At 39.1% G+C, this 72,089-nt stretch overlaps 2 protein-coding genes across 2 annotated transcripts; both read left to right on the top strand.

Moving 5' to 3' along the window:
• The first annotated feature begins 19,277 nt into the window (after nt 1-19,277).
• LOC127534554 (uncharacterized) lies at nt 19,278-31,239 on the top strand. The gene is made up of 3 exons (XM_051950026.1): nt 19,278-19,547; nt 22,579-22,662; nt 30,574-31,239. Exons 1-3 carry the CDS (start codon nt 19,416-19,418, stop codon nt 30,673-30,675), a joined length of 318 nt encoding a protein of 105 aa, XP_051805986.1. The 5' UTR covers nt 19,278-19,415; the 3' UTR covers nt 30,676-31,239.
• Nucleotides 31,240-41,063: 9,824 nt separating this feature from the next.
• Nucleotides 41,064-50,888, top strand: cbln4 (cerebellin 4 precursor). Its single transcript, XM_022189791.2, has 3 exons — nt 41,064-42,184; nt 43,582-43,698; nt 45,645-50,888. The coding sequence occupies exons 1-3, from the start codon at nt 41,918-41,920 to the stop codon at nt 45,840-45,842; spliced, it is 582 nt and encodes a 193-aa protein (XP_022045483.1). The 5' UTR covers nt 41,064-41,917; the 3' UTR covers nt 45,843-50,888.
• Nucleotides 50,889-72,089: the final 21,201 nt, after the last annotated feature.

The following is a 72,089-nucleotide window of genomic DNA, read 5'->3' as shown; positions in this document are numbered from 1 at the left end:
TGGCTGTATTCTAATACTAAAGAGCAGATGCCAGAACCTTTTACCAGAGCAGCTTACTAATAAAAGTTTTATCTCGGTTTATTTGTGGAGATGGAAACTATTGACATGCCCTCAGGAGTATAACACTGAAAGCGGGTAAAATGCTTCCTGATTCTTACCTGCAGTTTACTCAGTGGCTCTGGATGCTGACCTCCTGGAAGGCAAGACTAATGTACTGTGTGGAAGATTTTATTTATTCTATGAAAACGTAATATATATTTTAATGCGCTGTGGCGTAGGCCTGAGAAATACAATCTTGAAAGAACCACTCCCAACAGGCACTGCAATATTAATGGCCGATGCTTCTCCGGTGGCACATAGCTTGACTTGTGGAAAACGTGAACGCGTTTGGTTCGAGGTCAGAAGGCACAGAAGCGACAGCAGAAGGAAGAAAGCGGGGTTCAAATTCAGTGCGAGCAAGTAAATGGCTGTTTGCATCAGCGTTTCACAACTTTTTAGAAGCTGACCAGGATGATCAGCATCACTTAGCTTTTAAACACTTGTCTTGCAGACCACTGGAAGTCAGTCTAACGGCATCAGTCCAGAAGAGTCTACAAGGGAACATGTGATAACATAGAGGGGAAAACTTCAAAATGATAAAAATGAAACAAAAGCATCATCCCAACTGTGACAGCATTTTTTTTTAAACTAAAATGCATGTTTGTATCTTTCTGCTGGATGAATTAGAACTGATATTTTGGACAGCTGCACATTTTGTGTGTTGCTCCTGACACTTCAACATGATGTGAAAATGGATATACTTCCCTTTTTAAAATGTAGAAAATGAGCTGAATTTTTACAACCTGCTTGGAATTGCATTCTGAGGCTTTCAAGGGTCCTAGTAACTTCAATTAGTGGGTGCAAGACTCACACATTGGTTATACCACTATTCAGAATCAGACTCCATCAGAGTTGCTTATATAAAAGTGAAGGAGGTTCTTATTCGTCAAAAACTTGCCGAATGTTTTCAGAAATCTGATCCTCAACTCCATATATAGTGGACGGTTTGAGGACATATGCTTTTCTCCCTTAGCAATAAAATATTCACTGCGGCACCTCAAGATATCAGCTCCAGAAGGCAAGTTTCTGCTTCTGTGATTGTTCCCAAACTTTTTTCAGTTTTCGATGTTGAGGGTTTTCTTGGGAGTGCGAGATTTGTTGTTTTTGTGTACATTATTGTTGGTTCACAACTTAAGATCATAATTAGTCAGGTTAGTCTCTACAACTATTGTTGCTGTTGGGTCTTTAACGCACAAATTAGTCTGGCTAAGCTCCATAATTCATCATACCGAAGGGGTCTCAGCTGTATTAATACATTGGTTAGGTTAATCTCCATAATTAAGAATGCTGTAGGTTAGGGTTAAGTAATATTCAAGTAAAGTAGTATTTCATATCATTTTTGTAGAATTTATTAAATTATTAAAATATGTGAAGTACTGAAGTACAATTACAGCATAAACAACACAGCAGTCTCAATCTCAGTATTGCAACGTGTTGGATAGTTTTGCAAGTCACAACCTTACTGTTGTTTTAACTATAAAAACAGTGACTTGATGCAACTAGCTGATTTTTTTTGTTTATTCAAAACAATGTAACCATGTACTTTGCACCAGACTTCATATTTTCTTTCAGCTCTGTGAAGTTGAGTAGCTTTAGGATGAAATGTATCCTGTAGATTTCTGGCTTCCACTTTCACCAGTTTGGTGAACTACCACAACTCTCACCTATGTTGAGGAAACTACAACCATTGGGTGGACGTAAAAATGAATCAAAATGTAGCTCATAGTGATAAAGTTTGCTGAGAGCATTAAAGTATCAACTTGATCATGGTTGTCCAAAAAAAAAAAAATCCATCATTAACAGTTTAATGACTTAAATTTTTTTGAATAAGTAGCAAACAAATTGACCACATCTTTACCTTAGAATTGACTTCATTCATTTATTTAAAAGGGACAGCATTCATGAATAAAATCTGTCAGATGTAGACCAAAAGTTGCCACTGTTGCCGTCCCTGAACACATTAATACTTTACATTGAAAGACAAAACAACATCAAATCACATCCAGGAACAAACAAGAAGAGCAAAATTGTAAAACTAACTACAGAACACACAAGGAAGATAAGACAAAACATCTAAATAAAGTACACCTGTAGCCATACAGTGTTAAGAATGCTTGAAACACCCCCATACACTCATAAAGAAGAATGAGGCAGGCACACACTGCAATGAGCACGGCTCATCATCTGACATCTGGCATGCAGACTTCAGACAAACTGGATAGACACAGCTGGACAGAGCAAAATGAAAACATGCGAAACATCATACTGGCGCTGCTGTTTTTCCAACAGCTAAATCTCCAAATCTCTACTACAGATTGTAACAGTAATTCTCTCAAATTGAGTTCACCTCTATTGCAGCTTCTATCCTGCAATTTGTAAGTCTCGTCTGCAATAGTCATGATCTTTAATCTGTTGCTTTGTGAGCATGAATTTCAGTTTGTTTTTTCATGTAAATGAACAAGAATAATACAAATTTAAATCAGCGCATTACTGGCCGGTGATTGAGCCTGGTGTGACTAAATGGTGTGTGTTTGGTTTCGACAAATAGTGAAGAAGTAAAGAGCCGTTTCTGTCAGAGAGAACTACAACTGGTACATTATTGCTCTACTAATCCAAAATCAACCTAAGCCCTTACTCTAACCAGAACCTTTGACTTGGTAACTATGGTCTGATGGTGGATTTATAGTTCAGCATAGTTTTTTTTTCTTAATTTTTCAGCATTTCTGTCAACATACAGTGACAGACTGTAACAATTCAACCAATCCAGAATATACATAGATTGCAGTCCTATAAGCCAAGACAACATAAGCCTTCGACTAGGTTAAACGGTGACTGGTTGAAAGGTTGACACGACTACAGCAAAGTTCAAATGATCATGAGCATAATGTGCTTATGATTGCAAATGTAACAGGCCTGACATGAAAGTAGAAGTTCCTTGTTCAATATGCCCCCAGTCTTTCCTCCATCTGTGGCAAACGAAACAACGGCACAAACATGAACATGAATGACATTTTCAGTTGTTTTACATAACCTATGTTTGACTCTGCCCTCAAGTGGCAGCAGACAGATGTTAGTCTGCTGAAGTCTGCACAGCCCCAGTAAAAAGTTGTGTTTCATCTTTGATCCACAACTGCCACAATGCTACTTATTTTACAGGTTCTCTCATAATGATGGGGACAAAATGACACAAAATAGCACATGGAACAAAATGTCCTTAAAGGTGGAATACGAGGATACAAAACTAGTGTTTTATGCTCTCTAATTATACAGAAACAAAATCACCAGCAACTAATGCAAAGACTTAATGTTGGTGTTTCTTTGTGTTTACTCGTGAAAAAATGGAAAATTCACTCCTATTACACAAATCAATAGATTAGACTGTTTCACAAACTGCTGTGCAAATACACTGTGTATTGAAAGATCTAGTGTTCCTAATTGTAGAAGTTTTGATGAGTTTAGCAAAGGAAGGACCAAGACCGAAAGCTTGGTAACTGGTGTTAAGTATGCATGGCCCAAGACACGAAGGCTCTTCACCGCCAAAAACACAGTTGGTACCCATCGGGCAGAGCCTGAAGAATAGTCAAAAACAATGCCAGCCTTTGCCGCTGCAGATTTACCCTGTTGGCGCCTAGCGAGCAAAACACAAATATCCACTGCTGGATTCAACAGTTTGTCTTTTTTGTGAGTAGAATAAGGGAAAACATCTGTAATTTTTTCATGCAATTTTGTGTGGTTTTATGACAATTAAACTGAATCTTGAATCTTTAAGCTCCTTAAAAATTTCTCTCCATGACATTAAATATTCATGATTAAATAAACAACATCAAAGTACTGTTTATTGCAAATTCAACTCTCTGCTAATCTGCTTCATCAAGACTGTGTGACTGTGGTTTGATGGTGTCTAAATGTTAATGACCAAACAATATGACTGACTGATGGTAAGAAGGATGTAAAAATCATCTTTTGCAAGTGATTGTGTGATTTGGTTCCCATCGCTTATAACATTCAGTAAATACATTTTCAGTTTTTTTTAAACAAACACAGAATCTACATCTAAAAAGAACAGTGAAATAATCGTGTTTGTTTTTATGTTCAAGGTACGTCCCCACCATGGATGACGTGGAAATGTACAAATCCCACAAGGGACCTGTGACAGAACTGCATGTTGTGGATCAATACATGATGGAGGTAAACTTTTCAGTTTGTTGTGTTACCTAAAATTCTACCATACCATTAGGTATACCTGTTTGCCCTTGAGAGAGTCCACCAGAGGGCTAACACAGAGAAACAGACAACCATTCACACTCACATTCCCTCGTATGTCCAATATGGAATTGCAAATTCACTTAACATGCACGTCTTTGGGCTGCACCCAGAGAAAACCCACGCATGCACAGGGACAACATACAAAATCCACACAGAAACACCCACAACCTTTCTGCTGTGACACTGCACCACCTTCCCACCCTAACCAAAATTAACATGACCAAAACTAAAACAGGAAATTCCTATAGATTTGACTCACAACACCATTATCCAAACCAGAATGTCGTGCAGCTCCTGCTTCCTTTCGGTGGGCTGGTTGAATCTTCGTTCCCCTGCCTCCTCATTCTCACACTGTGGGTGTCATGACAAGCTTCGTCTGGTTATCACCTTCCAGTGAGCCTCGCAGTCACCTAGCTCGCATGTTAAGGTTGCAGGAGGGATGACAGATGAACAGTAAGATCAGCCCACAGAGACTTGCAGGAATATTTGACACCAGACATAAGGGATTTCATATGTAATAGGCAGGGTGGCAGCACTTATTGAAGCCTGATGTATTTTTGCCCTCGGTAGCAGACTGCAGTCAGTCTGAGTTCTGCTAAACAGACAGTTTAATCAGTCCTCTTTGCTGCTGCCAACAAAGGCGGGTATTTTGATACAGCACTTACAAGAAACTGAAATGCGTCAATTGAAACTCCCAAGATTGGAGGTGATTGCATACTCCTTTGAGGCTTTTTAAAAATTTTTACATCTAATGTTCTGTAATTTTCAGTCATTCCACACATTCTCCCCCTAAACCAACTAAATTATTCAAGAAAATGAAACGGCTGACACATTCCGTATGAATCCTTACAAGTTTTGTCATCATTACTTGGAGGTAAACGTGTCCTGTAAGAGAAGAGGCACATAAGATTTCAGCATCCACTGTTCTGCAGTGGACTGTGGGGCAACATATGCTTTGCCGGTGTTTTGTTGTATTTGGTTTCTTCATTTTATATTACAGCCTGCGAGCTACTGTGTAATAATTTTGTGTAAACGGGGTATTAATAAAACTACTTATTGGGTTCAGCTCATTGCAACAGTTTTGGCACCCCTGAGCAAATTACCTACAAATTAAAAAGGGAAGTTTCTCAAATGTTAATGAATTATTGTTTTTAATATTTAAAGCTTAGAAAGATCAGCTTTTGGCAAATGCAAAAGTTGGTGCTTGGAGAGACTTTTTGTGACCAGTTCAGCTTTTTATATTTTTAGGAATCATGTGAAACTCCAAAAGCTTTAGCTTCCATTTCTTGGAATTCTTCATGAATCAAATTGCAGGACATGTAGAATTTGCTGATATTTAGAGAAATCAATTTTTCCCTGTGTCCCTGCCTGTTGCATCAAATGTTGATTAACTTTTCTCTCCAAATGTGCATTTGGTGATTGTGGCCAAAGAGTTAGCTAAATCTGAGCTTTACTTTCTTCAGACGTTGACCGTTGTGAGGAGGTTGCAGGTAATGTTTCCTTCTGATGACTCTCTCATGTAGATCCTATTCGTTCATCAGTGCTGAAACACTGTACCACCTCACCTCTGTGTCAGCTTGACTTTCCTGCAGCTAATTTGCAGTTTTTGGGAAGTTTTGCCTTTCCCGTTCTGCCCAGCAGACGGACAGAGTTTTCTTTGTCTTCCAGATCTATCCGTTACTCCCACAATTTCCCTTAACTGCCATTTCTTAATGACATTTCAAGCAGTGGAAATTGCAAGCTGTAAGCACTTTGATATCTTTTTATAGCTTTTCCCTGTTTTGCAGGCATCAATTAGCTCCATTTTCAGATCCTCAGTCTGTTGCTTGGAGGAGCCCACGGTTGTTGAGTGTTATCACAAAGTTTGAAGAGTCTTGAACGTATGAAGCTCTCAACTGTCATCAGCTGACAGCTTCTAAGGATAATTCCTCATCTGTCTTACGAGTTCTAGGCCCAACACATTTATGAACTCATGAGTCAATGCAAACAGAACATATTAGCCAAAAAGGCAATTTTTTTTTATGTCTGTTTGCCATGTTGACAACAAAATCAGCTGACAGCTTTTTGTTTAACAGGGTCTTTGAAGTCAATTACATCACAAATGTCCTGTTTCATAATTACAGTAAAGTGGTCCTCTGTTTACCCCTTTCCTTGTAAATGTAGTGCAACCACATTGTATATTAATAATAATTAATTATAATAATGCAATAATAATTACAAAACATGTGTTTTAATATAGACTCATGTGTAGTCTGGCTGTAAGTCTGTTGACACTGTATCTTTCGTTTTTTTTTTACAATATGTGATGTTTTTATACACACACACACTCATACTTCTAGGTCCACCCTAAATGTGAATGTAAAGATGGACCTCTTCACAGTGCAGGTATCCAGTCAGTACTTCCTTGCTGTGCCTAAATACAGCCTCATAGAGCAGCAAACATACCAGCAGATTCATGGTCTTATTTTCCCTGTTGACAGTTTGAAATGGTCTGGTTATCCGCCTAACGGTTCTGAATAATCACTTCCCTCTCTGGATGTTTGTGGACATAATAGTGGCATCCGCAAGACACATTTTCTGCTATTAAGCAAAAACATCAATACATTAGTGCTGAAGTAGTGACATTTTTTTTTCTCGAATAAATCAAATCCTACCCATGCTTTCAGGGTTGTCGTGCTCCGATGTGCAGCGATTGTCTTTCACTGAGATCCTTCTTGCACTACACTGTGTGTGAAGGCTTATGTATGTACGAAAGCCTATTATTTTCTCTGAGAACTTAAATCCTGTGCTCTGCCACACCACAAATCATGCAGCCTCAAACTCTCAAATTTGGTGAACATGAGACTTTCTGATTATGCGTCAAAGATATTTGGATTGGGGGAAAAAAAGTAAGAAAAAAAGCGAAAGCCTGAGAAGGTGATTATCTTAAATAGTGAGAAATGCGTGAACACATTTTTTGCCCAGAGGATTAAATTAGAGCCGTCTTACCTCCGCATGAGATGAGTGTGATTGTTAACCTCCGATTAGGAACTTAAAATGTGTTAGAAAATGTGACAAGACAATGAACATGGTGCTTGCGGATGGGGAGGATGACACTTTCTAGGACATTTTTTAAAAAAGCCAAATGATTACATGATCTAGACAGTAATCCTAATATCTTCCCTTAACTATCTGTCAGACCAAGTGCCCTTTGGCTTTTGGGAGATGGTACCTGAGCATGAGCGAGACGATCTGACAACATAGAGTGATCTATTAGAGGTTAGCACAGACACAAAGGTCGACTAGGCAGCTCAGCCAATCGTTTCAAAGTGTCAAGCCTTCAGTTTGTCTGTTAAATCAGCCTGTCGACAGGCCTGCAGCACTTGACTTTCGCCTGCAGTAATCCTGCCAAACAACTTGAGACTGAGAACAAGCTGCAGTCGTCCAGTGACTGTATCTCCCTGCAGCCCTGCTTTTTAGATAATTCTGAATAATCACATGCAAATAGGTTGTGGGGTGATGTTGTAATTGCACTCACTTTCATATATACACACAGTTCATTGAGCTTGCATCTTCTCTCTGCTACAGATGTGCAACATCCCCTACCTGAGCACACAACTGGACCTGCTGCTGACTCTGAGAGAGCTCCCGACCAGCATGAAAGACCTGCAGCCTGTGAGTTTACTGCGACTCGTACAGAATCACATTCTGCCCGTTTCATTTGTACAGGCTGAAAAAGGGTAAAAACCAGTCTGAATGGCGCACAATGAAACATGCAAATTACTCTGTAATGCAAATGCTTAATGTTCAGATACAGCGTGGTTTTCGACATAAATGAAAAGAACATCTGTAGATAAACTGACATTAATACATGAAAGCTTTTTCCCCTCCAGTTTGACTTTTATGTTTGAAGTGGTGGCTGAAGTAGTTTCTATTCTATTTGCCGGATGGTTAAGAGTCTTGAAAACAGAAAGGCGTGAGAGGCACTTTAAGATATTTCTCTTCATTTGATGTAGAAGACAAGATGGCTCTTAATCAAATCAAGCTCCATTTTTCTGTAGGTGCTGTAAAACATACAAAGTATTTTTTATCTTTATCAAAACCCCAATGAAAATCCACTTTGGATAAAAGAAGAGATGTGGAAAGATTCATTACTTTTCTTTCATCCTGCAAACTTCTGGACTCTCATCAAATACAAGCATTCCTAAATGAATATGGGTAAAATCAAACTGAAAAAAAAAAAAAACACAAAAAGGTCCAATTTGCATATACAGTGTATTTTTATTTTAGCATCTTCTTAACCTTAACACCCGAATGTCTCAGGTTTTTGCAGTAATACGTATCCAGACATGGCAGGTTCATCATTAGTCAGACTAATCGTTAACACTCTTATAGGGGATTGTTGTTTATTGGCACCAGGGACTGCAGGGTGTGAAGATATTGCAGTCAGACAAGAATACCTCCCGGCTCCTCGACCGTTTTTTTTTTCTTTCATTTTTTTTATGTGATTCTCTCAAGCTTCTGTTTCTTTCAGCATCAGTGCTTCAGTCCTAATCTCTTGTCTGCTGACTGTCTGAGAATGAAGAGAAACAATGGATAAGAACGATGGCACTGTAATCCGTTGACTGCGACAGTAATTTTTCTTTGTCTAACACACAGAGACAAACATATTGTGTGCTGGCAAGATGACTCGACAAGATAGATTAGTAATTTCATTAAGTTTCAATTTGCTCTTGGATTTTCCTTTCCGATGCCGTTTTCTTTCTGCCGTCTTAGATTTATTAAAAAAAAAGGTCATTCGATTAAAACTTTGGTATTTGCGTGCAGGTATGACCGTTGTTTGACCGTCCAATGAAGATTTCCGTTCTGGTTAAAAATATAACTCCAACATGAACGCAGTGTAGATGTTGGGGATGTACCTGGCTGTCTGCTGGACATCCCACTGCTTCTTGTACATTAAAAAAAAGCATAATAAAGAATCTAGCAAAGTTGAGCAAAAAGGATGATCCAAGCGGGATGACCAGCTAAGTGGTCACTGCCTAAAAGACATACATATCATTATATATTGGAAGAATAGAGGGACGATTGGTAGGCGGGAGTAAAATATGGGCAGTGGAGATTGTATGGCTGTCTGATCACAGTCATTTTACATCCAAGTAGTTAATCAATTGTTGTTACGTTACAAAAAACAAAGACATTCATTTGCTTGTTCCATCGCAACAACATGATGAATACCTACATTTCTGGTGCCCAACTGAAACCGTTTTTGGCCAAGGATGCAATGTTTGCTGGGCTGTGATGAAGCATTCCAAAACTTCAGTCCTTCACAGCACAATGTGTTCCAACATGGAGAGGATAAGGTCCCTTCAGTTGTGGAATACTCACAATCCTTTCATTCTATGAAATGACAGGCTCGTTAAGGCCCAAACATTAGGAAGGATTTACCTGCCACCTGACAGACAGAGCTTGAGGAGGGAAAATGAACAAGCCACCACCAAGGGGGATGTTTCTCACCTGCAAAATGCTTGTTGCCGTTTCACTGCTCGGATGACAGGTCTTACTCTGCATTGTGGACCCGGCTGCTTCTTTAAACTGTTTGCTGCGCTCTGTGTGCAGCCGTCAGAGACACAGAAACAAAGCCAGTGATGCAGTAGACAAGGAGAGTTCTGGGCAGGGAGGCATCACCTAAAGCCGAGATGTACAGTACAGGTAAAACTAAATGTAGCATTTTCAGTAGCTGTGTTTACGGCCAATTATTCCAAGCTAGAGCTCAATTATCTTCTGTAATGTGACAGAATGTCCGGCTGGGGTAAAGTTATGTGAAGGTTGCCCAAATAAGGACAATATGAAGCAATGCGGAGCTGTGGTGAGATACTGAGATGTGCTATCCTCCACCTCGTCCCATTTAAAACTCTCTCATCCACTGCATCAGGGATGGATGATTCCTTCAGAAAAGCTTAGGAAAGCAGCTGCATGCTGCTCTTTTTTGCAGATGGAGAAGTGAACAGATGTACATTTGGCAAAACAATCAGTTCGTCTTTCATCCTTCAAATCTTGTCTCTTGTGAGAAAACACTTCTCATAAAGCACAGATCTAATCCTTGTGTTGCTTGTCTCAGTTTATTCTGGAGTTTGGAATGGGTTCATGATTCCCTCTTCTGGCTTTTGGACAGAAATGTCCACTACGACTGTGTTTTCACCAATCATCAAGTATCAGTAGGTGCTTGTGGCTCTCTGACCTGTGGAGGTATCTGCAATGAGCCCATTACAGCTCTGAGCACCAGAATGTGATGAAGAATACTAGAACGCTTGGAGGGCCCTTGTTGTGTCACTTTTCAGAAAATCAATGTAAACCTTACATGTACCTCAGATCAGAACACTACAAAGATGGTTTTTCTCACCATCAGTGTATAACCCCTGGATATTGTTCTAAATGGACCGTTTCAGTGTCTGTAGCTTCAAATGCAGCTGAGCTGCTCCTGACCTCCTTCAGGAAGAAGACTCTCTCTGCATTTGTGAAAGACAACACAACACAAAACAGCTGACAACAAGGCAGCTGACTCAGACATGAATGAGTGATCTGGGTGATCATTTTAAATGGAATTTTAAAGCAGAAACATTGTTTTAACTCATTTTAAAGTCTTACTGAGTTAGTCAGGCAAATTGGAGTTCAGCGAGCAGGAGAAAAGCAAACTGATGTCAACACTGGCTGCATTTAGGTTGCACTAAAGCATGAGTAACTTTAAAAACAAACTAACTTACCCAGTTCTTGTTTATTGGTTTTAAATCGTTTTTAAAGTATCCACCATCTCCAAATGTCCCTCAGTGTTACAGTTTCCATAAAGCTCTGACCTGCTGGCATACCATCAATGTGAATGGTAATGCTAGTCACATTAGTCATACAAAGTGCTAACACGAAGGCTTTTGCTACTCATTGCATTGCCATCAATAATGAAAGTAATTACCTGGACATTCAGTTCCTAAGATGCTGGGAATGCATGAAGTCTGTTGTGCTCACTCTTGCAACCAACAACAGAAAATTTAGTGAGCTTTCCTTGTGACCAAGTCATTTTAGAGTTAGCAGAAACAGCTTTAAAGAGTAAATGGTGGACTGAGAGGCAGCTGCTTGTTGTGAATGGCAGAAAATTCGGAAAGACTATCTCATTTGATCGATGAGTCTTGTCATAGGCTTAAACCTCCCATCACTGAATGTTTTTTATAAAGCATGATAAAGGAGACAGAAAGAGAAAGAGGTCCTAAAAGGTGAGTATTTTTGCCAAATGCTGCTAAAAAGAATACTGCCTACCCCACCTATAATTGGACATGCCACATAAATGTGAGATTTATGCTTCATGACAGGTTTTTTTTTTGTTGTACAAGAGAAAATGTTGTGAAGAAGAGGACTAACTAGTTGGATCGTAGTTAACTTCTTCACCTCCAATTGAAACTAACCAACAGCTGTTTTTCTGGGCTTGTCAATGGGATCCATCCACCTCCCACACATTGGATGAGACACGCGACTAGTCTCCACTCACATCTCCCTTCTCTGCATTGTTTGATGAGAAGGTGGAATATGAGTGAGGAATGAATAAATTAGAGAACAATCATGCTCTTTCAGAAATGCAAACACAACTTCTTCCCACCTAAATGTCAGACATCTCCTCCAGTGATAGTCCTCTGCTTGCTAGGAACATAGCTATGTCCCATGAGCAAGTTTTACATGATGGGATGTGTTTACTATCCAACCAGGTCACATTAGATTGGATAAATCAACATGCTTGCCCATTAGTTGAATCATTGCAGTTTTTTTTATTATAGGGATAATGTACAACAGCATATTTGTCTCATAACAAGACATAAAAGAACAGGATTAGAAAATGCCTTTTTTATTTCATGATGTCTTTTAAAGGAATTGGCAGCTTATAACTGGTTCTATAATAGGATAAAACACACAAGATTTATCACACTGTTTACTTCTTGAATTTATTTTGGTGAATCAGGGGCTCTTCTAAAAACAGGCTATATATCTGAGCTTTGCTGTTATTGAACTACAATAGCTTTTCACACTGTTACAGATGGTTCTGTGCAAAGCCTGTTTATGTAAAGTAGCTGGATATCAGCTTTCTCTTCTGTTTAATTGAGGCGGTCCCACTGGTAGATTTTGGGAGGTTATTCTTAAAACAGGACCATATGGTAGGAGTGTTGTTGCAGGCTGGCATGAGCCTTATTTGGAGAAGCTAACTCTTTGTGAAGGGCCATGATTCCCACAGCATCAACTCCTTTTTCCGCTAATACACCACTGGCAAAACCTTAAATCTCTCTTTAATTTTTTTCCCCAGTACGATTTCAATCCATATTCAACAGGGTCTGTTCAGAAATGGTTAAACAGGCAACTTGTTTAATATTCTAGAGGGCTATTTGTACTTGACATGATTGCATACCAAATAATCATCTTGCCAAACAACAGGGTCGTGATTATTCATGTTATGAGGTCAAATGAGGTGCTGTGGGATGGCTGTTTATGTTTATAATGTTAAATTGTAAAGCCCCGAGTTATTTTTGTCAATTCTTTGTCAGCAAGCAGAGAGCCCCCGAACAAGCCTCAGCCTTTATCCATTTACATTTCACAAAGTTGTTGTGTAGAGGAATGAATGTGAGGGCCTGTATGTGGTTGGATTACAGAACAAAATGACTTTGCTCTTCGCCCCTGTGTTTGTCTTGCAGCTGATTAATCAGAAGATCAGAATGTGCACGCAGCTGTACAACTCCAGGTCATTTGTTTCCGTGCTGGAGTACATCCTCGCCATTGGCAATTACCTCAACAAGAACGCCGGAAAGGAAAAGGCCAAGGGATTCCGACTCTCCTCCTTAACTAAAGTACGAGTCCACCGCTGTTGCCTGACCTTTGATTGAGTTGCAGCACTAGGCTAATAAGACTGCTCATTGACATACACAGCAGGGCTTCAGTGCATCTTTCAGTTTTCTCTGGGTCGCTCAGGTTCACTCAGGTCTTTGACACCGTCACTCAGACAGTTGTGTCACTGCTGGGCTTCACAGGAGCAATCAAGCTTTGCACAAAATGTGGTCACAAGGGGCTCAATTTTTTTTTTAAAGCCAAATCATGCTTTTTACTTCCACAAGGATCCTGACAAAATTCACGTCCAAAAGATCCTTGTGGAAGTAAAAAGCATGATTTGGCTTTAAAAAAAATTGAGCCCCATGTGACCAAAGGTCTGCTGATGACCGTCTGCAGCCCAAAATGTGAACATGTGTAATCACGGTGATTTGGTGAAGTTTCCTCAACAATGACTTTGACTGAAATGAGTTAAAGCAAACTTGTGAGAATTTTCACAAACAAATCCAGTTTCCAGTTGAAACTGCATGAAAATCTATCAAATTACAATAATGTCAGAATATCTGTGCAAAATTGTAATTAGATGTGCACGTGTAAATTTGCATGCTCGGCTCTGGTTGATGAAACTTGCCTCTAACTTAGAGTACAACACAAACATGCTGACAGTGACGTGTTTGGCAAATTGTCAAAATCATTTCATGAGTGTCACAACCAACAGTAGAGCAGAATAACAGGGAGAAATAACCACAACAGTAACTTGGTGACATTTGCTCAAAGTGGACTTTAACTGGATTGAAAAACACTGCAAATCAAAGCAACTGATCTGCAATTGAGATACGCTTGCAGATCATGTGATTGCAGTTTTATTTAAACACTAAAGAATAAAACGATGTGTAACTAATACCCTTTTAGAAGGATTTTTATCCCTTTTAACACATTATTCATTGCGCAAACTATTTAACATCTGTGCTTTTAACCTCATCACACCAGGAAATTATGAATTTGCCTTGTATTAGAACTTGTTACAGATCATGATAGTCTTCTCTTTAAATATTTCATGCATACACAGTACTAAGACAAAAAAATAATGCTTGTTTTGAGAACATTCACTATTTTCCACACCTTAATGATTTATCATTGAAAGAGTTGAAATTGAAGTAGTCGCTGCCAGACTTTGTAGGTGCTGTGATTTTGTACTCGCTTTTTATCTACGGCGCCCAAACACAGTAGAAAGTTCCAAATTCTCCAGAAATCCCGTGCAGTGTCTCCACTCACTGTGTTTGGGATGGGAAGGCAACACAGTCCAGCTGCAGGCTACTGAGTTATGCTTGGCACATCTCTGGAATAATCATTAACACAGTGCTGAAGCCCATTCTATAATTATTGCTATATCCTTCAAAAACAAACAAAAACAAAACAGAAAGTCACAGCCAGCTTATGAGAAACATCCGTAGGAGTGCTGTGTGTTCAGTGTGAGAAGTTATGTGATCTGTCCCTGTAGCAGACCAATGAGCCACAGTCTACATTGGTCTGCACATGTGGAAGCAGAAACCATCAATTGACCTTTAGAGGTGAACCGTCAGTAAAAGCAGTCAGCTAGCAAATCTTGTCGTCAAGCAAAAATCTCTGAGCCTGTTTTCTGGTTTAGTTAAAGAAGTAGTTCAACATTTTGGAGAATACACCTTTAGTCCAAGAGTTAGATGAGAAGATAGACATTTCTTTTATCTGCATTGGGTATAGCTGCAGTTGGCAGCTGGTTAGCTTAGCAAACAGAGGAAAGCAGCTACACTAGCTCTGTCCAGAGTTAACAAATTTTCCTTCTAGCACCTGTAATGCTTACCAATAAAAATGTAGCATCTTGTTTGTTTAATCTTCAAAAGATAAGCAATTTCCTGAACTTTCTGCAGGTCGTGTGACTTCAAGAAGTCAAAGAAACTGACATAATGTGAAAATTAGGAGACTTTAGAGGTACCAGGGTACCAGCTAACTAAGCTAAGTCAAGCTAAGTAGGATTCACTTAGCTTAGCTTTTTCATCTTTTTACAGAAATGGGATGGGGATATGACTTCATTGTTAATAGTAAAAAAAGTGCTGATATCTACTGCACATTCTTATTAAAAACAGACACTTTTTAAAAGTTCTATCAAAATATTATATCAAAATACCATAAAACCACTTGTTTTAATACTTTCCAACCAGAAAAAATAATTTCAATGTTATTTGAAGATGAGCATGGCTAATTTTACTAATGAAAAGACATTTAATATCAACTGACTATATTTAGTGGTCATGAGGGGAAATATGGTGGGTGGGCTTCTTCGCTGTTCCCCCTCTATGTATCAGTCAGGTACAAGAGAGGTATCAATCCACTCATCTAACTCTGGGTAAGGAATACGTTTGTATTCAAAAATGATTATTTTAAGTGTGATGTATACGTAGAAGGAAGCATAGTTTTTTCTGGGGTTTGTGATTGTGTATTCCTCTGAATTTAGTTTGAACCACTCTTTGCAGGTCTCTCTGCTGGGAGAGTTTAAGGGGCAGCGCTCTTGGCACAGAAGTAAAACGTCCTCTGCCTCATTTAATGAAGCCGAGGCCTTGTGTTCCCTCAGAGGTTTTTCCAGGTGTAATTGAGAAGAGTAAACTGTTGCTGCTTGAGACAAACTCTCCTCAAATTAATGGCTGACTGCTTCCAAGAAAAATGCATCGAGGTTATCTCAGATCTTTTTAGGTGCTTTTTTCTCTTTTCGCTTGTGAGCATCAATACTTGGTGCATGTCTTGTATTTTTATCCCTCAGAGTCTAGCCTGGACCCTAAATCGGTAAACAACATAACCTAGAAAAAGACTGAGTGTCTATCACAGGACTAGAGAGGTCCTTTTTGCATTTCAATGATGTGGCACCATCAAGCGAAACATGGCTTGAATTTCAGAGTCATTACCATTTTATAAAAATAAAGCAGAATTTGAAAGCAGCTGCTATTTATACTACTACGTACTAATAAAGTTGAGGCATTGAAATAACACACGGATATAATTTAAAAGCTGTTTTACAGCTGGTTATTGATAATGACACTCACACAGCACAGAACTAGAAAAGATATTTCAAATAGAAGCTGTCTGTTACAATCCAGACAGAATTTTGGAAATATGTTTCTGCACCATCTCAGATTTTGTTCAGAGTTTACTTGTTTGTTATTGGGAACTAAAACTAGGTTCTGTACAACATCTTTACAGAATTTTAACAATTTATTCATTTATTCAGACCTGACACGTTTTGCATTTCACATTCAAAAGAGCGTCTTACCTGGGAGGGCATTTTAACAGTTCAATATCTCCAGAAAAATAATCCCCACAACCACAAAACTTGAGGAGGACACCGACAAAATTGTTTCCAGCGGATCCAAATGACTGAATGGCTCCAGCAGTGGCCAATTTCTGGAACTACTAGCCCGTGAGAATGCAAAAAAGCTGGAAAAAAATAACTATTTTGTCTGTGTGATCACCAAGTTCCATGCCTGTGAAAATTATATTTCAAGAGAAATTAAACCTTTAAAATGACTCCCCAGGTGTGAAAACATGTGAAAATAGGAAAATTCTGCCAAAAATTATTTACAGACTTAATTGTGGTTCTCAAAAAACAAATAAATTCTGAACAAAATCTGAAGCAGTGGAGCAACACTACTGTCAAAACTGGCATGGATGGACCAACTGGTCAGCACAGGGGTGAGGTGTACTTAACTATTTCCTTTCTTTATAAAGAAAAGTAAACAATAGTAATGTTTAGCATCTTCATGGGAGCAAAACAGCCTGCTGCATTTTAATAACGCTTGTATGCTTTCAACTAACCTGACAGCCAGATTTTGGACTAGTTGAGGTCTGATAAGGTTTGTCTCCTGAGCACCAGACCATATCATTGTGGAATACTGCAAATGATATAACAGATGATTTATTACAATTTTCCATCACTAAAGGAATGACTTTTTTTCTGGCAACAGCTATAACTTACCATTTTCTTAACGACATTGTCAATATTCTCAGACCACAAAGGATCATATTTCAGTCTAATTCAAAGTAATTTGATAGGATTGACTTGCTTGAACTTTGAGCCCTGTACTCAGAGCTGCAGTCAATGATTAGAGTCTCCTTTGGGAGTGACAGGTTAAACCTGTCTCATTTAAACCTCTGATATCTATGGTCTGGTTTTCTCATTGTTATTGATGTGTGTGGTGTCATCATGCCAAGATCTAGAGTGCTCTCGAAGGCCTTCAGGAGAAAAAAAAAAGACTGTGGATGCTTGTGAGCCCAGCAATAGGTTTAGAAAAACTCTATATTGTTTGAAAACAATCATTCAACTGTCAGGAAAATCATGTACAAGAGGTCTAAGTTTCAAACAACTGCCAACTTGTGCAGAACAACAAATTCAACCCATGAGGAGGCCGACTACTGGAAAAGGAGAAGTCTCCTAGAACTCCAGACTATCACCAGCCACAGGCAACTATCTGTAGCTGTTCATGTCTGAATGTTGCTTCTACAATCAGAATGAGATTTTACAAATCTGACCGTCACGGGAGGCATGCCAGGAAAAACCTTTACCATCCAAAAAGAACATTAGAGCAAAACTGCAGTGTGCCAGTGAACATACAGGCAATCAGCAGGTCTTTTGGAATAATGTGCTCTGATCAGACAAATCCAAGATAGAGTTGTTTGGCCACAGTAACCTTATTTGGAGCAGACCAAAGAAATACTCTCAGGAGAAAACCTCAGACCACCTGTGAAGCTTGATGGTGGAAATGTTATGATTCTGTGCCTCGGGGATTGGGCAGCTGGCAATCACTGATTCAGCTGAATTCTGCACATCATCAAATGCTGATTGAAGACAATGTGAGGCCATCTGTCTGAAAGTTGAACAGGAAGACCTTTCAAAAGGACAATGCTGCTAAGCACACAAGCAAAACCACCAAGGAGTGACTCAAAAATAAGAAGTGGATAGTTGTGTAGTCAAGAAAAAAATTCCATTGAAATGATGTGTGGGGTTTTGAAACAGACCGAACATGCCAGAAAAACTTCCACACATCTTGTAACTGAAGGAATTTTGCATTGAAGGCTGGTCAAAAACAGAATCAGAAATGGTGGACAATTATTCAAAATGTCAACAGGAAGTTATTTCAGCTAATGGAGGAAATTCAAGCTTCTGATGCCAAGGTTTTACTGACTTTATCCAAGGCGGAATATTACATTGGTTGGTATTTTTGTTGAAAATAATATTTAAAAAGCAAAGTTTTTCTTGTGATGTTCAAGTTAATCATCTTGCAGACACTATTTCAAAGAGGATCAGTGGTTTTTTGTCCAAATGTGTCAAAAAATGCAAAAAAAATTCTGCTTATTTTTTCACAACTGAAAACAGACATGTGAAAATTGTTTTTAGAAAAGAAAAAAAAAAGAAAAATCCTGAGAGTAAACAGAATGTATAGATTGTTGTTGTTTGGCCTTCAGTAAAGGAAGCTGCACACACAGATATACAGTACATGCTTGTGTTGTTTCCTTTATGTCCTGTGCAGCATGGAGACCACAGGTTTAGTTTAGGCCGGGCCCATTTTTTACCCTGTTTTCTCCTTCCCTAGCTCTCCCAGCTTCGCGGGAGAGACAAGAAGTTCACCTTGCTCCATGCCCTTGTGGAGCAGATCATGTTGCATGAACCGTGCTTGGCCTCTTTTACCCAAGAGTTGGCAGAATTTGAAACTGTCCCTGGAGGTATTTGCTCGTCAAGATTTGATCAAAACCAAAGGAAAGAAAAAAATCTATGTGGTACTTTTCAGTTGAGGCTTGTTAAGTGAAACGTGTATTTTCTGCCTTTCTCTCCTTTCATCCCCCTTTCTTGGACAGCTTCCATCAAAGGCCTGACCGCAGAGGTAGATGGTGAGTAGATCACATTTTACTACAGTGTCCAAATTTGCTGAGATCACTGTAATATTGACCCTCCTTTTTGTGCCAACGAAGTTATTTGTGAGGAGGTGTGATAGCAACATTTACTTTCTGTAATTGTGATTCCAGTATACTTTGCTGAAACACTCGTCTAGGGAGTGTAGGGTCTCAATCCAATATATGGTCTATATAGGATGACTTGCAAACAGTTGCCACAGGCACACACAAAACACTCGACATGATCGCACAGGAGGCAGCATCAGATTTAAAGCAGCTATTTGCTTCAGCGCTCAAATATCATGGATGATAACCAAGATGTGTGTGTCTCCTCAGTCCTGAAGAATGAGCTGCAGAAAGTCGTTCAGTACAGAAAAACCTCCAAGAAGAGAAACGCTGGAGCTCATCACCCGAACTTCTCCAAAGACTTGAAGGTGAAGTAGCAAACCCTTTGTTTAGTATTTATTTATGCCATCATTTAAAGGTACGCTGCGGAGTCATCTTGTAAACAGCAGTATCGATTACATTCAGTGCTTCTCAGCCCCATTAATTGTTGGCAACCTGTGTCGTTTACATCAGCCTGTGGTCTTCTTTTCATCTCCTCTTTCATTTGCACATAGATGCTTTTTACAACCAATTACAACAACCCACTGCTGACAGGTGGAGTTTCACAAAAAAGCTTCATAGATATCAGAATCAAAAAAGATTTTATAGCCAGGTAGGCTTTCACATACGAGGAATCTGACTTGGCGTTTTAGTGCAAATCAGTACACAGTAACCCAGATTCAAAAAGTGTTGCCAGTCAGTCGACAGTAAGCGTTTGAGACAGTGTTTATTAAGCTTGTTGCAAATCAATTTTAGGTGCAAAAAAATTTTCAGCGCCATATTTATTCAACTTAGTGCGATATTTACCAAAGCTAAGGATGTAAATAACACTGATCTGCTAAGGATTTTGCACAGCAGGGAACAATTACAGCACAAACTAACTGTTTTCGGTGGCTGAGGGCGGAATATTAGTTAAAATGAACACACCTTCACAACTCTAAGTGCGTATTTATCCTGCAAGATGGAGACTTTAGGTGAAGAAATCATTCATTGGCATAATGTCATCAGCTTAGCCATCTGTGATTGAATCAGCCGTGAGGAGTGTGGGAGATTTTTGGTGAAACTTTCAAACTCCTTTGACTAAATCATCTCTGCAAACAGGTACAAAAGGTACAGCTGGTGTTCCTGGCTGCTTCAATCATGTTACAACGCTGTCAAACACTTTAAGTCAGATAAACAAGCAGAAATACAGAATTGTAATGTTGTGGGAGCAATGGCAGATTGTTACAGTCCTGGTCTTTCGTTTCATGTTGTGGTGCTGAGCAGACAACTCTGATAAAGCAGCATTATAATGAACCTTTAAATTTGCATCTCTTTCAGTCACTGTTTCTTCCCACCCAATCTCTCCCTTTGTGAGTGTGTGTGTGTGTGTCTGTGTCTGTGTGTGTGTGTGTGTGTGTGTGTGTGTGTGTGTGTGTGTGTGTGTGTGTGTGTGTGTGTGTGTGTGTGTGTGTGTGTGTGTGCTGGCTAAGCAGTGCTACAGCTTCACTCCTGCTTTTCTCTCATGTTAACTTTGAGACAAAATTAAATGAGGTGAAGTAGCATTCTCTTACTTTTTTGCCTTTAAACAAGAATACACTGACATACATATTGGATGAGCTCCAACACAAACACACACTTTATGGCATTGCTACTTTGTTTCCGTTTTATTTCTGGCCCACCTTGGTCCTTGATTAACCAAGACAAACACATCAGAACAACTGAAGATCTGTAAAAAGCCAGTAAATATATTGCCAGCTGTACTTGAATTATCATGACAAACTCTGAAAAAATAAGCCACTAGTGGCCAAAAGCTGAAAAATGTACCCTGAAGGATCCTGTATTTCAACAAGTTAATGCAAGTCTCAAACGTATATTTCAGGTTTTTCACTGAAAATACTGCATAGGTCATTAATTCTATCACGCTTATAATACCTTTGGTTTTAGGCCCCTTCCAAATGGCCTGTTTCAGTGTCTGTAGCTTCTGTTTCTTAAAGAGGCCTGCAGGCTCACCTATCTCCTGCATCTGTTCTGTTTAATGGTCCAATCCCAATCACACAAACTTTGACTGACTCACTCACTACCTTTCAGTGTGTACACTCCCAAAGAGGACTTTCCAACACTATTTTGCATGCATTCTGTGAGCTGGCATGTCTGCAGATTTTCCCTTTTCTTTGCACTAGTTTATTGTAAAAATGTTGACAAATATACGAGTGTTTAGCAAAAAATTAGAAGAATTTAACCATGAAAATTAAAAAACTGTATGCCTAAATTGCTGCCTTGACAGTCTGACTCTGAAGGACTAATTCTTAGTGGACAACCTGATGAATTTAATGAAACAATGAGCATTACACCCCTTGTCCCACTTTGGAAACTGTAGCTCTTCCACTGCGAAAACTATTGTTTCTTCTCTTGGTGGTAGCTGCAGACCCACCTGCCATCACCACTGATGATCCTCCACACAAAGGGTGGATCATTTAGCTGCTGACTAACAAAGAATGCGATGTTTGCCGTCAGTCTCTGAAATTTTTGATCAACCCTGGTTGTCCACGGTTGATTAATAGATATTCACAGCTTTACGAACTTTTGGTAGTTTGCTAAAAAGTCTAATCAATGTAATGTCACAAACAAGGGGCGATCCACTGAGCAGCTGATCATTTTGTGTTGCATTCCTCCTTTAAAAAAAAACCCAAACATTTCGGCCCCTGTGAACTCACACACTCAGGATTTAGTGCCTGACCAGTTCATGCTTTCAATATCTGCATGTTCGCAAGGATAAACATGGTATAAAGCTCCTCATTCACCCAAGACTGTGGACCGCCCTGAATTTGTGACCATGTAGATTTTCCGCACTGCAAGGTCATTCGCTGGACATGTGCCAGATAAAGAAATGGTGCTCAAGACTTGCTATGAGGAAAAAAAAAAAAAAAATCAATCTGTTCTGCACATATTTGTAAATCATCACTAAAAGTGCTGTAATTTGTCAGTTGCTGTTGGACTGCAGTGGGCTCAAAAGAGAAGGAGGAGCCAGCTGTAGGCGGAGCTTATCCTGTTCTGACATCACAATAGGCTGCAAAAGTGAACAGCTTGTTTTTAGAGATGCTTTCTGTTTTACGGAAAAAGACAATAAACAAGGGGATGGTCTTGTCTCATATTTTTTCATATCTGTTGCATCACTTTATTGATGTAAATGTGTTCCTTTTTTGGTCAGTAATTAACATAATCATCATCTTAACAATATCACCAATTTCCACAGAAAGGTTTTCCAAATAATAAATTGTCTATTTTTCTGAGAAAATACTACATTGTCATAAAAATCAGTTTAACTGTGTTTGAGTGATGATTGTCCAAACTTTTTTTCCACTTTTTTCTGTACCACAGACTGCTATTGAAAAATACAACGCGGATCTCTCAGCACTGACGAAAACGTGTGAGGAGATGAAGAAACTCTACTCTGTCACACTGGTAATCCTTGAGTTATTATTTCAATATCTCTTTTGTGTGACTTCAAAGATGGATGGTCTGTTCTGGTACTGTCTAGATGGCCCTCTTCAATTATTTGTCATCTTATCTTACCACCTTACACTGGGAGACTAAATATATTTCAAAGGAGAAAGCCCACAAGGTTACTTCTTTTGCACCTGGTGTCCTTGAGGACTTATACAAGTATATATTGCATCTCCTGTACAGTTTCTAGCCATGGATGGTCTCGACAACATTTAAAGCCTACCAAAACTGATTAGCAGCTTTGAAATATGCTACGCTATCTCCTTTGGACAATATCTTGAGGATTGTTGAACAATTGTCACGGCAGCCAGAAAGTGCGAGAGACAAGTTCATCCCAACCCTTAATGTGCAATGTCACATAAATGAACGCTCTACAGAAGATTAAAAGCTGCTCGCTCACCCCTGGCGAGTTTCTGATGTGCTTTTTTTTTAAAAAGCAAAGAAGCACACCACAACATTTTTGTGGTTTATAACTTGTGTGATTCATACTGTGCTTGTTGTACATTTTGTGACATCTTAATTTAAAAATGTCTGTAAAAAGGTATATTCCTTCAAAACTGGACTACTTGGGACTGATGATGTGGACTGAATGTAGTGATATCCTTGAATGAGTTTTATCTGAGATCTGTATTTGCTGTTAAACTTTTGTCTTGGCACGGGATCTCTCATGAAGAAAACTCCTCTGTCACACATATCATCAGATTTAGTGGAGGCGCTGGTCCCTGTGTATTCTTTCATCACACTGTCCATAAAGGAGAACATTTTCTTCGTTCACTAACCTGGTTAGATTAGGTTTATAGAGCTCAATCCTGCTTTGGACATCTTAACAGGTGCTATGTCTTTTGTTTTTATGGAGTCCACCACCAAAAGCAATCAATACAAAAGTAGTGCCTATTTTCTCATCTTTCCCATATCTCTATGGACAATCCATCATCATAGAGGGTCCACTTACCCTTGCTGCTGTATTTGAGCGCTGAGATATGATAGCATTAGCTGTGAGCTTTAGGCCTGGAAGGGAATTGTGTTATACTAGACCCACAATTAGATTCATGTGCACTCCAATGATTCCTATTGGAGTAAACAAAGGGGGACCTTCAGCATCTCTTTCATCTATTTCTTTGCGACTAGCGTAGATTTAAGATCTGAAAGGGATAATTTGTGTTTTTACATGTAATATTCAGATCTTCACAAGTTAAAGTTAACATTATGGGAAAGATGCGTATTTGCTTCCTTGCCAAAGGTTGGATGAGATGCCGCTTATGTATTTGTATGGTAAACAGAAAGCTACAGCCAGCAGATGGTTAGCTTAGCACAAAGACAGAAAACAAACAGCTTGACTGGCTGAAGCCATTGCATCTGGCCAAATGGTTGGACACAAACTCTCTGGACATTACGTTGCAGATAAATATTGCTTCTCCAAGATTTTCGTTCCAAGTCCTCACACTTGTCAGACAGCAGTTATAGTTTGGAGCAGTAAAAATGTCTCTATGAGCTGTGTGGTGCAAGCAGCACACTAGCTCAGTAGCAGCCTTGGTCTTGGGCCTGTGTGTACAAAAGATGTGTTCAGGCACACCAGTGAATGTAGGTCACTTGTGTTTAGGAACTACTTGCAGTCTAACACACAATCACAGAAGTTACATGAGTAAAATGGAAGAAACTAGACTTGTAGACTGTGAAAATTCGCTTTCGGTGGCAGTTGTGTGTGAATTAAACATGAGTTGTTATAGCACTTGTGTAGACAGCTGGATTGATAAAAAATAAGTGTATCTGTTCTGTAGGATTCATGAGGGATGAATGAGTGAAAAGTGCTTCTGAAAGTTTTCCCGTGGGGTCTGGCCTTAACAGAGCCCACGAGTGGTGCTCATCCTTGGACTGCCTGCACCTCCGAGCTCGTAAGAGCTCTGGCCATGAGAACTTAATCAATGTCATAAAGTTTCTATAGATTTTTCCAGTTAAAGTAATCATGGAGTGCAGCTCAGAAACCAATGAGCCAGTTTTCCTGCAAATATCACCTTTCTCAGAGGCAGGTCGCTCCCTGTCAGGAGGGTTAGCAGGTTAGCATCTAATATGGGCAGCAAAGTCGGGTCAGTGGGAGACAAGGCCTCCGAGCAGCATCCTCATGGTGGATCTGCATTTGATCGAGCAGAGAACACGGCTGGATCAGAAGTGCAAAAAGTGGGCTAAACTTGTATTAAAGCTAAACATCATATGCACGAACTGCTATCTGCTTCTAATTTAAACACAAAATCATGGGGAAATGAAGAAATGCATCTCACATGCTGATGAGAAAATTTTCTTCCTCCAGCTCAAGCTTTTCATTTATTGTACAGATATTAGAATGGCATCAGTCCTTTCATCTGAGGAGAGCACATAAGCATATTTTTCAAAATGTGAAACTTTGAAAAAGGAACATCCTTAATAGATAAATCCAAGTTTATTCCACTATTAGGTTAATCTTAATAGATTACAATATTATCTCCCTATTCTTAACATAAATCACTCCTCCAAGTTATATTAAAAATGGTCAGGTGGTGTAGCGGCTGTGGCCTTTTAAAGTTTAACAAGTTGACCTTTAACTGTAGTGTCTCCTTCAGGCCATGAATTATATTTTAATCACCAGGCACAGCTGCCAAAATGTTGCATTATTCCTGAATGTTTTGTCAGAGGCGGAAACTTTAGTTGATATATTTGTGGGGGCTTTCAGATCTTCTTAATTTGACTTCATTTTTCCCTTCTCAGGCTATTCCCTATATTCTTTAAAAATCTGAACAAAGTGCAATCAAGCATATTCCTTCCATGTTTTGCTGAAATCAAAACAACAGGATGGACACACTGCAGTTTGTACTTCACTGACCCACCTGCATCCCTATTCCTGTTATCCGATTTGCCTGCACGCTCATATTGTGCCTTTAAAACATCTCAAAAGTACAATCAACCCCTTCAGGAGCATTAGAGAAAATGATTAAGGCCGACTGTGCTCTGGTGTAGTGTAGGGAAGCAGCAGGTTAGGGAAAAGGCATCACACTTAGTCACATGTCACAGGGGAGGAAAGAGAGAATTCCTAATGATGCCCTTGAATAGACAACATGCAAATTTATTAAACATAGAAGGACCTCATGAAAAATTTGAAGCGTTGATTTTGCGGATGGCTTCTTTTTTTCCATTTGTTAGTCTAGAGGCCTGATTTTAAAAACCGTTCCAAGTGCTAAATAAAAGGAGACATTTTATGTAACATGCTGTAACATGTCCTCTCTTATTTCTCCTTTTTTTGATGGATTTTCAAGATGACTCAACACTAAAAGCTGACAGCTTCTGTGTGTCCCAATACCAGACAGTCTTCATACAATGCTCATCTTTGATACACCATGTCAATAAGACATGATATAACAAAAATCGATTCCTCCTCAGCAACTGCACCTTTTAATCTTGCTTCTTCAAGCAAAAAGGTCAGTCCTGAACATGAAAGATGATTCAAATGGCTCTATTAGGTGGAATAAACATGTCAATGTCTAGTCTCATCGTTTTATTTGTATTTATAAAGTTAACAGCAGCTATACTATCACTATTTTTGATGTAAGGACATTTTATGTGTGCATATAGTGCTTATAGAAATGCTAAATAGAGGGGATTAAAGTATAGGATTAGTAATCTTGGTTTATATTTTCAATTTTTAATACCTTCCGTTTCTGACATTGGTGGATTCAGGATAGCAATTTATGCATTACTGATGTCAGTTTCGAGATAAAGGAGTTCTGAATAATCAAATCTTTTTGATTTTACTTATTTTTTGTAGCTTAGCGTCTACCACCATGGTACGGTACACATGCAACCAACAGTCAATCTCATTATCCTTCTTATCCTCACTCGTTAAAATGAAAGCACATCGATTCAAAGAGTAGCACTCCCTTTATTTCTTCTAAAGCTTTTTTTGAAGTGCGCCTGTAAATTGGTTTTATTGGGTACAGCATGTGTTTGCAAAAATGCCCGGAAATGCTAAATATGCTGAAAAACACAATGAAGCTAATCAAGTAACAGGCTGTGCAGGGGATTACGTCATTTAAAATGAGTGAAAGATAAAGTCGTTTGCCCCAGTTAATGTGTAATTTTGAGCATTCCTGGCAGAGTGCTGGGAGAAGAGCATGCAAATACACTAATCTGCACATCTGATGTGACAGCGTAATATTTTGTAGCGAGAACAGGTGTTTATTAGCTCGCATCTCTCTTTTGCTACCAGGGACTTTGCAGAAAGCATCTTACACCTGTGCAAACATTTCAGAAATGTCAGGGGACACATTAATGCAAAGACACTCACCGTCAGCTGTTACATGTTGAGCTTTTGGGAGAGTTAAGTGACATTTCATAGCCAGTGTAGGTATTATTCTGCAATTTATCTGTGGCAAATAATCATTATAATGTAACAATTGATTAACTTACATTTAAAATTATATCTAAAGACTGTGCCACGAGAAACCTTTAAAAATGAATTTTTAAATGTGACTTTTTAAATGAAATTTAGTTTGTCATTGTTCAATTTTTGTCCACTTCTAAAATAAGCGATCCTTGGTTGCATTTACCATGGAATCATTCTTCATTCAGTCAGAGATGAGTCAAGGACTTACTGAGTTACATTTTGGTAGAAAAGGCATTGCTCTTTCAAGCAGCTCTCAGCTTGCAGCAACAAGGTTTCTTCTGAGAAAACGACTCCCCATTTGTACAAATTCACATTACACACTACATTATTATTCAGTCAACAAGATCAGAAACAGCAGAAGCAGCTGTCCATGAGGTTGGGCTGGTGTAGAGAGCTGCAGCAACAACCAGAGTTGGCATGAGAGCAGCGGCACAGTAACAGTGATTAGTGTCGCTTGTAACGGCCATGTCTTACACCTGCGTCGACATTATGAGCTGCTACCAGTCAGCTGATAGCCGCAAAGCTGTGAACAAGTGTGACGCACGAATGATAACCAATCAGCTAATGCAAAGTGAATGAACCAGCAACCTGTAGAAAACTGCGATAAATGCATCGAAAATGCCAAAACATTTAAACCACTGAGAGGTGAAGTGAAATATATACCAGTCAAGGGGTGAGATATTAATTAGAAAATTAGGGAGTATGTATCAACAAAATAAAAACAAAAATGACTTTGGTGGGTTGTTGGTATATTCAGTATTGTACAATATGGAGAATAAGAGTTTGTACAAAATATCTTTGAGAAGCACAAATATAAAAGCATTTATCTCAAAGAGAAAGTTTTCATTGGACAGTATACATAGCTCTAAATTTATTTCTGTGACCAGTTTTCCCTAACACACAGGAAAACTCTTAGTTGTACATTTCTTATACAGAAAGCAGTGTCCTTTCGCTGTAAGTCCATTCCTCAGGAGGCTCTCAAAGTCCTTATTTCTGACTAAAGTTGTGTAACAGACACAGATCACTGAAACACTGGCCGGGCTAACCAGGAAACATGTTAGCACTTTGTTCTCTGAAAACAAATAAACAAGTAAACAACTGGTCACTCAGATATGATTACCAGATGATTAACGTATAAATAAATGATAACCGAAGATCCTGACTTTACTTTCACACACGTGAACGGTCAGTGGTTGTTGTTGATGTGTTGGAAGCAGCAAAAATATGGGCAGTGTGAGGATCAGAGTGGCTTTGACAAAGAACGAACTTTCATAGCTAGACGACTGGGTCAGAGCATCTGCACAGCTGCAGGTCTTGTGGAGTGTTGCTGGTATGCAGTGGTTAATACAGATCAACAGTTGAACAGTGAACTGGTCAAAGGATCAGGGGCACCCAAGACTCACTGATGTACGTGGAAGAGTGAAGTCTGGCCTATATAGTCCGATCTCACAGAAACGCTACGGTAGCACAAACTGCAACTCAGTACATTACAGATTGTTATTCCACCAAGAAATGCAACAGAGTTACGTGACTGTTGGCGTACATTCATATATTCGCACACTTCTGTTAATCTGTCTGTGTGCAACATTACTCAAAAACGGACCAATGGATTTGGGTGAAATTTTCAGGGAGAGCAGAAATGACAAAAGGACCACCTCGGTCAGATTGCCCATACTGATCCCTGCCTCTACAATGGGCACATTAGCATCAGACCTAGACCATGGAGCAATAGAAGAAGTGGGCCTGATCTGATGAATCTTGGGGGTTTTTTTCATCATGTGGATTGTATGTTGTTAATCAGGGAAAGAGATGGCAGCAGGATGCACTGGGGGAGGAAATTGTGATGTTCTGGGTGATATTGTTTTGGGAAACCTTGAGCTGTGGCGTTAATGTGAAAGTTACTTTGAAGCCTGCCTACACATTATTGCAGACCTCGTACACCCTCCATGACAGTGAGGAGGTATTCCCTGTTGACATTGGCCTCTTTCAGCAGGACAAAGCCATCTAGCATGCTACAAACATTGTTCAGGAATGATTGGGCAAACTTAAAAAAAAAGTTAAAAGTATTGATTTGGCCTCTAAATTCCCCAGATCTCAATCTGAAAAATAAACCAGATTCATTAACTTCCCTCAACCTAATGCGCTTCAGGCATCTGCTGAACACCTTCAGAGATCTGTGGAGTCCAGACTTCAGCAACTCGGAGCTGTTTTGGCAGCATGAGAAGGAGCTGCATAATATTAGGCGGGTGGTTTTAATGCTGTGGCTGATCGGGGTAAATGATTTCACAGCAAAGCTTGCTTTTTATTAAGCTGAGTACACATTTCTCCACACAGACATATGTGACTTTGATTAAGCAGCTTGAAACTTGAACAAACCGTGGTTCTTTGGCGCTGCCATTGACTAAACCAACGGCATTATTTCTGCCTACAGAGCAGATGTCTCCAGAAAGCCTCAATCTGTCCAAACCCACCGCAAGTAGCTGTTTCGGCCATGAATATTTAATCAGAAAGGAATAATTCGAAATCCTGGGAACCATGCTTGTTTACTTTCTTGCTGGGAATAAGATGAGAAGATATATACCACTGTTACATCTCTGTGGCAAATATGAAGCTACAGCCAACATTCAGCTTAGCGTGTTGTCTTAACTTAACATAAGGACTGGAAATAGGGAGAAAAAAGTAAGAAAACTGCCTAAAAACATACAATGCCTTAAGACTTCTATCTTGCTTGGTTAATCCATGCAAAAAGTGAAACATGAAGATGGAATTTCAAAAGTTTAGCATTTTATGGGGGTAATATGTGAAACTCATCCAATGTGTGTTGAAGGCTGGTTAATGCCATTAGTGTCATTAGCGCATTGTGTATGTGTTTGCATGTACGAGGAACAGCTTGATATCTGTGCTTCATAGGTTTGTTTGAGCAAAATCATGTAAGAAAGAGAGAAAGAGGCAATGAGAAAACATAGCATGTACTGGCTTTAAAAAAAAATTATATAAAGCATAATACAGAGCTAGGAAAGAGAGTCAGCAGCAGATCTTGACTCTGAACGTCAGTCTGCACAGTCAACAGCATGAAATAAGCCAATTAGTACACTTAGCCGCAGTGACCTTTTGTGATAAAGTTTGACTTGAGAATCACAAACATTTTTCTGCCAGTGACCCTTAACCACCTAGGTGTGAGTGTTAATTTGGCAGTACATGTCTACCTCATAGTATAAGTGCACTTAAGGATCAGACTGCATGCTGAGGCAGTATATGAGGTAATTACTTCAAAAGTCCATTGTTCAGAAGAATATGCGCGACCCAGGCACCAGTTCACTGATGAAAGTAAATGCAGAAGTTAATTGTCAAACAATTTTTACAAGCACAAAGGTCTCCAGAGGTATAATTGATATCATGCTAAAGTTATTAATTTTCATGTAGCTGATCCTGTTTTTTTTTTTTGTTCTTTTGTCCAGGTTAAATTTGGAGAACCAGCAGACCAAGACTCTCAGGACCTCTTTGGGCTGATCTGTCAGTTCATCCATGACTTCAAGAGGGCTCATGCTGAAACTGTATGATAGTGGACAGAATACATATTAGCAGCCACTGACACTGCTGTTTTATGATGTTTGTTAAATAAAAAAAATAAACGGATCCCATATTTTCATTCACAACTCAAATGATTTAGATACAAAAATGTACGGTGGGATGCAGTATAATTTAGATTTCAGTAAATAAAGATGATAAAGAAGAAATAAGACTATATGATCTTTTTTTGGTTTTCATTGCCTGCGTTGTTGTACAGACATTTTATTTTATAATGGGCAAACTGTATTGTGATCATGTTCCTGAATGACAGGTTGACGATGTCAGTGGGAATCAATTTTGTGAAAATAAAACTGATCTACGTCCCGTGATTTCTTGTCAGCGTCTGGTTTGATTTGGTCTGGCTTTTTGTTTACTGACATTTGTTTTGAGACAAATCAGTAATGAAGCATTCGAAACCCCTCGGCTGTATGAAACACTCAGATGCTGAAGTGTGCGGCTAATACCCACAGCTCTCTGCTGGCAGAGGAACAAACTAGACAACACTTCAGAGGCCAGCTGAGGCGGGCGTTCTTTGGGTGTGTGATGATTTTGAACATTCAATCGTGCTTTGTTCGGGGACATTTCCTCTCCCGCCGCTCCGGGAGACGCTCCAAGGCCGCCTGTGATTCAGGTCCACATCTGCACTGTGGCAATGACATGATCGACAACACACAAAAAAAAATCCCCTTCAAGAGGTAGAAAGGTCTTTTTAGTGCTGGTTAGAACTGATTTATGTGTTTCTGTGTGTCTGACATTTTAATCAGCTAACAGGGAAAAAAAACTCTGTTTATAGTTATAGCTGTGAACCATAATGGAATAATGAATGAGACCCCTGACTGAGCAGGAGAAGTTGCCTCTTAAAGGAGAAACCGATGATTTTAATTAAAATTTTGTATCTGCAGAAACTGGTGACTAATTAGCAGGAACATATACAACGATTTCATTACTGCTTCCTTCACAGAGATTTGTCCTATTATTTCAAATTCAGTCAAAATTGTAACTGGATGGACCATGACATTATCTATGTGCTGATTTTGAAATTAAAAAGAGATAAGTGATCTAGCATTGAGTGTCCACAAAATCAACAATGAAAGCTACTTCAAATTACACAGGTTTCCACTTTCTCCTCCACTTTGGAATGCATTTTAGTTTAAAAGCGACATGAAATACAATATTTGTTTAATTGTTTACTTATTCTTTCATTCCCATGCTGGACTATATTGCTCCACACTGCCTTTCAGCTGCAGTTCTGCAGGTCAACACAGGTTCATAGGAGAAAGTTTAGACATTTGATTTTATTGTTTCCTCATTTAGTAAGTTTGTATGTATATTCATGTAGCCCTTTTGATGCCTTGGGAGTTTTTATTTCCATCACCTCTGGAAGACTTAATTTAAAGCAGGGATCGTTAACAGTATCAGTTCATTAGCAGTGCCAGCGTGAAGGTGTTCGTCGTCATTATGACAACCTTATTGTTGCTGCTGTGAGAACAAACTATATGGCAACATTTTCTGTAGCTGAAAACAAAGTTTCTCTTTTTGTTTGGCACTCCTGGAACTGCTGACTGTAGTTACAATAGACATTACTGTCAAGCTCTGGTCAAAGGATTACAGTGATCTCCTTAATGTCTGCTACTGTGGTGGCATGATGTAAAGGAATTTTAAAAGTCAGTTCGGGCACATACCTTATGGAAATTAGTATGTAGTGCCATGTTGGACTGCATTTCTATTTCGGGCAAGCTGGTTCTGAGCGCACTGCCTGCTTAATTGGCAGCAGAGGGACTAAAGCAAATTCACAGTGGACCAAAAGTAAACTTGTTCAGGGTCACATTTCAGCAGCTTCAGTGTACCTGCCGAATACTTTGAAGCGGCTCGAATCAATATTTTTATATAAATAATGGATCAAATGACTATATGTAATGTGAAAAGTGTCCCTTTTAGTGAAAACCCTCAGAGAATATTCCCCAGACTCTGCAGACCTGGACTTCTTGAGGTTTTCAGTCTTTTTAAGGTCATGGTTTTGATTTTAGTTCATATAGCTTTACTCTCATTATTTTAATCAATTTTGTAATAGTAAACAAAGCTCTGATAAATGGACAGAGCACCACGTGTCCACAACCAAAGAGCAGATGAAGTCAGCAACTATCCCTAGACAGTATGGATGAAGGCTGTGGTTGTGAAAAAATAAAGCAAATAAAGAAGTGATTTTAAGCTGCATTCTCTTTAATAACCAGCAGGGGGCGACTCCTCTGATTTCTAAAAGTAGTTAGATTGTAAAGAAGTGTTTGAGAAAATGGTCCTACTTCTCACTTACTTTAATATCTCAAACATTTTCCTAATGAGTACCTGGTCCAAATCACTAGTTGTAAATCTCCTTCAATACAGCATGATGTTAATTTTGTAAATTAAGGTTCCATTTAGAGGAAGATAGATAGTAAAGCCGGATATGTTTCACGGTGTGATGACAGCACGATGGGCGAGCATTGCCTCCTCAAGTCAGATCCACCCATTGGTGTAGTCTACGTGATATGCAGGTATACGCCGTATACCCACTAGAAAATTTTCCAAACTTCCGTATACCCACTCAAAAATGCGCGAAGATACGTATACCCAGGGGTGTCAACATGCCGGTATACACCGTGCATCCATTAGAAAAGGTCCCGAATTTCCATATAAAAACATTTTGACATTTATTAATAAATAACTTTTTAAACCGTAATGAATTTATTTGATGGTCAGTTTTTGATTACAGGCAGACTCTAATATAACTACCAGGTTACATCAACATATATCACACTAATTCAAGTTAGACATTATGATGTTCTGGACCTTTGCTTTAATCCATTTTCTCTGACTGGACTCTCTGAATTTTAGCTGAATACCCCTGGCTTAGAAGAAGAGGGACATGAGTCAACAACCTCTAATGATCCAACGCCAGTCAGTGGAGAAAAAAAAACAACAAAAAGAAAGCAAAGCCAAATGAAACTATTTCAGTGTTTTAATAAGCCTGCTGCTTGTCCTGTGAATACTGTTGCTTTAGGAAACACTAAAGCTGGAGCTAAGGTTAACATTTAGGAAAGGGAGCCTGATGAAGAGGAAACATCAGCTCTACCTGATGAAGAGGAAACATCAGGTCTACCTGATGGCAGGAGGAGGAGCTGCTGACGCTATAATGTCTATAAGTGTCTAATTGGTAGTTTGAAATAAAGGAGCTGCCGCTGCTGTTTGTGTGTGTGAGTGCACATATATGAGAACCTGACTGGGCTTTGGTTTATGAGGCCGGAGTATACCCACTAGAAAAAACTAGACTACACCACTGGATCCACCGACCCAACGTGTGCTAAATATTGTAAAGGTTGCATATTAACTCAAGCCGTGATGTTTTCCTGAACCGAACCAAGTAGTTTAGATGCCAAAACTGAGCAAAAATAAAACTAAATAAAACAAAACTAAGTGGAAAAAATGACCTCAGTCTTGTCCTGTGAGTTACATCACCTATTTAACATTTTGTTTAAACTTGAAGAACTCCTACACACCTATTAGCATTATATATAATAAATGCAATAAAAATGCAAATATGTCTGAGCCACTTTGATGCCTCACCACTCATCATTTATGAGTCCAAAAAATAAATTTAGAAAAATGAAGATAAGAATGACCAAATTCCAAACTTGAGGCCACGTAACACATATGACCAACTATTTTGTTCAACTACCCTGTGAACATAGGGGAGCATTAGCACCTAAGGAGAAATTGCACGAAAAACGAATCACCAGAAACATGACTCAAAACGAATGCTAATGTGCCAGCCGTTGGTTTAAATAAGCAACAGATTAAAATTTATGCAATAATAAGGATGTACAGCTTGTTGTACTGCTCCAAGTGGCCAAAAAACGCACATTTAAATTGAAACCACTAATTATTGTTTGTTTTGCTTAATGAATCCATGAGCAGTTCTGACCAATCGAAGAGACAACCTAAAGAAATGCCTGCTAATGAGCTGAACAAAGATGTTTGTGCTGGACCGAGAGAGACGCAGTACATTTAATCATATCTTGGAGAAAATACTATGCATACAGACAGAGAAAGCGACTGTGCTGCAGGGGGAGTTTGAGAAACACTTTGATACCTGTTTTTTTCTTCTGCTGTAAAAAACTTTTGTTTACACAAAATTGCCCTAAATCCAAGTTGATCACAGCTTCCAATCTCCAGGAAGGAGCAATCTGCAAACATTTTGCTGCTACGTTTTGGGCTTACACGGTTTAAGACTCAAAAATAAATTGAATAGTCAGTCTGGCTGGTATTGATTTGGAGACATACTTCTAAATTGATGATTCAACCTGAGAAAATCTCCTCCGACAAATGTTAAAATATCACTGTGAAGGATAGCAGCCTCTACCTGAGACTGACAGCTCGTATCTCTGATTGCCTCTGGCCTACCGTCTGTTTTATCGCTTTGAAAAGTGCCACTTGCACTGCTTTGTATTTATGTTTAATTAGTGTAAAAGTATATACAGTGACAACGCAAAAATGAGCCAGCGCTTTTCTGAAGATTACCAAAGGCGCTCATTATGTCCGACATGGTCAGCGTGGTATATGCAGGGTACATAGTCTGCTTATGACTACTAATTAAAATTTCTTAGAGATGCGTTTTTTTTTTTGTTTTTCTTTTTATCAAGACCCAGTGGTGGGTCTTAATTCCTTTCCTTTCTTTTTATTTGTCCCTTTCAAATGATAAAACAATCCAACTCCCGTATAGACTCCATTTGTTTAAAGGAAATAATTGCTGGAGGGAGCAGGTAAAATATTAATGTGATGTGTTCCCTATCAGGTAAGTAACTGAAGTCTTTTTAGAGACATCTTCTCATGTGGAGGCTGGGTTTGGTAGCCCCATGGACATTCATACTTTGTTGCACATTCATACAAACTGATGAGAAAGATTTTAGACTTGGCTGGCTTTCTAACACTGAATTACTTAAGTTCATCTCGGCTTGACACATTTACGTATGCTTGAGATAACGTTCTGTCTGTACCTTGGTGAAGTAGCTTTCAAAGCAGGAACCCTGAGGAGCCCGGCTGTCACTGCTGCCGAAGACAAGGTTACGTTCAAGGTATTTTTTTTTATTGCTACTGGTTCATTTTTCCACACCAAAGATATTGACTAAAAGAAGAGACTGTATGCGATATTTTCGGAAATTGTGTTTTTTCAACAGTAAAATGCTTCTTTCAATCAAAATTACAATGAAATTGCGGTGAATGCCCCGATTCTCTTCACCATCAAGGTTCTAGCTACGCTGCTGTCAGAGGTCCTTGAAACTATGTTTTGTTGAGCTTACGGCAAAATAAGTTCACATTTATATAGGGTTCCACTCTGAAAGTTGATGATTGAAGCATCAATCAATTCAAATTTGAGGCATAGAGACAAATATTTATCCACTTGACAAGGTGTGCATGCTTCTGGTAGAATAGTAAATGGCCCGAACTTGTAAAGCACTTTACCTCACTGATATTTAAAGGGTCTTACAGTGTTTCTTGTTCACAGACTCACACACCAATGGTGGCAGAGCTTCCATACAAGATGATTGCCTTGCATTGGGAGCGACTATACTCACCAGATGGAGGATGCAGGTATACGTTTGCAATTAGCCAAACATTTTGGGAGTCCATTTCTTTCCCTGTTGCTGTCTGTATGTTACAGTTTTCTACATTATGGCAAACAACCCCAACAACCTCCAAGCAGAAACCTACTATGCTGAAATTCTCAAGTTTCGCCAAGAATTTGGATCGTGCAGTAATTCAGCCCTGCTAGTTTTATGCAGTGAATTAAACATTACAATCACAATGCTTATCTCCCTGTATACAAATGTTCCACCAACACAACTTCATCCGTCACTATTTCACAGAAACACCAAAGCCACATCCTTTACTTAGCCACACCTACGATGACTGTGATTGGTTTGAAGAAATACAAACAAGCTCGGTGCTATTTTTCCCCCTTCTTTTAGCAGAATGATAATGTGGTATAGACAGATCATTATGCTCTACAGAATGAACTGGCAAAACAAGACTAGCTGTTCAATGTCTTGCCCAATGGCACTCTAGCACTGTGGAATCAATCCGCGAAACTTGCAATTAGCCAAGTTAACAAACCTGGTCTCACTCAATTCACTACATGCTGACACTTTGCCAGGACCCCGTGATGTTACATTTGAACGGAATAAGTACCCATCGTCATTGTTTGTCAACTCTCAGGGTGGTCAGAAATAGTAGCCAAGGGATTGTAGCCATGTTTTCTACCTGCTTCTGACATGCTTGCCTTTAAAAATGAATAAAATAAAACTCCTACACATCTATCAGCACTGAATACGATGAAAATCTGAGACATCATGGGAAATGGCAGTTTTGTATAAAATATGAGAACAGTTTGGGTAAAATGCTGAGAAAAGCCAAAACCTGAGGTGGAGTGAACAGTCTTTCCCTGAAAGAAACATGAGCTTGTGCGTATCCTCTGTGATGTAGGTGAGCAACTCAAACATGTAGAAAGTATTATTACTAAAATGTAATTGTGCATGCCAACAGATGTACGCAAGTTAGCCAGAAAGTGTCTAGATAGGCCCAAGGCCCAACTGTCAATTTATTTTTCAAGTATTTCATTTATCAATTTTCATCAGTCTTGAGTTTAAACTCAAAGTTTGCTTCAAACAGAAACACCTGTGTGCTACCTGGCTCAGTAATCTGACAAATCCTTATGGCAGCACATAGCTTGATAAGTCAGCAACAAAAAGAGGACCAAACATTTTGAATTGTCATATCGAACAGTTGAACCCATTTCTGGTTCAGGTACAGCCGTACATTTATATTCTCACAAACAATTCAGGAACTAGCGTAGTCAGAATGTGAATGAAGATCATGACAGCAATCATGGGCTGCACTCTGTACAGATAGCTGTATGGTTCACTACTCAGTGTAGAATTACACAAATATATATACAAGTATCTGCTTGAAGGTAATGACAGCCATAGAAAACAGAAATGACCGCGACTTAAAAGTGAACTGGTTTCTCACCAGTATCATCAGGTCACAGAATTTTCAGCTCAGTGATGGAGGTTTATTGCTTTGGGAATCGTATATTCCCAATACCTAGCTTAATGTTTTTAATGCACACAACCTTGTATCTTCAACTCTTTTTTTTTTTTTTTTTTTTTTTTTTTTTTAAATCAGAGCCATGTTATTTTTATGCAGTTGCTGATACTATGTAATGATCATTTAACTGAGAGACTTTCCATACCAATCCAAGCCACTAAAGAACTCCAACTGTTTCTCATGTAATATTGGAAGAGTCAATAGAATCAGCGATTTCCACCGTCACTCCTTCCACTTTGCATCTCAACTGGTCTTGACAGCACTGGCCTCAGAGAAACAGAAATCCAGAGAGTCTATGGTGAAGGACGCTATCGTAGCTTGATGGCCACTGTCACCATAGATTTTACTCATTCTGTGTCTGAGAGTAAACAGCTTTTCCAAAAGAGGCACAGTTTGCTGACAGTTACGAGACAACAGTACATGGATTGTGTGAACTCATTATTTCATCAGCAAACAACAAATCACTAACAATTGTTTTAAGCAGAAAGTAGCACGAAAAGTCGGCATGTAAAAATTTACTTAATCACTGTAAATCAGTGTGTACAACCATAAACAGAACATTCGCTGTCTGTGTTGATCTTTTGTATCTGCCACGGCTAGAAAAGATTTTCAACAAAAATTTTAAGAAAAAAGTTCTTACAGTTAGAGCATTCAGGAAAAGCCAACAATTGTTATCTTCACACTGGATTTGTATTTTAAGGATTTGTTTTTTTTGCATCATTATTCTGTGAAGTCATTGTGACCCAAAGCTCCAAGGATTATTTGGTATTTAAGTATTAAATTAAATGGAAGTTTTTCTCACAAAAAGGGGCTCTGGTCAGCTAACAGCCATCATGCTACTTCAGATTTAAACAGAAATCAGAAAACTTTTCTGCCCTCTGGAAAACTGCCAAGGATGGTGTTACTTGGCACATCACAAGCATTGCCTCTCCGCTCTGCAAACTCCATTACCATGGCAACATATTGACATTCACGACATTAGGCACACAATGTGAGACACAGATTGTCAGAGCTGAGTGATGACAAGTCTTGCGCAATGGATGCTTTTCAGGTTGAGGTGTTGATATCCTCAGGTTGCCTTTCAGATAGTTTGATGCCCAGAACAAGACAAGGCCGACAAGTGAAGTTGGATTTAGCTGCAATCAAGGATCTAAAATATCAAATCATTCATCCAGTTATCTCTGTAGTTAGATACTAAATTACTGTACTCGATGCAAATGGGACAGCGTGAGGATGCTTCTTTTCTTGCCTTCTTTCTTCTGAAGTAATGACGAACAGTGCAGCATTTAATCAGCTCACATTTTTCCCCAGTACGTTGGAAATAACAGTGAATACATAAAAACTGCAGTGATGTACTGATGTCATTTTTTCATGCACAGAACACCTGAAATCAGTTAATGACAAGCTGTACTCAACTGCAAACATTTATCTGCGAAACACTTTTCACCACAGTGTGTGCTGGCACAGGCTGATTTGTGCTCAGATCCATTTGGTTGTTGGCTGTTTGCTTGATTATGCCATATTTTTCCACTTCCAACGGAGTAACCTTATGATCTGTTGTTGTTCAGCCACAGAGATCAAAAAGCTGCATTCATAATTATGGACTAATGAGAAAGCAAATGAATGCCCAACATCAAATATGCATTTCAAAATTCAGGCCCTTTTTAGTTTTACAACATCTGCTTCCCATCTATCTATCCATCTATCCATCCATCCTGACTGCATCTCAAATCCAAACACACTCTATGCAGCTTACTGAAAAGGTTATTGAAAAGCATAAGTCAGGAGATGCACACAAGAAAATTTCACTGAATGTCCCCAAGAGTACAGATAAATCCATCATAAGAGAAATAGAAAGAATACAGCAGACCATCCTTAAAAAGTAACCATGCAAGAAAGAGACTCGCGAGGGAGGCCACCAAGACACCTATGACTCTTCTGAAGGAGTCACTGGCCTCAATGACTGAGGTGGAAGAGACTGCAACTGTTGTCTGTTGCGAGAGTGGCAAAAAGATAAAGCCAATGTTGGAAAAAAGCTCACATTATATCTTGACTAGAGTTTGCCAGAAGGCATGTAGGAGACTCAAGTCAAGCGGAGGAATATTCTCTGGTCCCCCCGCAAAGAGGCATGGAGGTGGCAGCATAATGATGTGGGCGTGCTTCTTTTCAGCAGGCCCTGAAAGGCTTGTATAGGTAGAGGGTAAAATGAATGTAGCACAGTGTAGAGAAATCTTGGACAACTTGATGCAGTCTGCAAGAGAACTGCAACTTTGGGGAAGATTTTGTTCTCCAGCAAACAATGACACGAAGCATAGAGCCAAAACAAGACAGAAATGGTTTAAAGACAGCAAGGACAACATTCTGGAGTGGCTGAGTCAGAGCCCAGACCTCAATCCAACTGAGATTTTGTGCTTGGCCAAAGGTGCATCTATTAAATACTGACTTGAAGGGGGTGAACATTAATGTAGTCACTTATTTTACATTTTATACTGTTAATTGACACTACTTTGAAGAAATCTGTTTTCATTTTGACATGAGATTATTTTTGGAAATTGATGTCAAAAAAGTTCAATTGACCATGATTAAATGGTGAATAACAATTATACTGGAAAAAAAAAAATCTATCTTCTGCATTAATACAAAATTCCACTTTATCTCTGTAGCTAAATTAATCAATAAAAAGCTTGACTTGCAACTGAACCCTCACCTCAGAAAAATACAAAACTATCTTTGATTCATTTGATGCTGCAGCAGGCTGAGGGAGCCAAACTATGTAGCAGTTGGTAAGTCAGAGGAAGGACGTTAAAATTGATCTGTTTTTTTATGGGGAGCTGAGTGACACAAGGACAGAGGTGACGTGCTCATGCCACTAATCGCTCGTCGAAATCCTCACAGGACACTTTGGGCAGCTTGTTGATTTACCGCAGCATACAAAGACAGACAAGTGTTTTACATCAGATATTCCTGAGAGATCAGCGTTTCCATCCTACATCCTAATACGCCAAATGAAATCCCTCCAGGTTATTAAAGATATTCTACTACAGAATATGAAGTGAAAGTCTTTCAACTAAAGCTTTTTGCCTTCCAGTTTCACAGATTTGCTGCAGACACTTCAGTTTTGTTGGGGCTGCACGAACAGTGAAGGCAGCCCTGGGATTCAAGGATGATGTCACTGAGAGGAGCATATAAAGAGTAAAGGTATCATCACTGACTTGTGTGAAACATCAGCGCCTTAAGTCAAACCTGAAAGACTTGCAGCCCACCTGAGCCATGAGATTATGATGAGTCACCACATTACAATGAAACCTAGAGTCAGAGTGGACAGGGAGCTCTGGAGATACTAAGGAAGTGAAACTCTTGCTTGAGGGCAGATTCAGTAATGTGCTTCTGCTACAGAGACACTTAAAACTGGGAAATCGTCAAATGTGTTTGGGGATAAATATTTCATGGATTAATCTTCGTAAAAGACCATCAAAACTGCCAATATATACCCGCAGTGTATCTTTGCACTTTTCATAATTAACAAAGGCAGTTATTTACTTTGGATTGTGCTTATTTTATAGAGAATTAGCCGATGTAAGCTTTGGGAAAATTACGCCGGGGCAGTTAATTATAACTTCTGCCACATGTGCGTGCGTAAAGTGGATGGCTGAGCGCGCACACAGGCAGCACATCACTGCGGGAACAGCTGCTGTCAGACGCGTTATTTGGAGTGGGAGTGAAGGCTATGGACGATTTATCGACTGATTCCCTTCTCCAACTGGAACATTCATCCATTAAAAATACCGCATGCTCTACTTTTGTCTTCAATAAAAGTCTACCTGAAAATGAGACGAGCAGACAACAAACGGTGATTTCTGTGTTTCCCGCTTGTTTGCAAAAGAAGATTTAGACCTAATAAGGATTCTTATTTGTTGATGCTAGGCTCGGATATGGCACATCTCTGGATCCAATAAGAGAAAATCACAGCGTCAGACGCGTCTGCGGCGGGGGAGACCAGCGGAGGGACTCGGAAACTTGGTGCGGTGCAGGAGACGGTCTCTCTTTTTCCCCGAATCGGCGCTGCCACAGCTGTCACAGAGAGCGCGAGCCATGGTGAACTCCCTCATCCTGATTCTCAGCTGGACTGTGATCTCTGAGGTTGCCAGGGCTCAGAATGACACGGAACCGATCGTCCTGGAGGGCAAGTGCCTCGTGGTGTGCGACTCGAACCCGGCCACGGACTGGAAGGCTTCATCCTCTCCGCTCGGCATCTCCGTGCGCGCCGCCAACTCCAAGGTGGCTTTCTCTGCAGTCCGGAGCAACAACCACGAGCCGTCGGAGATGAGCAACAAAACAAGAATAATCTACTTCGACCAGGTTAAGACCCTTCTGAACAACACTAATGTCAGAAAAGAAAAAGTGGTTGAATGCGCCTTTGGTTGCACTTTGCAATTCATCTTTCCTGTGTTTAACCGAGTATTTTCCAAATCAAATTTAGTCCTTTGGTCTTTTCTTCTTTTTTTAATGTTTTTTGCAAGAAACGTTCATCCTGTAGCTCAGTTCTGACTTGTGATACAGAGCATTAGTGCAGGTTTGAGTGTAGCTGCACCCCAGACTTTAGTTTGAAGCTGCTTGATTTTGGCGTGTGGATATTGTTCTCATATCACACGCGAGCAGGTTGGAAAGTGAGTGGATTGTGTCTGAGGGCGGGCATCCTGCAGAGCCTGCACATCATCTTTTTTGCCTCAAGCTACCCCCCTCCGCCACCACCACCACACACGCACGCACGCGCGTGCTCGTACGCGCGCGCGCGCACCTAGCCTACATAAATACACCCAAACAAATCAAGCAACGGCACAAACAACAAGAATTTGATTAGTCATGTACCGGTGGGCAGCGTAAGGTGTTTGCATCGCTCAACTGATCCTCTGGCCTCTCATCTGAATTACATAACGGGATCTTTTTGCTGTCAGAAAACTCTGCAAGTTATCTGATTGGTGTAGATCATGTGCACGCTGTTGCTGTGAAAGCAACATTTTGCAGTCAAAGGTCCTGGCTGAGTCTGCAGTGGTCTGGAACAGGTGGGATTCAAGTGTGAGGGACTCTGCAGATACTGAGGGAAGCCTTTTCTGCCGCCATCAATTATCATGCAAATAAGTTCATTTTCCTCATTACTTAAAATACTGTCTGCTTAATTAGACTGTAGCTCGCTTAAAGCCTTTCAGTGACACTCCTGAGACACTGTTAAGTGCCATGCCGTATATGCCGACTGACATTTTCAGGTTGGATCATTTTGAGCATGCAAAAGTCAGATTATTTATTTATTTATCACAGCCTCTAATAGTCATCTGGTGATTCTGTACATTTGGATTCATCAGATTCTTCTCAGGCGGCTGACTGTGTGCAAAAAAGTCCTTATCGCTGCTCCAAAAGTGGAATTTGTTTATTCAATCTGCTGATTTGATTTGATTTTATTTTGCCTCCACTTTAAGCACTTACCGGTAGTTTTTTCCCGGGAGTCGGAAATTTAGATCCAGGGTTGGAGTCCATTGAGAAGAAAGGTTGAATTAGATGTTTTTTGAAGTGTGTCACACTCACTCTGTGTCTGACCAGGAGGGAAGCCTCATAGCCAGAAACAGTGAAGTGTGCATGGCTGATTTCCTATCTAAATATTTAATCCTAAAGCCCCAGTGAAATTAAAGCCTTTGTTGAAGAGCTGGCTATATAAACACCTTTGTCACAATGTGGGTTTTTCTTTTTCCTTCCTCTCACAGGTTCTTGTGAATATAGGAAACTACTTCACGTTTGAATCAGTATTTTTATCCCCGAGAAAAGGAGTCTACAGTTTCAACTTCCATGTGATTAAAGTGTACCAGAGCCAGACCATACAGGTATCGTTTCCGTTTGCTTCACACACTAGTACAGCTGTAGAACAGTTTTGGACTGGGACAACATCTCTGCTTTAGAGACAAACTAGAAATTATGACTGCAGGGATGTGAGGCTCAGGCTTACATTTTAATTTAAATGCAAAATACTCAACAGCATTATTACTGGAATGTATAATTTGGACCTTTAGCCTGTAATATCTCAAAATATTCTAAAAGCAGTGGTACCACTTGATTCACCAATATAAAAACAGTGTAACCTAATTTTAATATTTAACCTGACATTTTTTGACTGAATGTTTATTTTGTTCATTTCATTTTTTTGGAAGTAATCCACAAGAGAGAATTAAAACAGAAGTTGGCAGTGGAAAAAAAAATCCAAGACATACCCAAACACATTGAACACACAGCTCAAAAATCCCATAATGTTATGACATGAAAAAAAGTAGACAGGTTTGAAAGAACCTGCTTGATCATCAGGTTTTTAATCTCCATGATGATGGAATTAATAAGAATTTCATTTGCATTTAAAATCGTGTTGAATCTCTTGTTGAAAATTAATGAGTTGCCATTATTATTATACAAGTATCTGCACAAATATGATTTAATAAGGTGTGCCAATAAAATGTTTCTAGGAAACTTCACATACTATAAAAAGAAAATCACATGGCTGAGGTCAGATTAATATCCAGTAGTTGCTGCACTGCTACTCTTAGTTTTCTCAGACACATGTTTCCTGTCCCCTAACAGTCTCTGCAGTATTTGTTCCCATTGTTTGCATGGCTGCATCCGGTGAGCCTTTGTCTTGTACCAATTATAAGTTTGGATGTAAGGTTTAAGTTAGTTTGCTGTCTGATTGAGCAATGTCCGGATGTCCAGTTGATCCAAGTCACGATCTTTTAGTTAGAGGCTTTATAAAAAATGGGTCTCTTGAAGGGATTTTTGGAAAGATTATGTTAAATTAGAAGTCTTGGGTTCTTGCATTCGTCATTTTCAGTTTACGACAAGCATCAGCACACTGGTGCTGACTGATTAAGCTTGAGTCTTTGAAGTGAGCTGCACCAGATCGGAGGACGATGATTGGCTATTTAAGTGTCAGTCAGGAATTGTCTGCCGAGTAGATGTTTCTGTCGCCCCCAGAGGAGCTCTTGGAAAAATAAAAAAAAAAAAACAACAGGGAAAACCACTGGAGTGTTTCCTCCACCAACAATAATGGTATATATTTCATATGTTACCCATGCTATTTAGCGTGCTCCATACTCCAAGCATGGTAGGGTCTCAGTCTCTTCCACACTGTAAAAATGGTGACCATTTACCTAGAATTGCATTTTGTGGAAAAGGAGGAAATCGTAGGGAGAGAAATCTGGAGAGTAGAACTAGTGGAGAATGACGATTGTCTTAGTGCAGCCAAAAAACTTGAATGTTGTGTTGTGATTAGGTGCAATGTCACAATAGAGCACCCATTTTGCCACAGTTCAAATGTTATTCGTCAGACAGTTCAAGACTTTGCAGTAGAACGCAACTTTGACAGTCTACCTATCGGGAATGATCGCTCCCATCAGTGTTGCTTTTGCGTTGCAAAATCTGCTGCTTGGTGTTTGGGTCGTGGCTGTAGATCAAAGCTGTCATCACCAGTGATAATTCTGGACATTAACACTGGGTCATTTGATAGATATTTTTGCAGGGTGCTGCTTCTGCAGGTTCATGGTAAAGATTGTACCTGGAAGTGGTCACAAAAGTGAGAGGATGTTTATTGTGCTTGCGTACAGACTGGGAACTTTCATGTGGGAACTTTCTCTATGTGAATACAAATAAACGGGTCATTACATGATGTAAATAAAGCTGAAATTCTTTCCCTTTTTATCTGATACACTAGAAGTAAACTCTGCTAAAACATCTCTTTCACATTTCCTTCATTATTGCTAATTGTTGCTTCTGTTGGATTATCCAGGTGAACTTGATGTTGAACGGGAAACCAGTCATCTCTGCCTTTGCGGGTGACAAAGATGTAACTCGCGAGGCTGCCACCAATGGAGTTCTGCTCTATCTTGAAAAAGAGGACAAAGTCTACCTTAAGCTGGAGAAAGGAAACCTAGTTGGTGGATGGCAGTACTCAACATTTTCTGGCTTTCTTGTGTTCCCTCTGTAAAAAAAGAAAAAAAAAAAAGAAGATTGTAAGCTTACTGACTTCTTCATAATGTGTTGTCACAGTATAATCAAAACATTGCTGCTGCATCTGTTGGATCTTGCCAAATGGGTGAAAAATGATGGATGGAAATGGATCAAAACAGAGAAAGGAAAGAAGACTTTGGAAATTGTTCACATTCTCTGGAAGAGCTGAGTCCCCGTCCAGATGAAAGAGGCTTGAAATGTTCCCTATCGCTACTGTATGTTCCTGTCACTCAAGCAGCCTCAGAGAGGAACACTAAAACATCCCAAAACTACTTTTCAAACTTTGACTTGTTGGAATATGTTTAGCATACTAATTTTTTTTCATGACAGCTGTTGCATTCAAGTACATCTGCCTTTTGGGTGTGAGCTGTATATGCCTCTGTTACTTGCATAAATATTCACAACGGAGAATGTCTTTGCTGGAGCCAAATGGTAGTGGCGTAGGTCGCTAATTAGCAAAACAAAATTATGACAAATTGGCTCAAAAAGGCCACAAAGAGGCACGAAACAACTACAGATAAATGGAAATGGGCCACAAAGAGATCCAACTTAACCACCGAGACACAAACTGACTACCCAAAGACAGAACAACCACAAAGAGATGCGAAACGACCACAACAGCATAGAAGAGACTACTCAGAGATTATACAAAAAGAGACAAAATGACAAGAAAGAGACACGAAACAGCTACAAAAAGATAAAGTGACCACAAAGAGATACTAATAATGACTACAACTGACCGAAAGCAACCACGAAGGGACACAGCAGCACAAAAAATACTATGAGTAGACCTGACCACAAAAAGATGTACAATGACCACAACTGAAGGCAGTACCGGGTTGGGACGGTTTGAGTGCCTACAAGCCTGTTGTGTGACTATCCATCCATGATCAGGCTTCATCATGTTTGATCAATTAGGCTCACCGCTGACACTTAGATTGTCTTTTTGTTGAGCAATAATGGTCAGTTTACTTTCTTCCTTGAAGGCATATACTTCATCAAATTTGCTTGCCACCTACATTACAGGGTAACTATTCCTGCCTGGTTTATGTTCAGTCACAATATTATCTTCAGTGACTACTTCGTTTGAGAGTCTGTGGTTCATACCTAAATATGATTAGGTTTAGGCAACAAAGGCACATTTCACTCAGCTATATTTGAAGCAAACAGTCCTGCTTCCATTGGAAAGGTTTTGTTTATGAACCCACAGCTACGCAGTTACCCTCAAGAAGTTTGCTTTACATGCTGTTCTCGGCCACAGCTGGCAGTATCGTATTGTACGCTGCCCAGCAACAAACAGCACACTGTTAGCAACTAGCTGGTTAACATGTAGCGCCTTTACCAGAGATGGAGACCAAAAACAGAGCTAAAAGAAGAGCAAACATTGGACTCACATTCACTCCAAATGAATGCTAAAATTGCTCTTCATGCGTTTTCAGTAGTGTATTAAAAGGCAGCTCTGAGCGGACAACTTCATCAGCATAAAAGATGATTCTGCCCGTCAAGGTTTTGTTTACGATATGGTTGTGTTGACCCAAGTGGCCAAAAAAAAAAAAAAAAAGACAAAAACCCCCCCATATATTGCCGATGTAAGATTAGGGAAAGATAACCGTTTTGGTTGGATGTGAATAAAATAAATTATGCTTCAAGTCACTGTTGCCTTTTTCAGTATTTAAGACCACAGTCTTTCCCTGACCTTAAAATTCTGAGTACCTCAACATAATCGTACAAACGCTGGAAACTGTATTCTAAGAGTTATTATTACAGGTAAACAAATCTGATGCTATTGAATAGACACATAATTAAGGCGGCAAAATATATTTACTGTTGAAAATTTGTAGTCTAAAGAAAATTTATAGCTGTGTCTGTATAATAGATTATATGGAAGTCAATTCATGGTTTATGGACGTCAATAAAGTTTAATAGGCATCTGAGAACCTTAATTGGTTAACATGCTGATAATAAACAGATTCCTGTCACAGTCGGCGAACATAAACGGCGTCCACTGGGCAGCCTGGGATAACTGATGAATTAATAAACTCCTTAATTGTTGCTCTTGAGCTCAATCTGCGCCTACAGAATATAATGGCTCTCCCCTTCATGTCTACAGCAGAGTTAGTGTCCTCACTGCAGTGCTGGTGCAGTGTGCAGCTGCATTGTTAAAATCAACCTTAGGAGAGCTTATTTACATCATTATTTCACCCTGAGACGATAATCCACACCCTCATTAGCTTGAACCTCTCTGAAGTGTTTTGGGTGCTCACTTTCACTCATCAAATTCATGTTTCTGTGCGTTAGATGTTTACATATTTATGTCAGTGATTGATAAGTTGCCTTTGGCATCACTGTCACATCTCGTAACCAGAAAAGAAGCGTTGAAGGGAAGTGATTTTTTTTCCAGCTTTCAGTTAAAAACAGAAATGAAAGTGTTCATCTTAACAAGCCTCATGAAGATTTACAGTTACAGTTGTGTCACATTTCATACCGACAGCTGAAGAAAATAAGGCTGAAATTAATACTGCAAATATATCCACTGATAGAAGTCTGCTTAAAAGTTTTTTTTCTTTTCAAAGACTGGCAGCCTTTATCAAATCCCCCTGCAATTACTTTTTTCACGCTGTGTTTATTTATTTTGCTAAACTGAAATAATCGATTTTTTTGTGTCTATATTACATTTGTGTTTGCACACATTGGTGAACTCATTATCACTGTGGAAGCTGGACTGTGCCCCCGAAATGCTTATAGCTTCAGTAGTTAATTATTTTTTACTTAATTTTGTATTTATATAATGTAAATGTAAATCTATGGGTTCGAAAGGTCTAACTTGCTCATTAAATGTTTTTAAATTCATGTATTATTTGTATACATTAATGTGTTAATTAATGTATTGAGGAATTCTGGCATTAAATGATGAATAAAAGTTTGTGGTTTTTAAAAATGGAAGGATAAAAAGATTTATCATCATTTGTCACCGGCCAGTCATCATTAAAAAGCTCCACTTTTTTAAATTTTATTTATTTATTTTATTTTTTTTAAATGAACAAATCAGGGCTCCTGTTGCTTCACTGGGACAGAACTCCTTTTATTGTTATGGTGGCACAAACTGCCTGTATGTGATGAGAACCGACAATCATAGATGAAAAACCTCAAATCAAACATGTCGATCATGTTCAAGATGCATAAATATATTTATCATTCATTAATATAATTACTGATCTGAATAAGCTTGTCTCACAATTTATTAATTGTCTAATTTAAATGCAAATGTAAACATATGTTGTATTTCCTTGTAGCATACTCCAGCCTCCATAGATCAGTATATCACATGTAAACATAATATTTACCTAAATTATGATTGCAAAATGTTTTCATTTACATAGTGAAATGTGTTGCAGTTGGAATAAATGTCTGCGATTGTAGAACTTATTTCCCAGCAGAATCAAGTCACTTCAGTTTGTAATATTACAGCTCAAGCAAAGACTACCGTCTGTCCTTTGCTGCTTTTAAGGCAAATGTCCTTTTCTTCTTGCTTAAGTTCTATTTTTTTTTCTAAATGCTACATCTGCACAACCTTTTATCATTTCACCAATTTCAATCCACACATTTTGCCATGTGTTCTCAACCACCCAGTCAATGTATTATAAATAGGTTACAGCAAACTGAGCACCACAATATTTTTCAGCTCAGTTGAAATATGCAGTCAGTGCCAGGTGGTGATGGAATGTTTTTTTCCATCAGCAGAAACCACTGGAAAAGAAAAAAAAAAAAGAAAAAATCACCAAAACACAAGTCCACATTTTCAGTGCTATAATTTTTTAAAGTTTATAATTTTTTTTTTTCCCCTCAAGAGAATGAAATCATACTAAGACATTGTGAAGACAATGCGAGCTAGTCCAGGGTTATTCAGCCTGTGCAGCTGATTCCTCCTGCTACACTTCCCTTTGCAGCTGCATTATTCAAAAATATATCTTGACAGGAGGTCTCTAAAGGTGAAGAATGACACCTGATGAAAGAAGGCGTAAAACGAGTCGGTTTGCATTTGCATGTAGTTATCTCACTTTTTCAGACTTTGTAATGTTACTTTTCTCATTATACCTTTCCGTATCCAAAAATTATATTTTGCGGGCTTTTTTCCTTTCTTTTTGCTTGTTTTCAATTTGGACGTCAGTCTGCTTTCAATATTGAAACCCATTATTGTATTCTATTTTACTAATAGAAACAGCCGATGTTGGCTCTTTGATTCCTTTCTCCTTACAAATCAACCAGTGATAAGTAAAGGACGGGCTCAGGGAACTGCCCTAAATCACAGAAGAATTAATAAGTATTCAAGCTCAGCCTCTGTGGAAACTGATGCTATGAATTTCTATTATATCCATATAGGACACAAAAGAGCAGATTTCTTTCTTTTGTGCAGGTTGTCCTCGCGGTGTTGGGAGAGAAAAGGAGGGTGGTATTTCAAATGCACAGAATGGTGTAAATATAAAGTGAATATTAAATGTTCGCAGTTGTATGCTGTGATTCCCCAATGATCAGGACGTGTGCTTATTAAAAGTACGACAGGATGAGCAGATTCGAGTTCCATCAAAGCATATTTTGGGAACCGCTGACACACAATAAAGCTCAAAACCTTCCCAAAGTCATAAGCGCAAGTTCGGAGTAAACAGGCCGACCTGACCGTGTAGCTGTAACAGAGCAGATTGTGGGTTGCTTATGAAGTTGTTTCACCACTTTTGAGATACAATAACACCCACAAAAAAAATCTATCCAATTATATCATAACATATTGTAGCTCTGAGTCATAATTTGGCATGCATCAGATTGTCAACTTTCGTCTTGTTTGGTGCAGGATGTACTGGGGTGCTACACTTCCATGAATACCAAGCATTTCTAAATTAAAAAGAGACATGCTAACCGTGTCATTTGTATTTGATACATAGTGCGACTAATGGATGAACAGAGGTTTCTGATGGCCTTTAATCTAACATGTATTCATTTGAAATTAAAGCGGTGGTAAACGTGTTGACTCCTGTTCTCTGGCGTTTGTGTTGCATGTTGAAAAAGCAATAACACCTCCCATTAGCGAATCTGATCCCACAATCATTTGCGGGGAGATTATCTGCCGCTGCAGCTTGGTTTGTTTCCAGATGTGTTCAGGCTGTCAGATTGACTTTACGAGATAAGAAAGATCCTGGCAGAAAGTCATTTTAAGTAAACTGCACATCTCCTGATTTTACATGAATTTCATTAAGCAGCAAACAGAAGGTCATCCAGGGAACCTTACACTCTGTGGTTTTACGACTGTGTGGCTGTGGGACAAAACTCTGGTGGAGAAAAGAGGATTTAAACAACACTAGTTCTTACTGTCCTCAAAGCTATGGCGGCAGGTGTGCTGTGTTGAATTTCAAGCTTAATTCTGACCTTTCTTCCGGCGATTCAGAGGACAATATTGAGGTGTGATTGAATATATTGTCTCTAAGCAGTGTAGCACTTTAAGTAGATTGTTTCCAGCACTTGGTTTGAGATATGCAGAGCACTATTCACTTTGATTGCATCCAGCGGGACATATAACCCCTGAACTGAATTATAACTCTGCATTAATCCAAGTAAAACAAAACATGAGCCTCTTATAAAGCTAGCACATAAAAAAAAAAATCATTCCAGGTGTGGGTAAAGGTGTCTATAATACCAGTGTTTGGTTTTTTTAAGTGTTTTAAAAAAAACAAACAAAAAACAACACTTAATTTGCATGAACATGTGCCGTATTACAGCTTTGCATAGCTTTTTATAAATCTTGTGACGCAGATGCTGCAAATGGCATTAGTACTGTGCAGCTCTGCTCTCACAGCTTCACACACCACCACAAAGACTGGTGTATATCTAAAACACGTATATATGCTGCAATATTAAAAAAAGAAATCAATTAAATTGTTTTAAGAGAGCTGAGGTATAAAGTACAGGCATTCCAAGGCACCTTTTACGATAATAGATTGCCATCTTTATATGTAAAATTGCAACACTGATGGTTTATTAAACTGTTCACATGGACAACAGCTGTGATCAGACCCAGCAAATCTGTCACTCTCTGGATTTCTAAACATGTAAAAATAATTTGTGAATGCAGTCCAATGCAGTGAGGAGTGCACAGACTTATACACAGGCGATGCTAAACAAGCGCCCCTCAAACACATGGAGATCCAAGACAACAGTTCATCTGCATATAAAAAGATAAGAGACACTCCTTTGAGGACTGAAAAGTTCACATTTTGGACGCAGGAGATAGACTGGCTGAGAAAGGAGTAGAGGAAGCATCTATGTTATAAACTGCAACAGCCATGTGTGAACAGATAAGTGTACCACTTGTAATGAAAATATGCTACCATTAAGTGGGCTAAGGGCTAGGTTAGGGAAAAGGGTCGGCTCTGGGAGCAGTGTGAAAATTAATAAACACAACACAGAAATCAGGTTAAAATAATAAACAGAAAATACTTGAATATATCAAGGTAGAACAATGATCAAAATAAAACAAAAACAGAAAGTCAGAAAAAATTAAACATTCACCTGTAATTCAAGCAATTCAACCATAACACAGCAGCTTCACTTTAAACGATTTAAAGTGACTGTGTGCTATGTTCCACTCACTAGTGCAACAACAGTTCTTAACCCTTTAAGCTTCAGTCATTTCCAGCCGTTTTCAGTACAAAAAATCGCTAATATTCTATTTTTAAATAAAAAAAATTACGAAAAATACGGGGAATATTGGACGTGCATCGGGAGGTGCATTTCCTTGAAAACGACCGATTCGGGGATTTTATACCGACTTCAGGACATGTTTTGGACAAAATAGTTTACTGGCTTGTGTCATCTGGATGTAAAAGGTTGGATTATGGCCGTTTTTTGTAGAATCTTTTTTTGTGTGTGTAATAATAAACCCGGAAATGTGAGTCGCGCTGTGTGCGTTGAAGCCGTGTATAGAGAACGGATGGATGAATATTTGTTTTTGTCGGACAAATGTGTTTTTCTCACCCGCTGTGGTAATCGCATCTGAAAGTGGTTTATACCGGCGGATTCATGAGAATCTAAGCTTTCCATCGGTGTATAGTGTTTGTATAATCGCGTTTGCACCCGTCGGACATTCTTGAAATTCCTATGCAAATTAGTAGGTGTACCGCCGGCGGTACACTGAAGCTTAAAGGGTTTTAATTCAGGTGAGTGCGTTTCCATTTTTGCTAATGGGGGTGTTAAGCTACTTCATCCACGGAACAAAGTCCATCAAACAAGTCAAAACCAGTCCAAACAATGTGAAACCAGTCCAAACAAGTCCAAACAATGTGAAACCAGTCCAAACAAGTCCTACACAAATCTAAACAAGTCCTACCTCACCATTGTGGAAGGGAAGAGGCTTGAGGCCTGTGAATGAGTGGGGTGGTGAAGGGGTGAATCTTTTCAGACTGTTCCAGTTCGTTCCAGGGTAGCTCGCCATCAGTTCAATTCATCCATCAAAGCCTAACCTGTTCAGCAGACAGGCTTCATCATTATCATCATCAGTCATAACAATCATCACATTTTTCATTAGTTGCTCATCAATGTTCAGCAAAATGTTTATGTTGGTGGCATCCAGAGGTCCAAGAGCATGGTTGTGGAGTTGAAGGCCTGTTAGCATTAGCATGAATATTAGCATGATACCACAGCTTTCAACTCGTTTCACATGAGTTTTAACTCACTTTCCTTGATGGTGGGACTTCCAGGAATCCAGGCTGTGGAAAGTGAATGGAGTGACCTGGGGTAATCCTGTTGTTTAAGTGACTGCTGAGTGAATCTGGATGTTCTTCAAACAAAGGAATGAGGATTCCAGGTGGGAGAGAGACTGCTGGTGATTGGTTCAGGAGTTGTGACGGACAGTGAGGAGGTCCAATAATATGGAAGTGACTGATTGTGACTGGCAGGTGTCTGTTCATGTTGGGATTCCTTATGGCCAACAATGAACTATTCCAGAGTGCTACATAAGGGAATTCATGACACCACTTATCAGGTACTTTTCATGCAGTATTTAGATCCGTGCACAGAGGGTTTCACCATCATTCACATCTTGAGACATGAGTATGTACATGTAGAACTCCCTTTTAAGTCAGAACTGCAGAGGCCTCTTGGATGAGACTTGAAATGAAAATTCCAGGTTTCTTCTACTAAAACGCCATGCATGCTAAATTAATGTTAATGTGGCTGCAACAATTAGTATGTATCCAGTGAATCTGGGGGCTTGTGTCCTATTTAAATTGCTTATCTACTCTGATGTAAGCTGCAAATTTAACATGCCCACCTAACCTGCTACTTGTCACAAAGTGTTATTTCCAAAGGTAAGGGCCATGTCATAAGCTAACTACATTATTCTGTGGGGTTACAGGCTATATTAGCAAAAACATATGTTTTGGACTGACATGCAGCCTGCAAATATATCAGAGTGGAGAGTTATGAAAGCAAGTCTGTCTCGCTCTTTATTTGGTTTGGGATGGTGGTATATTACACTTATTCCTCACATAATTGAAGTTAAACATACAATTTGAAAAGAACAATATTAAATCATGAAGCCAACCACTGCACTGAGAATCCAAGTATGTTTTCCGAAAGCTTTCAAACCTTAAGAAGCAACTGTGTTTAAAAATATATATATATATTTAAAGCGTGAGTGTACAAGGTATTCTAGGAACATATTTTTTATTATATTTGTTCACAGTCTTATTACATCCTGACTGCAATCAATACATCAAGTGCTCAGATTGTTACAAGAAAAAAAAATCTCTCTGTGACAATCAAACCTGTAAAGAGCTGGTCCAATCTCTGTATTTGCTCCACATGAAATGACTGGATGGGCCTAGCTGCCTGTCCAACTACGCACCTGCCTGACTGCTAGAAGCAAGCATGGCAGATGAAGAGCAGCCACAGTTCCACCAGAACCGCTAAGGTCTTGCACTGCGACTTACAGCAAGAAAAGAAAGGCAGCAGTAGAAGAATAAGCCACAACTCCACCAAAAAAAAAAACAACAAAAAAAGAAAAACATGGATAAAGCAAGAGGTCAAACCAAGGCAACACTGGTATGGATGTTCCATGCTGGTGCCAGCTGGAGGAGTTAAAGGGCCTGAAAAGTGACACCATGGTTGCTCTTAGAACAGGTAATTATTTGACTTTTTCATTTATTACTACAGATAAATGTGATATGATGTACTTTGAATGCGTCGCTCTCTGCTCCCCACTGTTTCTGTGATCCTCAGTACTCTTTAGTCGTAATTGTACTAATGCCAAGGCAAAGTCTCCAAACAGTAAATCCAAAAACAGCGGTGCTCCTTTACTCACATATATTTTAGATGCTTCATCAGCTGCTTATATATTAGTTTTTAATATTATTTAATGTATTTATGCATATTTATTAGGACTTGTACCTTCCTCTAACGTTAGACAGAAACGGAGATTTGAACCCGCACACTGAGCTTTATGATTAAAATCTACTACGACAGTGTCATCATAGCCAAGAAAATGTGTGGTTGTCAGTTGGAAATGACACACTGTTTGTTTATTTCTGTGTGAAATTTAAGCTCCACTGTAAAAGCTACAGTGAATTTGAGTGTTAAATCTGCCTCCATTGTGTTTTTTTTGCACAGGGTACAGCAGAAGTAAGGAGCACAGATGCAGCATAGGTCCCGTTTTTTTAAAGTGATATTTCTGTTCTTCACCCACATTTTACCGGTACAGCAAGGAACTGCATGGCTGTATGGTGACTGAGACACGAGCCTTGAACTATATTTATTTGTTAGCAAAATGGCATTTACTTTCTCTTTAGGTTACTTCGTCAGGCACAGCTGCTGAATCCAAAAAGGACAATCCTAACAGTGTTTATTTTTTTCTTAAAGTGTTAATTCCTCATAATCTTCTCCTCTGTATGACTGGAGGCATCAGCCAGTTCTTGAATAAGTAAACAACTTTGGAGATAAGAAGGTTACGTGCTTCAGGTAGCAAAAGATAAAGATGAGAGGTACATGACTCATGAGGATGATGTAAATCTTTGCATTCTCTGTAGTTCGTTTTAGTTGCCACACAGACGGAGGTGTACACAATAGCAATATTGCTCATATTATGAGACAAAAGAAACAATACTGTCACAGATAAATGCAATCCAGTACAATTGCTCTGAAATAAACAATTCTTTTTGCGACAGTAAAATGGTTAGTCTTTGTTGACATTGTGTGAGAAAGAGGCTGATTCAGTTGTATGGTACTATCTGCGTTATTTTGTAGAGGAGTTGCTGTGATTGGGCCCACCTTCTGTACAACCCTGCAGTTTGTCTGTCTCATCGCTTGTTTCACACATTTTGAGCATCAGACACGAAATGACCTGTTAAAATGAATAAATAAGCACAGTAGTTTTTCTCTGTGATGAATATTCGGCTGGTGGCAGCCAGCCTTCCTGTTCATTGTTAGAGAAGGTGCCAGGCCACTTGTGAGATCTGAAGTCTTTGATTTCCTTTCTAAGTAGAGTAAAGATGTGCCACCACACAGCTGTTATTGTGGCATCAACCTGAAAAATATCTGACTACAGTGAAGATAAAATTACCACCTTACCTTCTGACCTTCAATATTAGCCCACACCAAAGTACTCAGAAGATTTTCTTAGATTCTTTTGCAGCAGTGCTGCTGCAGCGATAATAATGCACTTAAATGACTAATATAACTACATCTTTAGATGAATAGTTTGCCCTCTTGATTGCTAGTATTGAAGCTGGGTCATCCAGATTGAAAATAGCTATAAAAATATGTATGTATGTGATGATAAAAACAGAATTGCATTGACTCTGCAGTTCCATTTGGCTTTGCTGAGCTTTATGACACCCTTTAGCTTAGTGCCTATTTTGCCCATACTTTTACAGATTTGGTTCATTCTAATCGGTTTCATTTTCTCCCACAGCAGACATCAGAAAGTTCTAAAATCTCCCTGACCAGCACCAGACGGCAGACAGGTCCACTTTGTGACGAGCTAGCAAACATAGTGGAGCATTTTTGCAGCTCCATCACCATATCTTTCTTTAATGAGGGTGTGGAGACCAAAAACAGAGCAAGTAAGTGGACACATATGTGATTCCAAATGTTACCCCAGATGAAGTCTTGCTGTACCAGCCCATTCTGTAGAACATAACTATCTGGCTGCACAACACTATCATTCTGCTATCGGGGAAAAACGCTCTAGTCAAAATGGTGACAGGTAGAATTGTTTTGGGGGAACATCTGCATGTAGGAAGATGAATATTATGTTTTAAGTCATTAACTCAGTGAAAAAAACTATCAGGGCTGTCTTACAAAATGATTCAAATTCTAACTTTCAGTGTGGTAGGTTGCTACTTGGAGGTGGATGTTGTTTATTCTTGTGAAGAAAACAGTAACATGCAGTCAGAAGGACAAAGCACCCTAAAATGAGCAGGCTTATACCCGCAGCGAGTCAGACTACCTCACATTAAGTGAATGTACACTGGTCAGCCACATTAAAATGACTGACATGGCATTCATATGAATGCCACTTCGCCGTGTACCATCGACCTAAACACTGTGGCCGACAAAACATAGCCCCCATTATAAGGACATTTCCCACCAGCAATGGCCTCCCCCAGCCAGACAGTGCGCCACACCACACAGCAAAAATTGCTCAGAGACAGTTCACTTTTCAGAAGGTACACGACAATGAAATCCCTGTACTGACATGCCCTCCAACTTCTATTATCCCATTCTCACTGAGCATCCATTGTTGGCTCACAACTCCCAGGATGCAAAGGGCTCAATGCTGACTTCCTGGTGCCAGACACCTCAGGACACCCCAGGGGTTCTGTGTCCATGTCAGTACAAGTCATTTTGACCACAAAAAGGAAACCTACACAATGTTAGGGAAGGAATTTCATTGTTACTAGGAATCAGTATGTATGTATTGTAAATGCAAAAGCATTTGCTTGTTGCCATATTATATATTAAGATGTGATATGCCAGTGTAAAGCAAACCGGAAGATTCTTCTTTAAAGGGCAAAATCATTCAAGAGTGCAGAGTGAATTTGGGATCACTAGTACCTAAAACGCTGCCCAGTGCTGTGCATAATCTTGTGGTTTTAATTAAGTTTCAAGTAACATTTCACTGGCGCTGATTGTGTTCACATGGCCACCACTGCTCCAGTTATGAGACTTATCCTGATTTTGATCATATTCCAGATGTGCTGTTTGCATGGAGTGCAGAGAAATTATTTTATTCGATATTTGTATGCATAACAACTGCGCATGCAGTAGCCTAACTGTGGATTCATTGAATTGTGGTGACGGAAAAGGAGGCCACCTTGGCTTGAAGTGGACTGAGGACCAATAAACGTCAACATCGCATTGTGAATTTGGCTTCTCCATCTTATTGCCAATAATGGGAAACGAGAGCAGCAGCAAATATTAAACATGTCTTCAACTTTGACCATACCAGAATGTCACTGTACCCCTGTAGATCCAGTGTAGAATGTATGGAGATAAACAGCACAGACTGGTGGGATAGTGTTGTAAAACCTGGAAGTTGTGGAAAATATTGATTTATTGCAAACTAGTTTAGGATTCATAGAAGTACAACTAGTAGCAACGGTATTTGGTGTCTTTTGAAAGTCTCCAGGTAGAATATTTAGGTTACTCAAAACCTGGATACGGGATTAGCAAGGTTTCTGAAATCAGGATATGATGTTTACATGCACTAAAATAAAAACAGGATACTTCAAAAAGGATTTCGAATGGAATGGTTTCAACATACACAAGTTGCAAACAACATCATATATCACAGCAGTGCATACATTCTTTAGCATCTGTTTTGGTACCTGTTACCTTAAAATGCGGTACTTTCAATCAAGCCATGAACTGAATGGCGTCTCATTTTCCAGACCACACTAATTAACTGTGCTAAACTTGATCTTTAATGCCGGTGCATTATACATTAGCCAGATCAAAGCACTGGCCATTAAATAATAACATGTTTTGCTGCGCAGAAATCCAGACAAGATATGCATCAAAGTGTCCAACTTCAGTTTAAATTGAGTTCCAAACATTTTCACGAGCATCAAACAAGGCTGCTGTGAAATTTGTACTTTCACACCATGCACATAGGCAGTGTGTGTGTGTGAGCAGTGTATGTAAATAAGCTTGGAACAGAATAGCTGATTTGCTGGGCTTAAGGATTGCAAAACCACGTCTGCATGCAGTGCAATTGTTCAGAACACCTCTGTGCCTGCAACATGCCTCATTCTGTTTTCGGAATAGTAAATGAAAAGCTCATTTGGAGGGGCTCAGAGGCTGGGTTTAGGGTCAGGGGGGCGGCTCAGGGTAACTCAAAGTCGCTCTATATGATGAGATTTCGGTTGGTTCATTACTCACATTGCTACCTTTGTAATTCAGGCAGCTGTCAGTATCCGGGGGGACTGAGTGCTGGAGAGAGGACGTGAGATATTTTTGGCGTAGGAAGAGGAAAGCAAGAATAGAAGAGCTAAATCACAATATGTCCATCAATTCCAGGTGGAGTTTACAAAACTGCTGGTATTTGTGTCTAGTAAAGTCTGCATGATAGCAGTCTTATTTACCTGGTCAGAGAGCACCGCACATGCAGAGATTTGTGGCATAGACTGTATTATCCACCGCTGTTTGTTGCTTCAGCGTCAGGCTTTACAAAACGTCTCCAATCCATACCTGACACACACTGCTGTATTTAATAAAAAAATCCCACTGAAATGGAAAAAAACAACCCTGCAACAAGCATAAAAATCGCTCGATTAAAAAAATACATAAATGTTCAGCTTCTGTTTATCAAAAAATTCTATCTTTTTCATAAATCTCAGTTCCAGGTTATGTACTGTGTGGGCACACAAGACATCAGAAATAGAGTGGGAGTAGAGCAGTCGCAGAAGGCTGTCCCCACAGAATAAATCAATATTCTATGTTGTATTATTACATTCTACACTTCACAGCTCCATACGGGGTATTTTGAAATTATGTTTCTAAATCTTTTTGTAATATGATTTGGCTGATTCAGTGAGCGATTTCATATCGAACACATATATGGAGGATTGGGGAAACCACCTCAGTCACCTTTCACTGCACTTTTCCTCGATTCCTTGATAATAACCACATGTGACACATGGTCGGCTCTCAGGATATTGTACTTTTCCTTTGAATGCCTTCACGAGTGAGACGTGCTGCATTATGTAAGAAAAAGAGCCGCGCATTAATGGTAATGAGGATGCCATGATGAAGATGAATTGCCGTTGTCTCGTCATCTATCTGTCTCCTGTGAAACCCAGAAGCCGGGACGGGGGGGTGGATGAGGAACTACTTACTGGCATGGCAGCTCAAGAATGACTCAAATCAAAAGTGCATTAGCGACTTTGATGGACAATAAGCATGTAAGTTGTGAAAGAGGGATGAACATGTCTGTCATCCAGAGAAGCACAATACTCCGACAGTCTGAAGACGGATGCATGAGCAAACAGCAATAGCATCGACCAATCAGCCAATGACCTTTTAGACTTTCCTGCAGCTGAACAAGATGCATCTGAGCAGAAGTGGAGTTTTGTGTCTGTTCTTAAACAGCCTATTATAACTTTCTATTCTCATATAACCATGTGCAGGTTTAACAACTACACTGTCGATAAAAAAATGAAATTTGTAAAAACAAACTGTGAAAATCTGGCAACAAAGGTGTCAAAAATGCTTTCAAAAAACACTTTAAAAAAAGTACAAATGACATCAAATATTTGTAAAATAATATTTTCAGCTGATTCAAACAGTAAAGCTGTGTAATTTTAAAGTCACGCATTATAAAAGAACAAATTACTACATACTACTATATATTATGCATCATTTTTACTAGTATTTACAGTTTTTAATTAATGTTTTTTTAGATGATTTTATTGGATATTATATATAATTGAACAAAACAAGAAAAAACAGTAAAATAACAGCTAAAAATGATTTACAATATTCAATCCTTAATATACATAAATTTCATTTAAAATATCTGTGAAATACTAAGCTTTTGCCGATTTAAATGCAGGTAAATTGTGTTTTTTCTGTGTACATACATTACTTACCGTACTGTTTTGGTCTGTTTATTTTTGATTTAACATGTAGATAAATACTATTTTCATGTGATTTTACTAGTTAATAGCAAAACTAATTGATTAACAAAACAGGAAAATCTGTAAAAAAACAACAACAATAAACTATTCAAAAAGTAACAGTTAAAACAAAATCACATATGCTGCTACACATTATTAATAAAGACCATTGCTGGCTTGCTCAACTGGCACTCATTTAAATGTAAAAAATAAAATTAAATCTGCATTTGAAAGAGCTTTTATCCAAAACTGTAATCAGAACAATGTGAAATTAAATTCTTGCCCTCTCAGTGTGTTGTGACTCGGTGTCACAGACCTAATTGCAGTGTGTTGTGAAAGTCTGCAGCAGGTCCTTGACATGATGAGCGCAGAGTGTACCGACACATTCAGCACATTGACAACACTTCTTCAACTTGAGCTGATTGCAGTGATCACGCAACTGTGTAATTTCATAAATATAACATGATTCATTTTCTACTTTTGTGGATTTCAGCAACATACTGAGATAAAATGACAAAGAGCTATGCGACATTGTGTAGCAAGTAATTATTGCCTTACTGCAGTGGCCTCGACAATAATACAATAAACAAAACAAAAAAAAACAACCCACACACATCTGAACTCCTGATAGTTGTATGTGGTTTCTTTTCTTAGCATTGTAGTGTGCCAGTATGGAGTTTTGTTTTTACATTTCGCACTCTGGACCGTTTAATGAATTCCATTAATAACGTACATTTTTACATTTCACATTTTATGTCCAGCGCTAATGCTCAGTGCAGATGCAGGAAATTCTGAGTCCATTATGTAGAGTGGTTAAGAGGGTGAGGTGGTGATGTGCCATGTGGGACTTTCATACAGGGGAGTTTGTTTCTGATCATTGGTCTGCAATGTACGTTTTCTTTTCTACAATATTTTATTTGCACAAACACAATCTTTCCTAAACCCATACACTGGTTTGTTACCAAAGCCTTAACTTATGTTAACTATAGTTTCTGTTAAAACATTTTTTTCATCTTAAACTCCCCCTAAAAACTCACCTCGATGTATCTAAGCTACGTTTTTTTTCCCCATTAAATGAACCTTTTCTTTCCTTAAACTGGCTTGGATGTGACTCGACACCCAATGGCAGGTTGTAATATTGAAGTAATTCAGTCATGCATGTTTAACTAGAAAGAGATTGTGAAGAATGACAGCAAAATCCTCACCCTGCAAGTTAGCAGAATTGGTCCCTGGGTCTTAGCTAGGTTTTTTTTTGTGACCTCAGTCTAGCCATGCTTTGATCATATTTTATTTTTCAAATAATAATTTTTAAAAATCAGCTACATGGCAGTTGTCACATGCAAATGCTATATAAAATGGGATTGCTGAATAAAACACTTGCATTCGCAGTTAAAGATTCAAAAGCAGATTCATCCAGGATCCATGTTGTTGTTCAGGATTGGCAGGAATGAGGACCCAAATGCAGATTCACAAGCAGGTACGTTTGTCACTTTTTATTGAAAATGATGACAGGCAGACTTTGAATGGGCAACGTGAACGATAGCAGACAGATCCAGTAGGGCAACACTGGCAGGCTGCAGGTAAACAGTTAAGTTTCACGTCATGGGACTTGCAAGTATTGTTTTTTTTTTCTTTACATGAAAAGAACAAGAAAGTACTGGGATGATGGAGAGTTGAGGTTTGCAGTAACAAAAAAACCGGAGCTTCACCTGGAGGGCTGGAGTTCTAGTCCTGTGTAAGACAATTCTTTATCATTTTTACACGTTTTTTGTGTGTTTTTCGTCATTACTTACTTCTGTTTGCAGCTATCGTTTGCTGTTGCTGCCTATAGTAAAAACTTGGTGGGATTTAGGCACCAAAGTAGCTGGTTAGACTTAGGAAAATGTATAGTTTACTTTAAAATACACCTGTGCAAATTGCTGTCTTTAGTCACCGTCTGCGGCTGTTTGCTTTGGTTTACATCACAAAACTACTTGGTTAGGAAAAGATAATGGTTTGGGTGAAAAAAACACCCATGCAAATGCTAACTGATTATTTTCTGGGTTTCTTGTGTGAGAATTCGGACACAAAAACAGCTCCTGACAAAACATAAGCATCTCACAATTTTACCGCCTTTTTTTTGTGAAAATAATATGTTTTGTGCTGTGAACCAACGTAGCTATTACACATTTCTTTGTGAGGCTGGGCTGAATTGGGCTGGTGTAAATACTGACAGGGAAGACTGAGTAATAAGGGAGCAGGTGGATGTGGAAGTCAAGTGACTAGGGTTGGTGGGAAAATCTGAGGGAATGCGGTCGACGAATGGAGAATGGCAATGACTGCTAAGTGTCAAAGAAACGCAGGAGCTTGGGGAAATGGGAATGTGGCAGAAAGGAGGGACAGAGCAGCAGAATGGGCCAGACTGAAGCTGCCTTTTCGTCTCCGTGAGATCTCCGTTTGTGTTTCATGTGCACAAAATGTCACCTCATTTTCTTGAGATCTCATAACAAATATTTCATCATTACATTGTAAACTCGACATGACAAGCTGTCAAAACCATTTTGCTATGATTGTATTGTTTCTTGTTATGTCACAGTCACACAAACTCATTTCAAGATCACAAGAAAATAGGACATGAGAACAAGTCCTCCATCTTAAACAACAAAATGCACCGCTTATCTGAGCCCTGCAGAACAACACGATTGATTTGACATCACTATTAACAAGTCAGCAACATTTGTTTATGGTTAAGGCTTGGTCGGTGTTAAATAAGTATTTTGTTAAGGTCATAAGAGATTTGTTATGATGGTTACAGTAACAATGTTTTGTTGATCCATTCATCAACCCGAAACTCCTCATTTTGCATCATACTGCCCTCTTCCAAAGTCTTATGTTATTTTGGCACATTTGCTGAAATGACTGCCTTTTTCAAACATTTTATTTCTTTTGATATCACAATTAGTAGAAAATAAGATACAAGAAACAGTTTCATGAATGACTTTTATGTCTTGTCTTTTAGAAATTACACTTGGAGTGATTTACAATGACAAATATGTCCAGTGAGAAACGGAGTGGATCTGAATTACTTTTCTTTTCAACACAAAGTTCAACATAAGCCTGAGCCTTGTTGATCTTTTTGATTCATGCGTAGAAGAACAGTATTTCCTGTTATAATTTTTCTATTATTGTAAATAAAATATACTATCACATTCTTCTAATCTGCCGTGTCTCGTTGCTCTTCACCTGGGTCTCCGAACCGATTCGCAACAAATGGGGTCTTGGAAATTTGGAGTTTAAATCAACATCTTGAGTGACTGTCATGGGCCCAAAGATGTTCCTGGTCGTTTGATGTTTATGGGATGTGGTGGGGTGCATCTTCCTGTGGGGGCAGGCCAGCGGCATTTGGGATTGCCATTTCCATGAGGGAGTGTGCTTGTTCTGGGACAGTGTTTATGAGTCTCATCAACAGGGATGCCAAAAGTTTTCCAGCAGAACACCACACAGTACGAACAAACTTCACCTGTCAGTGGTCATAATACTGCGGCTGATTGGTGTATGTATCCATTATGGTACACAAATCTGTGAAGTTGATAAATATTCATACAGAACACATGTGCACAGTGTTTCATTTTAATATCGGCTCTTGCAATACAATACCTGCTCATAGCAACTGAAGCATGGCATTGTTTCTTCTTGTTGTTCAGCATCTAAAAGCACTCAGACAGGGGAAGATTGTGGTCTTTGTTGAAGCTGGAGTGTGAGACTTTCACATGTAAATGAACATCTGTTACAATCAAGCCAGCTCAGTGCTTAAGCCTACCAGGTGCATCTCTCAGTATTTCACGGTGTACCTGAGTTTAATTCGGGTTTCTGTGGTGACATTCCCACACTGTTGCACCAGCAGCATTTGACATGATTGGTTTGCCAGAGCTGAAGATGTGAGCAAAGAGTGTATATGGTGTTTTTATGGTATGCTGGAGTTTAAGGAAAGGAAAGAGAGAGGCATCCATGGTGAAGCATGGGTTATAAGAATACGTCAGTGATTGGGTTCTCACTCACTGCCAGAAGGGGGAGACAAAAATTCAAGACCGCAGCTTTAAAAAAAAAAAAAAAGTCAAAGTGGTTTTAACTGAAAAAATTACAGTTTTCTAAATTTAATGAAGGTGCATTTGGCACTAAGAATGCAAACCTCAGTCTCTGGAGGAACTTCATTTACTTTGAGTTCCCCATTAAAAGCACATGATTCCAGCCAAGAATATTTCTTTTTCTGTGCAAGGTAATTGGCAAAAACAGAATACTGTCACTAGCAGACAAGCATAAGGTTTCGTTTGCTTGATGGGGAAAATTATACTATTTACGATATTTGAATAATGGAGATAGTGTAACTCTAGTACTGCCTGTGGATATAAGCTTGCAATCAGCCGCACAGTTCATGCATCTTTTTGCTCCCCTTTCACTATCTCTGTGTTGCTGCTTACAAAATCCATTATACTACAGGAAACAACTTCCGTGCAGCAACCTACAACACTGAGTATTTCCAAGTTTTGTTGAGCATTTCCATAAGTCAGTAAGGCAGCCCAGCATCTTTCTTTTTATTTGCAAATAAGTTATTTCAATCACAGTTCTTGCCGTGCTATGTGCAAATGTTGAACCAAACCAATTCCTTCATCGCTATTTTGGGGAACCACTGAAGCTGCATCCTTCTGTCCAATACAATTGTGATTGTTTAAAGAAATACAAACAAGTCAGAGTGTTTATGTACTCTATAGCAGAATAATAATGAGATGCTGTCAGACCATTCTGAGCTACGGAACGGGCTGTCTGGGTTACCAAAGTGAGATTACATCTGTCATAATAACATGCAGTGTCACGTCTCTGTCCAGCTAGTAGCTCTGTTTTTGGTCTCCACCACCTCCTTGTAGAAAGATCGGTCTGTTGAGGTGCAAAATGCTCAGCTGTGTTTGTCACAAAATGGATTGTCTGCCATCTGGTGCTGATCATGTGGTGTAAAATGGGATTTTAGAGCTTTCTACTAACCATTCTGTAATGCAGAATGATTAAGCAAAACTAAAAGGAAAACAATGCCTCTTTACATTTACCATCAGCTAAACATGGGCCATAACAGCGCAGTAGAAACAACTTCACAACCCAGTTAATACAACTTCCTGACTTAAAATGACAAAAATGTGCACTTAAGATGATATTATTTTTATCTACAAAAGAGTGAAAAACCTTTAAAGTCTATGAAATAAATTTCTGGGAGAATTTACTTTAGTTTTTCAAATGTGTGTCAATGAAAACACAATCTTAGTGTATTTTCTTTTCACAACTTATGGCAGAAACAATCTATACAGTCCCTTAACCCCGTTTGTCCATTAGTACCATCTCTCTAATGGCATGTGCCACAGCCCGACAGCCTTTTTATAAATTTCACAATTTAGGACCAGCAACTTGTCTCTCTTTTCCTTTGCTCGTCTCTTCCGTGCATTTGATTTTGTTATCGGTGTTGTGATTCTGGTCCCTGCAGTACTCTGTGCTTGTTCTACAAAGTTGCCTGCATCCTTTTGGAGACTCTCGGCACTTCAATGTTCTGAATGCTGTCTGATGACTGGTAACGGGGCCTGAAGGCTTTGCCAAGAGGACATATTTGCAGCAGACAAATCATTTCTAGTATGTAAACAGCCAAACTAGCAGAAGAAAGCACAGCTCCATGGGCATAATACTTTGCTGAGTTCTAGCATGGGGCTTGTGCTTTTCAGATTTCATGCAGGGATCCAGTGCTTTAGAATCCATTCATCTAAGTCTGAATGTTTTGTGCTATGCTGAGCCTTATACCAATCGCTGGAAGTTTTCAGCCAGCAACAAAATTTGTCGTAATCTCTTCTTGATTGCAGTGTCGTGTCTCTGCATTTTTACGTCACAGCCCTTAAATCACAGGCTGGATAAACACATTCTTCGTCTAGGTTGAAATCATAAAAGGTGTTCTAAAGCCACCTCATTTGATGTGCAAAAAGGGAGCTGGATGCTGCATAAATAGTCATTATTGTTCGATATAAAGTACCAGTAAAATTTAACTAAAAGCAAAAATTAAAGTGCTCATTTATCGTGTTTCTGATCTAATTTAACACATCTCTGCCTGCAATTCCAGACAATTTAAAGCATGTTTGTACCTATAACATCCTAAAATTTAATTGAACTGTTACCAGGTTGTTGATGAGGGGTTTTAAAATTCGCCTCCTGAACCTACTGCAGGTTTAGAGTCCCACTAGCCCATGTAATTGGAGCTGATCACATCGATTTGAACAGTCACAATGGGTGCACATTCACGGATTCCCTTACAGCCCGAGTAAACATGTGTCAACACATCTCCCCACACTGAGAGCTCTTCAAGTCTACATTCAATCTACTGACATGGAACTGCGACATCACACTGAGCACAGCACCTACGTGACAGTCTGACAGGACTGAGACTGTGCAAGCAAACACCTCCGACTTTTGCTTCAATGTGCAAAAGATGGCGACATCCAATGGAAAGTATTCTTTGGATTTGAATAACAGATTCATTCATTCTAATGTGCTCAGCTATTACCCACGCTTGTGTTTGAGAGCTCAAAGTGTCTCTTAACCACTCTGAAAATCAATCATAAAAGGTTCAAAATCAGTCATACGTGGATTGTTCTAACATTTTTCAAATCCAACTATTAATTGTGTTTCCTCAAGAAGAATTTGACCAAGAGGAAGGGCAGAAGCTGTAGAGTGTTAATCATTTGATTTCTTTCATAGTTTAACATAAAAACACTGCTTTCATTTTTGAAACCCTCTGACTGGACTCGTATATTAGCCTTAAATGGAATGGAACAGACAGCATGTTTTCAGGTTTGTAACTAATTTTGACTAATTCATCATTCTCAAGTCCTATGAAAAGCACATTTTCAAATTCCACTGTTCTTAAATTCAGTGTTGATGCACTCAGATATTCTGAACATGTATAGCCAGTTTTTACACCTGTGTCACAAATAGAAAAATCTAATGGAAAAAAAGTACTATTTTGCGGTTTTTGTGGAAGAAATCGTAATTTTCTTACTTTTTTTTTTTTTAAAAAACATTTTCTGGATAGCAAAACTGAACTTATAATCAATAGAATTTATTTTTGAACCTTTGGGGGCCAGTTCAGATGAAATGAAGTATCAACACAGGATAGTCCAAATAAAGTGTTAACCTTTTTTATGATAGTAACCTTTCACATATAAGGATGCTGAGTGACAGCTGAAATTCACAATCTGTAAAACGTCAGATTTCTGATGTGGACATTATTTACGGTTCTGGCAATGTGTCATGGGGTTAAGATGTAAATTAGTACTGTTTTTCAGTGATTTTAGTATTTATCTGTAATTAAACAAAAGAAGGAAGATCTATTAAAACAGTACATCGGTAAATAAAAAAAACAGATAAGACGTTCATGGTTTACAGTGTAACTGACAGTGTTGAAATCATAACTAACTGCTGTAAAATGGTCTCTTGAAAATGCACTAAACTGACCTCTGTGTGATTACCTTTAAGCGGGGGGACATTAATCTTGATTCAAAGGAAAGAAGCGCTTCACCACAGGCAGTCATTTACAGCACACTTCACTGGGTTTTTATTTCTTCTTGCGCCGTTCACCTCAGATGGGGGTTAAAAATGAAGCTTTATTAGGAGAACATTCAGCCCAATTATACTGTACCTGAAACTTATCACCACCATCCTGAAGTTTCTCCTACTTCACCATATTGTGGAAGCTCTCGCTAAACAGAAATGCAAATGGAAATACGTGCAATTATCTGAACTCGCATCTCCTTTTCTTTGCTGTTTCTGCAAAACTGCATCTACACTGGCATGTCACAACAATTAAATCCCAAAACAAGGAAGGTTCATGCATCCCGTAGAAATTTTTCCCTCCATTTATGATGCCATCTCAATCTAAAATGCCCTTGGGATGACTATCAAAGTCATTGGCTCCTAAAGCAGGTTAATATCTATTTGTCATTTGCTAAATACATTTCCTGAGTCTTTCCTTCACCTGCACAGGGTTAGTGCAACCTTGCTCGTGTAGTGAATTAAAAGTCTGAGTAAACAAATTCTGTCTCTAATTGGATACATTTAATGGTCCACAGCTCCATCTCTCTCTCTGTTACATTCATCCACTATCTTCTCTCTACATACCACATGAAGAGCAGGATAGTTTTGCAAGTAGAGAGCTCTATCAATCTGAGGATCTGAATTCAGACTCCATTATTAGCAATCACCCGCCCTGCTGAAGTGTCCTTCAGCAACACACTGCATCCTAAACTCGCACTTGTCTGTAGAGTTGGCAAAAAGAAAGAGAACGTCCCTGCGGGGGCCAATAACCCATCATCGGATTGTTATTATTATAAGTGGCAACTCAAGTGTGCTTTGACTTGCACAGTATAAAGCATGATGTCAGTAACACTCGGACACCTTCATCGTGAAGGCTGCTTGCTCGGCTTTCACTGACAGAGCTGCAGTATTACGTCACGACACAAGCGCTGAATAGATAACAAGAGAAGCTTTTAGGTCTCTTACTGTATGTGCGGGACTGTGACAACTTTATTCTCAAGTCAACACAGACAGTGCAGCTAATATCCAGTTATCACGCTCTTGGCGAGATATCTCAAATTGCACAATAAAAGAAAAGTATCAGCGAATACAAGAATGTGATATAATGTGATATACCAAAGTAAACAGGGTGGAAATTGAAAGAAGACACTCCTCGAGGTCTGGCTCGCTGTTGAGAGCAGAGCAGTGTGCACACAGGTCTGGCATGACAGTGAACGCAGTTATTTACTGTACTGTTGAGAGCTTATTTCCCTGCGTCTTTCCACAGATATTTATGAGGCTGCATAACTGAGTGTCGGTTTGCTCTGTGCCACAATGATTCTTTGTGTATTTCATTGAGGAGTTTTGTATCAGTTTTTTAATCCCGCTCAATGAGTTTCTAATACTGAGCCTCTAAAATGTTGGCTCACAACAACACAGGTATTTGGGGCTTTTCACAACAGTGTTTAACGGACATGATGAACCTTGAGATGTATTTGAGTTAAGTTGTTCTGACTGAATCATTAAAGGCTTTATCTTTATTAGCCATGCTAGTGGCTAGCAGTACCACCATGAATCTCAATGACTTCTCTGATCTAGCTCTAGCAGAAGATCAAAGAATTTCACTTAGACAGTTCACTTAGAAATATCTCTGCTTCTGCTTTATATATAGCCCACCCTTTTAGTATCAGTTTAAATATCTCAGAGGCTATTTGAGTGAACATCTGTACAGACATTCATTGTCCCCAGAGGATAAAGCCTAACGACTGTGATGATTATCTCATATTGTCTGTATTGACACAGTAATGCTGACATTTATGGTTTGTCAAAAATACTAATATTAGATTATGGAAGAATTTGGTGCATCCAGTCCTGTTTCAAACACACTCTGAAAAATAGCGCTTGAGCAACAGTTTTTATCAATCTTTTTGAGTTGTAAAAACACCTAATGAAATTATGTTTAAATACCAAACTGCATCGAGTTAGCAGAATTAGCTTTCCCTCTTCAAAAGTATTTTTAATTTCCAATGTTAACTGCTACACTGAGACTTGAAATCCAGAACTGATGGTGAAAAAAGCTGCTATTTCATTAAATTACCCCAACTTGAGTTTAGTGTTAAATCAACTAATAGGGTCATTCCGTGTGGTTTCACCAGATGGTGGTTGCCACACCATTTTCAAATTAGTCCTAAATTTGTATGTCACTACATAGTTACAAAAGTACTTTCTATGCAAAATTGTAGGCCTGTAGCGCAAATAGTTTCTGAGTTGTGGGGGTCTGAAATTTTCAGATTTTGGGCTATAAATAGCCAACAAAAAAGCCTCGCCAGGTTTTTTTTTTTGCATCTTTAAGTGGTAAATTCTCAGCCTCTAGACATACCAGAGAGCTGTGAGTTGGTAAACAAGGCCTCTGCATGTAGCTAGTGCCCCACAAACATCCCCAGGTGTTTCCCTACACTCTGCAGGCCATGGGGGCTTGCTAAAAATGCTAAAAATTGAGTAAGAATATCTCAGTAACTACAAATATAACCCTGCTGCTTTTCTGTACAGTGATAGAAAACAGATGGAACTGTCTTGTAGAAAAATTTGGGGTCTCTGGTACCTGTCCCACACTGAGATTTTTGCCACCAAAAATAGCCAATTAAAAATCTCGTCCAACTTTGGGAGCTCATATTTTCCAAACTGAGGTACCTAGAAAGCTCCAGTTTGCTAAGTTATCCCACATGTTTGAGTAGAATGGAACCCAGGGTTGTTAGAACACTTCTGTGCAGTATTTCTAGTACTTCTAAGGTCCCAAACCCCACTCATAAGTAGGTTTTTAACTTAATTTTTAGCATTTTAGCAAGCCCCCATGGCCTGCAGAGTGTAGGGAAACACCTGGGGATGTTTGTGGGGCACTAGCTACATGCAGAGGCCTTGTTTACCAACTCACAGCTCTCTGGTATGTCTAGAGGCTGAGAATTAACCACTTAAAGATGCAAAAAACCCTGGCGAGGCTTTTTTGTTGGCTATTTATAGCCCAAATTCTCAAAATTTCAGACCCCCACAACTCAGAAACTATTTGCGCTATAGGCCTACAATTTTGCATAGAAAGTACTTTTGTAACTATGTGGTGACATACAAATTTAGGACTAATTTGAAAATCGTGTGGCAACCACCATCTCGTGAAACCACACGGAATGACCCAGCTGGTTCAAATGCCAAATGGATGTTCGGGCTTTGTCCTATTTTCTCCTTACTTGATTTAACAGCTATGCGCTGGCTGGAAGTCTTTAAACATCACAGAAGACTTTGTCATGGTGCACCTTTACTAGCTAAATACATTCTATTTTTGAAAACAATGCTGTCCACCTCTTGCAGTTGCTAAAATATTACACAGCAAAGTCTCAATATGGTGGCCAAAATTAGGTACGACAGCTAATCTGCATTACTTACGGTACTAATTGTATTTTGTCAGAAAATGGTGTTGAGTACAGACACTAAATATT

The sequence above is a fragment of the Acanthochromis polyacanthus genome, chromosome 6 (genome assembly GCF_021347895.1).
Source record: "Acanthochromis polyacanthus isolate Apoly-LR-REF ecotype Palm Island chromosome 6, KAUST_Apoly_ChrSc, whole genome shotgun sequence".
In the NCBI taxonomy this organism is placed as follows: Eukaryota; Metazoa; Chordata; class Actinopteri; family Pomacentridae; genus Acanthochromis; species Acanthochromis polyacanthus.
This window is presented reverse-complemented; position numbering and strand designations above follow the sequence as displayed.

What these genes read in the sequence shown, in the direction of transcription:
- cbln4 (XM_022189791.2), top strand. Translation starts at nt 41,918, where the DNA reads ATGGTGAACTCCCTCATCCTGATTCTCAGCTGGACTGTGATCTCTGAG. An exon ending in GAATAATCTACTTCGACCAG is followed by an intron (nt 42,185 to 43,581) that starts GTTAAGACCCTT and finishes TTCCTCTCACAG; the next exon opens with GTTCTTGTGAATATAGGAAA. An exon ending in ACCAGAGCCAGACCATACAG is followed by an intron (nt 43,699 to 45,644) that starts GTATCGTTTCCG and finishes TGGATTATCCAG; the next exon opens with GTGAACTTGATGTTGAACGG.
- LOC127534554 (XM_051950026.1), top strand. Translation starts at nt 19,416, where the DNA reads ATGGATGATAACCAAGATGTGTGTGTCTCCTCAGTCCTGAAGAATGAG. An exon ending in ACTTCTCCAAAGACTTGAAG is followed by an intron (nt 19,548 to 22,578) that starts GTGAAGTAGCAA and finishes TCTGTACCACAG; the next exon opens with ACTGCTATTGAAAAATACAA. An exon ending in AACTCTACTCTGTCACACTG is followed by an intron (nt 22,663 to 30,573) that starts GTAATCCTTGAG and finishes TCTTTTGTCCAG; the next exon opens with GTTAAATTTGGAGAACCAGC.